The following is a 71,756-nucleotide window of genomic DNA, read 5'->3' as shown; positions in this document are numbered from 1 at the left end:
CAGGATGAGGGGAGCCAAGTCCAACCCTTTCTTTCTCCATTCCCAGCCTCTCCTTCTCTCTTCCCAACCTCCCCTTCTCCATCCCCAGACCCCCCTTCTCCATCCTCATCCTCCCTTTCTTCACCCCCAGCCTCCTTTCTTCACCCCCAGCCTCCTTTATTCATCCCCAGCCTCCTTTATTCATCCCCAGCCTCCTTTATTCATCCCCAGCCTCTATTTCTCCATCCCCATCCTCCCTTTGCCCATTCCCATCTTCCTTTATCCCCTCCCATCCTCTTTTTCTCCATTCCCAGCCTCTCCTGCTCTCTTCCCAACCTCTCCTTCTCCATCCCCAGCCTCTCCTTATCCATCCTCATCCTCCCAGCTCCTTCTGCTCACCCTGAGCTTGCCCTGGGGTTGACCTGGCCCCATAAATCCCAGCCCTAAAAACTCAAGCCCTGTGCCAAGCTCAGGAGCATCCCTCTGCCTCAAAGCCTGGAGTCATGAGCAGGATGAGGGGAGCCAAGTCCAACCCTTTCTTTCTCCATTCCCAGCCTCTCCTTCTCCATCCCCAGCCTCTCCTTATCCATCCTCATCCTCCCAGCTCCTTCTGCTCACCCTGAGCTTGCCCCCGGCTGCCCTGGCCCCATAAATCCCAGCCCTGTGCCGAGCTCAGGAGCATCCCTCTGCCTCAACGCCTGGAGCAGGACGAGGGGAGCCAAGTGCAGGGCACAGGGAAGCCAAAAGCAGTGTGAGAACACAGCCCTGATTTCTCACCCCGGCTCAGGAAGACACAGGGACATGACCCAGTTATTTGATGGCAGCGTTTAACATTTCCCCTGCAAGGCAAAGCCAGCCCGGCTTCCTCTCCCTCCCTCCCTCCCTCCTTCTTCCCAGCCAGGCAGCCCGGCCTGGATCGCTGCCTTCCCGGGGCTTAAGAGCTCAGTCGGGCTGGGATGGAGGGGAAAATGTGACGGTGCAGCCTCAGCAGGAGCCCAGATGTGCTGCTGATTCATCCAGAATTGCGTAAGCCCCGGCAGCGCCGCTCCAGCCGGGAAGCAGCCGCTTCCTCCAGGCTGTGTCCTGGAAAGGGGGTGTGGGGGGATCCCTCCAGAACGCTCAGGGTGGGGTGCAGCACCCCAAAAACTCCGCAGAGAGGTGAAGGAGCTGGGAGAGGCAGCACTCTCATGGTGGGAAGCAGGTGAGCAGGTCCAGGAGTGGTCAAAAAAGGCAGCCCAAGGTGGGCATATCAACCCTCCCACCTCTCTGCTCAGTGTCCAGAGGGTGTCTGGCCTCTCTGAGAGATCCAGTGGCTCTCCTGAAGGGACAAAGGACAAATCTCTCTGGGGTGCTCCCCATGTAATTGTGTGGATATAATTTGATTATCCCTTCCTTGATGTTTAGCATCACAAAGGGAAAAGCTGCCTCGGGCTGAGCCCTCGGTGGAGCCACTGCTCTGGGACTGGTCTGGGGGAAGAAGGGTCTGGGACTGGGCTGGAGGAGCTGCAGCATTTGGGAAGGATTTAAAAATGTCCTGCCCCAGTTCCAGCTCCTGGCTGTGCCTGTGTTCAACAGGCATTTGGACAGGTCTCTCAGGCACGTGGTTTGATTTTTGGGATTGTCCTGGCAGGGGCAGGAGTTGGGCTGATGATCCTTGTGGGTCCCTTCCAGCTCAGGAGATTTCATGATTCTCCCAGCAGCAACCCGGGGGCTCCTCTGGAAAAGATACAAAGCTTTTGTTCCAGGGCCCACAAAAATGAATTTACTTCCCAAAAAAGACACAGACATTGATAAGAAAGACCTGGATAGACCAGGGCTTCTACAAAGTCACCCTGCAGAGCAAAGAGGTTTCAGTGAGGCCCCAAAACTCCTGATCTGCCTTAGCTAGGGGTTTGAGCCAGTGAAATTTCACAGAAAACGTGAGTGTGTGTGCATCTGCTGAGCGTGTTTGTACACAAATAACACAACAGAGGTTTTAGAGGATAATGTTGCACAAAGCAAGAGCAGGACACGTTGTGTTTTATGAAAAATCCCCTGGCAAGATGAGACTAAGTCAGAAAAACATCCAGGACCTTGTACAGGATTTCAGTGCCTCCTGCACAGCCATTCCCACACCCAGCCAGGGCTGCTGTGCACCTCTGCAAGTTTGGATTTATTTTTGGGGGGAGATTTGGCAGGCTGGTGTTCCTGAGGACGACCAAGACCTTGGCTGACCCTTTGAGGAGGCCACCTGAGCATCTCATGGGCAGCAGGTCCCAAATCAGAGTCACCACGCAGGGGAGAAAGCACAAAAATCCTGAATCTGGTAAAACAAGAGGGGAAGAAACCTCCCAGTGCCAGAGGTGGTGGGTGAGCACAAGGAGAAGGGGGTGGCAGAGCCAGTCTCATCCTTTTGGGATGCTGGGAGGAGGGGTGGGGGGTCTTTTCTTGCAAGGAAAGTGCTCAGGGAGTCACCAGGAGCAGAGCAGCGTCTGGCTAAGCCGGGGTTTAGCGCCCTCCTAAGCGGCTTTAGGAGCCGCGAGGGCGGGAGGAGCGCACACGAAATAAAAGTGGGGAAAGAAAAACAAACAGTGCCAGTGGTTATGTAAGGGATCAGAGGCTGCCCACGTGCTCCCTGGGGTCCTCCAGCCCCCCCTGGGAACGCTCTGATGGGTTTTGGTTCATCCTGATCGCCCCTTGTTAGGAATTTTTGGGGAGGGTTTGTGGAGTGTTGTGTTTGCGGGGACCCCCGTGGCAGGGAGGAATGATGAATCTGACTCCATGAGCTCAGATGGCTAATTTATTACTTTATGATACTATATTAAAGAATACTATACTAAACTGTACTAAAGAATACAGAAAGGATACTGACAGAAGGCTATAAAGATAATAATGAAAACTCCTGACTCTCTCCAGAGCCCTGACACAGCTTGGCCCTGATTGGCCAAAGAGTGAAAACAACTCCCAGCAGAATGCAATGGAACAATCACCTGTGGGTGAACAATCTCCAAACACATTCCACATGAGCACAGCACAGGAGAAGCAAATGAGATGAGAATTGTTTTCCTTTTCTCTGAGGCTTCTCAGCTTCCCAGGAGAAAAATGCTGGGCGAAGGGATTTTTCCAGGGAATGTGAATTCCACAAGCCACTCCTTCCCATCCACTACTAGAAAAAATGGGATCCACTTTTGGTGAAGTATCAGCTCCATCCCATTGGGAAAGGGTGGATCCCTGTCCCAGGTGTCCTTGGACTTCCAGATTTGTCTCATTTCCAAGCCAGGAGCTGCTTTGGAGTGTCCTGTGAGATCTGGGCTCATCCCTCATTCCCTTTTGCTGCTGCTGAAGGGATCCCATCTTCTCCTTCTCCCAAATTCTGGATGTTCCCACCTGTGCTTGGCCCCAGTGCCAAGTGGGAATGTGTTGGAACCCTGGCTGCTGAGAATTTCAGACTCTCTGTGCTGACAGGCTCTGACCCCCAGGAGAACACTGCATTGACCTGAGGCTGTGGAGAAGCTTCCAGAATGGAATGACAGAACTGGGATTGTGGGTGTGGAGTTTGAATAGAAATGTGTGATATCACAGGGTGGGAAACTTAGAGTTTAAGGGTTTAGAATATATCAATATATATATATAAAGCAAGATGGAGGTTTTAGGGCAGAGGCTGGTCCTTCTTCTTCCCCTTCTCCTCCATGGGTTTGGGTGGTTTTGTGTAATTGGATTAAAAAGTTCACATTGTGGGCCATGGGTGGTTGGTTATTGGGTTAAAAGTAAAACTAATTCAATATAATAATTAGACAGTCAATATAATAATTAGACAGTCTATCCTAAAAAGGCATTATGGAAAGAGAGCTACATCTGCATTTTTAACTTGTTAGAATCTCACAGCTTGTGAGACTGTAATATAAATAAAAACTAATAAACATCCAAGTCCAAACAAAAAATACCATCCTGCACATTTAATCCCAACCTAAACAAAAAGAAGCAAAGACTCCATTAGGAATGAGGCAAATTCTGGGAATTCTGTGAAATTCCTCCAGCCTTTTGTTTCCTGGAGGGAGGAAGGAGCAGGAGTGGTAATTGAGTCCCAGTTTTGGGTGGGGTACAGATGCAGCCCCCCCAAAAAGGGACTTCAGAGCAGTCAGGTGGTGGCAACCAGCTCTTGGGTAGTGAGAGGAGATGGGGAGAGAGCCCAGGCAGGCAGGTGGATCCCATGGCTGCTTTCATCCTTCCCAGAGCCCTTGAGGAGGGATTTTAGGAATGCCAAGAGCATTTGGCTGCGTGAGAGTAGGGCTGGCACCCGTCCCCCAACACCTGGCCTGGGATGAAATCATCCTCCTGGGCGGGGGCACTTTGTCACCAGAACTAATTAGACACAGCAGGCCCCTTGATTAGTGCCTGTGTTTGGGACAAAACATCACAGGGGCTCCTCAGAAGGGGATGGAGGCAGAGCAAAGGCCCCATCCCTCTTTGCCAGAGGGGCCAAATCCACCCCAAATGGGGGTGGCTGGTTCTGGGGAGCACCAGGTGGGGACTGTCACCTCTGCTGGGACACCTGGCTCTTCTTCTGGCCTTGCTTCCATTCCTTTCAACATCACCCTTCCCCTTCCCCTTCCCCTTCCCCTTCCCCTTCCCTTTTTCTCATGCCCTGGGTGTTGTTGGGCCCTGGTTGCTCACCTCAAAGCAGAGTGATGTTTTTAGGGTGTTCAGCTGGCTGAGGGCAGACACTGTTTAGGTTTTGTTTAGTTCTGCCCCATTTCCAAAGGAAACCAGGTGTTGGAGTCCATGGAATTGCTGGGTGCCCTGAGCACAGCCCTTCCCTGGGGTCTTGCCCAGGGATGAGGGATAAAAGCTCAGAGATGGGAAATCCCTGTCTTCCCACAGGCCTGGGCCTCATCTTTCCAGGGTGAGGATTCCCAGAACAATAATTCAGAATGAGCCCCCAAACTGTTGTCATAAAGGAAGTGATGGAATGGCTTCAGTCTGGCAGGGATGGATGGGAGATTGGGCAGGAATTGTTTCCTGTGAGGGTGCTGAGCCCTGGCACAGGGTGCCCAGAGCAGCTGTGGCTGCCCCTGGATCCCTGGAAGTGTCCAAGGCCAGGCTGGATGGGGCTTGGAGCCACCTGGGATGGTGGAAAATGTCCCTGTCAATGGCAGGGGTAGGATTGGATGAGCTTTAAGGTTCTTTCCAACCAAAACCATTCCGTGGTTCTGTGGGATTTTGTTCAACAGCATCAACCCCACCCTGAAACTGATCAGAGTCAACGCCCTCTGCAGCTTGATTAAAACCATCCCTGAATACTCTGACACTGGGGATGGATACATGGGGTGGCTCCTGGTGGTTTTTGGGGTTTTTTCCCCAAGTGAGGCTTCCTGGCAATACTTGGCTGGCTCTGTTCCCTCTTATCCCCACCAGCATCCAGGACATGCAGATGTGAACAATCCTGGATTTGGGAGAGCCTGGAATCACTGCCTCCAGCTCAGCCAACAGCCCCTGGAGCTGGGAAACCCTCCTGGGCTGCAGTGTGAGCCCAGGCTGCCCTCACTTCCCACCAGTTCCATCAGCATCAGCAGCTGGGAGCCATCCCCAGCCCCAGGGGCTGCTCCACTGCCAGGAGAGCAGGGAAACCTCTGCTCAGGACACGGGGACACCGCGGGTTTCCATGGCAACCAGTCCAGGTGTCACCGCGGGAGGGATGCTGCAGTGCCAGGGATCTGCATCCCCCAGGGAATGGCAGCTCTGGGGCTGGGAATCTCCTCTGGCAAATGTCAGCAGAGCTGGGGACGGCCTCATGTCACGATAGGACACGACACGAGCGACACTCACACGCTGAGATGTCCAGGGCTGTGGGATTTGCTGGGTCCCCAGGACGAAGGAGGAAATGATGAATCTGACTCCATGTTCTTAGAAGGCTAATTTATTATTTCGTGTTCTGTATTATGTTAAAGAATGCTATACTAAAACTAAAGGATAGAGAATGGGTACAGACAGAAGGTTACAAAGAAAGATAATGAAAAACCTGTGACTCCTTCCAGAGCTCCAACACAGCTGGCTGTGATTGGTCATTAAGTTAAAACAATTCACATGAAACCAATGAAACAGCCCCCTGTTGTTTCTCCAGCCACATTCCAAAGCAGCAAAACACAGGAGAAGCAGATGAGATAATATTGTTCTCATTTTTTTTCTCTGAGGCTTCTCAGCTTCCCAGGAGAAGAAATCCTAGGCAAAGGGATTTTTCAGAAAATATGACAGTGACACTAGGCAAAAAAGGCACATTTATTTCCAGACCTCAATACTTATAGAATTCCAGAAGTGACCACGGATTGGAGGATGAAATTGCCACCTCTCCATCCACACTGGTCAAACCAACATTCCATCAATTCTCTCCTGCTCCAGAGGAAGGTGGAGAGGAAAAGTGAAGCAGGGACATCTCAGCCTCCAGCACAGTCTGAATGCACCTGAAGCCTCCCTGTGCCCCCCTGGATCTGCCCTGTCCCTCTCCTGCCATGATCTGCTCCCAGAAATGTTGAATAATCCCCCCTCTACCCAAGGGACCTCTTGGATTCTGTGGTGGCACAGGTCACTCCCGTCCTGATTATGTTATTTTTATGTTTAAAATTACATTTTTATTTAAAGCTGTTGGCAGGGGAAAAGCCATGGGAGCCCAGCTGCAACCTCTCTACTCAGTGGAGGATTTTTCCTCACAGAAGGTGTCTGGACATCTTAAGAACATGCCAACTTCAATATCCAGAGGTGGAGAGGAGGGATGTGGCTCCTGACAGCCTGATTTAAGTCTTGCAGAGGAAGAAAAACTCCTTTTTCTCCTTTTTTTCCTGGCCTTGGCTCAGAACAGGCTCCACCAAACTCCAGATCTGACGTTCCCCGTGGAGCTCTGGTGGCTGGGAGAACAACAGGACTCCTGGCACGAGTCAGACCCTCTGGAGAGGATCCTTGTGCCACACTTCAGTCCAAGATTATTGTCTGGGGCAGACACAGGGCTTGGGAGGAAGGGTGGAGCAGCAGAGGCTGTGGTGAAGCCCAGTCCCTGTGGCCTGTGAGGGAGGGAGCCCCTGGCCCTTGCTTCAGGTGATCCCAGGGTATGTGAGACGTGGGGTGACCCCATTTCCCCCCTACAGAGCTCCATGAGATCTTCAGGGGGTGTTTTGTGCAGGAATTTTTCCTTTCCTGCTCTTGCCCACGGAGAGGAGCCCCACAGGCTGAGGGCATGTCCCAGGTCACTGCCAGGGGCCACAGCTCCAGAGCCTGGGCTTGTTCCTTGGGTGGGCTTTAAGAACAGGACAAACAGCTGGGCTGGGCTGCCCTGGCTGTTTGTGAAGTATTTATTGTCTTGGCAGGGAGGAATGAATCTGACTCCATGTGCTCAGAAGGCTCATTTATTGCTATATTATATTATATTATATTATATTATATTATATTATATTATATTATATTATATTATATTATATTATATTATATTATATTATATTATATTATATTATATTATATTATATTATATTATATTATATTATATTATATTATATCATATCATATCATATTATACTAAAGAATACAGACAGGACACTTACAGAAGGCTAAAAAGATAATAATGAAAACTCCTGATTCTCTCCAGAGCCCTGACACAGCTTGGCCCTGATTGGCCAAAGAGTGAAAACAACTCCCAGCAGAATGCAATGGAACAATCACCTGTGGGTGAACAATCTCCAAACACATTCCACATGAGCACAACACAGGAGAAGCAAATGAGATCAGAATTGTTTTCCTTCTTCTGTGAGGCTTCTCAGCTTCCCAGGAGAAAAACCCTGGGTGGAGGGATTTTTCCAGAGAATGTGAATGCCACAGTGAAGCTCCTCAGAGATGAGAAGTGAAGCTCAGGCTGCTTTGGGCAGCAGGCTGGATGATTTTCCTGGCATAATCAACCTTCCAGCAGAGAACACCAAGGTCTTTTGCAAACATCACTGCTGCTTTGTGCTGTCTGCACAAGCAGTTTGCTTTGCATTCTGGCTTTATTCTATTCCATTTCAATTTACCCAAAATATCTTGGCATGCTGGTGAGTGGCAGCTCTCTGGGATGAGTGTGCATGTGAATGTACTTCTGCTAAGTCAGTGTGAATCCTTCCTGCCAGTCAGGCAAATAATGACAGCAGGGAAAATTAGCAAGGGGGAAAAGAAGCCAAATCAATGCAGCATCTCTGGAGAACGACCCAACAACCCAGGAGAGCTGACCTGTGCCTTTCCCACTCTCCCTGAGTGGGTTCTGTGGAGCTGGGCAGCACAGCTGAGCTCCCTGTCCTGCCCCTGGGCCATCCTCCTGCACTCCTGGCTCTCCAGACCTTGGGGACACGGCTTGGGACAGTGCAGCCCACCCAGACCTGAGCTGATAAAAGCTGCAGCCCTTCAGAGCTGGTCAGATTTGGAAATGAAATAAATCAGGACCTGTCCAAGGAAACCCAAGAAAAACAGGTGGAATCCTTCTGGAGAAGAAACCTGAAACTGCACAGGAGCAGGAGGCAGATTCCTAAAGATCCCAAAGGCCTGATGATGATGATGATGATGATGATGCTGCTGATGATGATGCTGATGATGATGATGTGTGTTTTTCTGTGTGTATCTGCTGTGTCAGTCCCTCTCTGGGACTGGAATCCACAGCAGCTGGTCAGCAGGGCTGGAACAACAGCAGGGCAGAGTCTGCTGGTGCTGTGTCAGGGCCCAGCAGGGTGATACCAGCACTGTCAGCACCTCTGGCTGGAGCTGAAATCCAGAGGGAAGGATGGAGCAGCTGGAGAGCAGCTCCAGGATGGGGTCTGTGCTGTTCCTGCTCTCTGCTGGGGGATGAACCAGCCCCAGGGCTCAGCTCGAGACAACAGGAGAACAAATCAGGGGGGCTGGGTGATCCCCCCAGTGCTTGGGTGGGGCTGGAGCAGATCTTAAATCCCATTTCATTCCAGGGACACCTTCCACTATCCCAGATTGCTCCAACCTGGCCTTGGGCACTTCCAGGGATGAAAGCATCAGATTGAGCAGACAAATAGAATTTATTGACTCAGCAGAGCAGCCTTGAGAACTTGATACAAGCCCTTCCAAACACTGCCCTTGCCCTCCTTGAGCAGCACTTCCAGCTGTGCCCTGACTCCAGGGAAGGATGCTGAAAGTGGGAATGGCTTCCCACTGCCAGAGGGCAGGGATGGATGGGATATTGGGCAGGAATTGTTCCCTGTGAGGATGGGGAGGCCCTGGCACAGGGTGCCCAAAGAAGCTGGCACAGGGTGCCCAGAGAAGCTGTGGATGCCCCTGGATCCCTGGAAGTGTCCAAAAGGCCAAGCTGGATGGGGCTTGGAGCACCCTGGGACAGTGAAAGATGTCCCTGCCATGGCAGTGGATAGAATGAGATGATCTTCAAGGCGCATCCCACCCAAATTCTGTAATTCTATAGGAAACCCCTTTCCTGGAGCTCTGCAGCACAGCTCTGAGCTGCATCCCAGAGCTCCCCAGCTGCCCAGAGCTCATCACCTGCCCCGCTGGGAGTGGCAATAGCCGCAGGTGGAGGGACAGGTCCCGGGGACAGCTCGGTGTAATGTGACACCTGACGGCCAAAAACTCTCGGTGCAGCCCCGCGGGATGCTCTCTGCTCTCAGGCTCATTAACAAACGCTAATGAGCTCCCAGCATCACACCCCCGTGCTCAGCAGCTTCCCCAGGCTGGGAGGTTGGGAACAGCCCTCCCCAAACCCTCCGGAGCCTCTGCCCAGCAGCAGCAGCACCTAAACCTGTCACCATCATTTTTTCGGGAAAAATCCCTTTGCCAGGATTTCCCTCCTGGGAAGCTGAGAGGCCTCAGAGAAAAAGAAAACAATTCTTATCTCATTTGCTTCTCCTGTGCTGTGCTCATGTGGAATGTGTTTGGAGATTGTTCACCCACAGGTGATTGTTCCATTGCATTCTGCTGGGAGTTGTTTTCACTCTTTGGCCACTCAGGGCCAAGCTGTGTCAGGACTCTGGAGAGGGTCAGGAGTTTTCATTATTATCTTTATAGCATTCTGTAAATATCCTTTCTGTATTCTTTAGTATAGTTTAGTATAGCATTCTTTAATATAATATAGTATCATAAAATAATCAATTAGCCTTCTGAGAACATGGAGTCAGATTCATCGTTCCTTTCTTTGTCTGGGAACCCCACAAATACAAGATAAACCCTCAAAGAATTCCCTGCTCCCGGCCTGCTCTGATGATGCTGCACAGCTTTTGGGGCAATCCTGCCCTTTTCAGTGTGTCCAGGAGTGGTGTCATTCCTCCCATGGCCTTTCCTTCCTGCTAAAAGAGGTAAAACTCGGCAATTTTGGTTAATTTGACCCCAATATCTCGGTTGTCACCTCAATGTCACAATGTTGGGAGAGGAGCAGAGCCCCCAGGCCCTGCTGAGCCCTGGGAAGCCAGGACAGGGGCTGAGATGTGTGGGGAACAATGAAAGTTTGACAAGGAAGAATCACAGATATGTGTGCTTAGCAGAAAGATTTTTGAATGTAGAGTTTGATGAAGGAATAGAGATGGAAGCAAGTTTTGATAGAGAAGAAAAGAATTGCTGAGCCAGTCTGACTGGGTAACCAAGGAGGCAAAGGGTGTGTTAGTTAGAAGGGGTTTTATGACTTAAAGCAAAAGATAGACTTTCTTCAAACAAGAAGATGTTTTTACCAAGCAGAAAGCACAGGCAAACAAGTCAGAAAATGTTGCAAGTAGAAAAAAGGTCTCAGAATTTTCCACTGCAAGAAAACTGAAAAACAACTTCTGGCTTAAACTGTAATGTACTGACTTTAGTGACTGGAGAACAGTAACATGAATATGGCAATGACAGCAGTTATGATGGGCTATAGGTAAAAGTTAAGGGATAGATTGGTTCTGCTGTACTGAGATGCTCAGCAAAGAAAAGTCTATAATGCACTGTAACCTAAACTCAGGGTCTGCAGGCCTGCCTGCAGCTGGAGCTGACAGCTGTGGGCACAGCTCTGTCACCCACCACCCTGGATGGAATAAACTGCATTTTGGAGAGCTGCCTGGAGTCCTGCATCCCTCATTCAGGCTCTCACAGAGATGGGTGTCCCCAGCTTTGTGGTCGCCCCTCCAAGCTCTGGGGGATGCTCGGCTCCCGTTGCCATGGAAACGCGGCGCGGGAGGGGGATGCGAGAGCTGCTGCTGCCATCTCCTGGAGCAGCCGGGATGGAGAAGGCGGGCAGGAGGAGCAGGGGTGAGGCGGAGATGTCGCGGGCAGAGCTCAGCACACACTCGGCAGGGACAGGGGTACCGAGGGGTCTGGGCACAGCAGAGCCCAGCGGGGCCACCGGGGGCTGGCAGAATGTCACCCTGAATGTGTGGGGTCCCCCAAAAGGGCATTAACAATTCCAAGGGCCATAACTCCGAGTCATAAAGTCATTAAAGTTGGAAAAACCCTCCGAGATCATCCAGTCTAATCCTTCCCCCAGCACTGCCAAGGCCACCACTGACCATGTCCCCAAGTGCCACATCCACACAGCTTTTAAATCCTTCAAGGGATGGGGACTCCACCACTGCCCTGGGTGGAGTCTGTTCACCCCTTTTGGTGAAGAATTTTTCCCAATATCCACCCTGACCCTCCCCTGGCCCAGCCTGAGGCCGTTCCCTCTCCTCCTGTCCCTGTTCCCTGGAGCACAGCCCGACCCCCCCGGCTGTCCCCTCCTGGCAGGAGCTGTGCAGAGCCACAAGGGCCCCCCTGAGCCTCCTTTGCTCCAGGCTGAGCCCCTGCCCAGCTCCCTCAGCCCCTCCTGGGGCTCCAGACCCTTCCCAGCCCCCCTGGAGCCCCCAAAACCACCCCCAGGACTGGAGGTGCCCCAGCAGTGCCAGCACAGGGGATGCCCTGGTCCTGCTGCCACCCCAGTGCTGGGACAAAGCAGAAGTGCCCACGCTGTATTTTGGGAGCTTTGGGCACATCCTGTGCTGGACTGGCCCTGAAGATCTGCTGAGGGCAGCCCCAGGATGGAGAGTGGCTCATGGGTGGCTGCTCCAGCAAGAGCACTCAGAGGGAGTGAATGCCACCTCAGTGCCCTGATGGAAGCAGCAGCAGGGAACAAACAGATGGGAGGGGATGAGGGGATGGCTGGGAGCCTCCTCTGCCTGTGTGGAGGCACCACAGGGAGCGTGGGACGTGCTGGAGCTGCAGCTCAGCCTCGTTTCTCAGGGTTACAACCAAGAGCTGCAGCTTTGCATCCATCCCATGGCATCCCATGGATCCCATCCCATGGATCCCATCCCATGGCATCTCATCCATCCCAACCCATGGATCCCATCCCATGGATCCCATCCCATGGATCCCATCCCATGGCATCCCATCCATCCCAACCCATGGATCCCATCCCATCCCGTGGCATCTCATCCATCCCATCCCATGGATTCCCATTCCATGGATCCCATCCTATGGATCCCATCCCATCCCATGCATCCCATCCTATGGATCCCATCCCATGGATTCCCATCCCATCCCGTGGCATCCCATCCCGTGGCATCCCATCCCATGGATCCCATCCCATCCCATGGCATCTCATCCATCCCATCTCATGGATCCCATCCTATGGATCCTATCCCATGGATCCCATCCCATCCCATCCCATCCCATCCCATCCCATCCCATCCCATCCCATGGATCCCATCCCATCCCGTGGCATCTCATCCATCCCATCCCATGGACTCCCATCCATCCCATGGCATCTCATCCATCCCATCCCATGGATTCCCATTCCATGGATCCCATCCTATGGATCCCATCCCATCCCATGGATCCCATCCTATGGATCCCATCCCATCCCGTGGCATCCCATCCCGTGGCATCCCATCCCATCCCATGGATCCCATCCATCCCAACCCATGGATCTCATCCCATGGCATCCCATCCATCCCATCCCATGGATTCCTATTCCATGGATCCCATCCTATGGATCCCATCCCATAGATCCCATCCCATCCCATGGATTCCCATCCATCCCATCCCATGATCCCATCCTATCCCATGGATCCCATCCTATGGATCCCATCCTATGGATCCCATCCCATCCCATCCCATGGATCCCAGCCCATGGATTCCCATCCATCCCATCTCATGGATCCCATCCCATCCCATGGCATCTCATCCATCCATCCCATGGATCCCATCCTATGGATCCTATCCCATGGATCCCATCCCATCCCATCCCATCCCATCCCATCCCATCCCATCCCATCCCATCCCATCCCATCCCATCCCATGGATTTCCATCCCATCCCATCCCATGGATCCCATCCCATCCCATCCCATGGCATCTCATCCATCCCATCCCATGCATCCCATCCCATGGATTCCCAGGCCCAAGCAGCAGCTGATGCCACTCTTTGTTCCACCTTGTCCCCAGGGACAGAAAATGTCAAGTTTGATGGATGCAGAGAGATCATAAATGTTCTTCAGAAAATGTTCTTCTCTCTCCAGGGCAGGAAGGAGACATTTCCCCCCTCCTTTGTTTTACTTTTTCTTTTGTATCAAAGAAGATGAAGAGAATTAAAGTCCCATCCCTGCAGTGCTGCAGGCACAAGACTTCCCTGGATATCAGTTTTTTTTTGTTTTTCTTTTTTTGCAGGGATCCCTGCAGCCACAGATTGGTATTAATGATCTGGATTTGCTTTTGGGGTTAAAAAGAAAGAAATCTGTGAATGCAGAACGTGGCTGTTCCTGTGCAGAGGGGAATACTGCAGCTTTGTAATTCACTGCCATCTTGTGATATTTAATGTTTTCCTAAAATGATGAACATGCAGCATGAATTAGATCAGAACCCCAAACAAGAAAAAAAAAACCCAAATCTGTTCCTATTGTCCATAGTTACAGAGAAAACTCAGAGACCCTGAGGGTGATGGGTAGAAAAGCTCCTATCACAAAGACATAAAAGGAAAAGTTGTGACATTTTGTTGCTTTTAAGTTTATTTTTTAACCTGTAAACACTTTGAATAAACTCCATTCTTCCATCAGACAAGAACCTGGAGTTTTCCTTGATGAGATCTCACCTTGTTTGCTCTGGAGACAAAGTTTTCAATCTCTTTTTAAAATTTTTTTTGCCCCTTTGCCTTTGGGTGGAATGGCAAAATTAGGACAAGTTTGGTCCAATGAGATAATGATGATGATGATAATAATAAGTTATATTTATTTATTTATATATCATATTGAATATGTAATATTATTATACATTATATAATACATTACATATATAATAATGAATTAATATATAATAAATATGTAATAAAATATTATTGTATTTATATATAATAGAAATGTATTTATCTTATATATTAATACAAGAGAATATTACAGATATAAATAATAGATATTATTATTATTATTATTATTATTATTATTATTATTATTATTATTATTATTACTACTACTACTACTACTATTATTATTATTACTACTATTATTAATATTATTATTATTTCTCCTTCCTTGTACAGCCAGAGTGCCTGGGAGTCCTGTGCTACTTCAGAGGGAAAACATGGGGGAAAATGCTGCATAAAGCATGGCAAAGTTTAACAGAAAATAGGGAGGTTTTGGGAAGTCAGATAATAGGGGGAAGTTCAACCTTTTTAAAACTGATAAAAGTGGACTGGAAAAAGCAGCAAAAAGCAAAATATCCCCCCCATCCTGTCTCCTTCAGAGAGGGGCAGTGGGAGGAGCTGCCCTTGCCCATGGCTAATTTTGCTGAGTGATTTCCACATGGATCATCCCAAAGTGAGGAGCCCAAAATCCAGCGCCCAGAATTTTGCTGTATTTACCATTTTCTGTGTTTTGCCGCCCTGCATTTGGTGCTGACTGTGCCAGGCTGGCAGGGCTGGCACAGTCCCACAGCTGAGTCCCACAGCAGCACAGGCTCATCCCAGGGAATGGAATGAGGGAGGGAATGGGGGGAAAAGTGAGAAAAGTCATGGCTTGAGACCACAGAATGTTTGGGAAGGGACCTTAAATCCCATCCAGTGCCACCCCTGCCATGGCAGGGACACCTCCCACTGTCCCAGGCTGCTCCCAGCCCCATCCAACCTGGCCTTGGGCACTGCCAGGGATCCAGGGACAGCCACAGCTGCTCTGGGCACCCTGTGCCAGGGCTCAGCACCCTCACAGGGAGGAATTCCTGCCCAGTATCCCAAACTCTGGCAGTTTAAGTCCATTCCCCCTTGTCCTGTCCCTCCATTCCCTGTCCCCAGTCCTCCTGCAGCTCTCCTGGAGCTCCTTTAGGTCCTGGAAGGCTGGAGGGAGATGCAGTTTAGCACCCAAACACTGGGGTGTATTAGGAGAGGAGAGCACTCCAGTGCCCCCAGATTGTTCCACCTCTCCCCAGCCCCCTCAGCCACCAATCCTCACCCAGGACATTGGGGACAACCCCAAGTGAGCCAGGACACCCAGGGGTGTCCCTATTCAGGGAACAACTCTCTTCCTACTTGGTGTCTCTTTGGGATATACTGAACTTTGAATTCAGCCAGTGAAGTCATTTTGGGGGCACAGCCCTGAATTTGTCCCCCCTCCACTTCCACAGACAGAGACTGAAAGAGCAGCTCAGGTTTGAACTGCCTCATTTCTAACCCATCCAAACAAATGGCCTGAAGCAATTGTGTTCCAGACCTTCAGCTGCCTCCTGGGACTTTGGATGGGAATTCCTAGAAAATACCAAAAACATTCCTTTAAGAGAAAACAGAGCTGCAGTTTTTAGTGGTGGCTGCTCCCCAGGGTCAGAGCACCAACACCCACCTGTCCTCACCTCCTGCAGCCACTCAGGAAACTCAGAGGGGTGCAACAATTCCTTCAAGGCACAGCAGAAGTTGCTCTACAGGAGTTTCCAGCAGAGACAGAAGCCCCACTCATGTGTTTTGTTACCTACATTATTTTCTCCTGGCTCATGTAAATCCTCACAATCCACATGCAGCAGAGCACCCCCAAAATGAGAGAAAAATGAGTTTTCCTGAGCGCTGAGAGGAAGCAGCTGGGTGAAAACAACAGCAATGGAAACGGTGGGAGAGGATGAGGAGGGCAGAGCAGCTGCTGGCAGAGCTCACAGTCATGTCCTGCCCATTTCTGACACAAACCTCTGCAATTCTTTCAATATTGGTGATTTTATTACAAGAATAGTTTAAGACAGAACAAAAAAAAACCAGTGGCAAACCCAAATATTTTTTTAAAAAGTTTAATTTGTAATTGTTAAGTCAGAGACTTTACAAGCCTCAAATGCTGAATAACCTCTTTGGTGGCTGTGGTTGCACAGCACTCAGGATGTGCTGATCTCTCACAACAACACTGTGCTGGTGGAACTCCACTCTCCTGCACTCTGACATCCAGCAGCAGAGCAGAGATGAAAAGGAAAAGTTTCCTTCCATTGTTTTATTGCTGTCTCATCCCACTGATAAGGTGGCTCTTAGTCTGCTCAAGTTACCTCTAAGTTTGGCAGGGACAAAACCTCTTGTCCTCCCCAGTTACTGTTTATCCACATAAATTCTGCTGATTTCAGAAAGGAGAATGAGTGAATGATTAAAAAATAAATCTTCTTATGCAGGAAATACACTGACCCATACAATTAATACATTCATTATCATTAACATGGAACATTAATTGCATGACTCAGAGAGTCTGAAGCTTTTATTTAAAAAGCCCCAGACCTGCAGCACACAGAGGCCAAGGGGTGGGGGTGTCTGAGGCCTTCAGACACTCTGAGCTGGCTCTGACTTCAAAGGATGAATCACCAGGATCTGGCTGGTATCAGCAGGACTGGCCTGCACAATAAATAAATAAATGAGCCCACTCAGCCCTTCCCTGGAGGGGTTTCTGTCTCTTGGCTCCAGGGAAATGATGCAGCTTGTCTGCAAGCAAACTTTTTATGTTACATAAACCAAGGAAAACATATTTATGTAGCAAAGATTTCCTGAAATAGCCCCTGGAATTTTGAACAGAGCAACCATTCTTTCCAGAGTTTCAGGATATATTTCAGCAGGAACAAAGACACACTTTGAGTATTTTCTTTTTACTCTTTCCTTCCAATCTGGGCACAGCAGCCAATGCTGTGTCCATCACAAAGTTAAACAGCTCCATAGTGCAGAGCAAGCCTGGAGAATCCTAAATGCAAACAACCCCAAATTATTTGATACAGACACCAGAATCTGCAAACAATAAAAAGTTTGTTTATAGCAACATGAGACTGGCTGCCAGGGGATAAATTACTGATCTTTTTGGCTACAGGTGCAGCAGTGCTGGAGCTCCTGGCCAGCCTCTTGTACAATCAAATTTTACTATTTAAAAGCAGTTCTAACAGAAGGAAAAGCAAAACTTCTGAGTTTGTAACTGGTGCTTCAAAAGAGCATCATCCTACCTTCGGGCACCACCAAGGAGCTTCTCATTTGCTTTTAATTATGTGTTTTATTCATTAAGAGGTCCAACTGCTGCAGAGTGTGTCTCAGGCCAGGGTGGGAGCCACAGCTCTGCTGTCAGGCTGCAGGTTGATGAGGGAGTTGCTGGCCTGGGCCAGCTCTGCAATGGACACTCGGCCTCGCTGCTTGATGTACTGGGCCACGGCTGCCATCTCCTCTGCAGTGATGTAGATGAACTTTCCCCTGTCATCAATCACACCTGCAGGGCAAAGACAGCACTGAGAGGCTCCCCTCACCTCCCCCAGGCATCCCTCACTGCTTTGGGATGTTCCAGCTGCTGAGGCAGCACTCCATACCTAAGCCAGGCAGGATTTTCTCTCCTGGCCCCTGCTGGCTGCTGGAGCAGGGCTGTGTCAGCAGCCCAGGGCGCTGGGAACACTCCTTTTGCTCAAAGGAACACCTCCTGGCACTGGGAACAGCTGCCTGGCAGCTCCACAGCACTGCTGCAGGGATCCCAGCATGTCCTGAGCTGGGAGGGACCCAGCAGGATCACTGATCCAGCTCCTGGTCCTGCACAGACACCCCAACAACCCCACCCTGTCCTGGGAGCGTGGTCCAGACTCTCCTGGAGCTCTGGCAGATTTGGGGCAGTGCCAGCACCCTCTGGGGGAAGAACCTTTCCCTGATCTCCAACACAAACCCCCCTGACCCAGCTCCAGCCACTCCCTGGGTCCTGTCCCTGTCACAGAGAGCAGAGCTGCCCCTGGGGATGAAGCTGCACAATTTGGTGAATCTCCCCTCAGCCTCCTCTTCTCCAGGCTGAACAAACCAAGTGCCCTCAGCTGCTCCTCACATGGATTCCTCTCCTTCCTCTCCAGACCCTTCCCCTTCCCAGCCCTGCTTTTTTGGTGCTCTTGTTCCCAGCTGAGGTGGAGAAAGGCAGAGCAGGAGGGTCCAGGAGGGCACTGAGAGCCCTTGTGGGACCCAGCTCAGCCTTTCCAGCTTCCCCTCTGAAGGGAATGCAGCTCACTTCCCATATTCCTGGGGCTCCAGCCAGACTGAGAACAGAACTCTGCTTTGAGGTATTCCACTGAGGCAGAGCCTCCCTGGCTTTGTGCACAGCCAGCCAGCACAGCACACATCCTTCTCCCTGCATTCCAAGCACTTGTAGGGCATTTGAAAGGGTTCCCACATTGCTGAGACACTTGTAGGGCATTTGAAAGGGTTCCCACATGGATAAGACACTTGTAGGGCATTTGAAAGGGTTCCCAGATTGCTGAGACACTTGTAGGACATTTGAAAGGGTTCCCACATGGCTGAGACATTTGTTCTCCAGCTACCAGCACAAGATCAGGTCAAGAAATGTTTGTGCTGGCATCTTCCCCTCCTTCACCCTTGCAAAGAAAAGACTGCCCAGCTCCAAACCTGCCTTGTTCCTGCTCAGTCTCTGCTGCAATTCCAGCTTGGACAGGGCTGGGAACAAGCACTGCTCTGGCTCCAGCATCCTGCAGTGCTCTGGGATGTCTGCCTGTCCCCCATGCCATCCCCCAGTCCTGGCTTTAACCACCCCAAATCATCCCAGTGATCCTCTCAAATTCAGATTTCAGAAGGTTCCATTTGCAGCTGGCTGCTCAGCAACCTCAAAAGGCCTTCAGTAGATGGGTGAATAAATAAAATATAAAATATAAATCTAGCTATCAGGTTCTACTAGAGCCTTAGAACTAGATCCTTATAAATAGATTAAACTAAATAGATTAAACTTATAGATTCAAATTATTAAATTTAAATTATTAAAATTAAAAATATATACATTAAAATTATAAATAGCTTAAACTAGATAGATTAAAATAGATTAAAACTAGAACCTACTAGATCCTCATAAATAAAATATAAAATATAAAAACCCATTTGCAGCTGGCTGCTCAGCAACCCCAAAAGGCCTTCAGCAGATGGGTAATAAATAAAATATAAATATCTAGCTATCAAATCCTGCTAGATGCTTAGAACAGGAATGACACTGGAATTCCCTCTCTGCCACAGGGAAGGCATTTTCTGCACCAGCAGCATCAGAAAGATCCCCTTGGTGCTTTGGCTGTCACCTGTCAGGGTGCCATCTGCCATCAGGTCCTGGATTCTGTTAATTGCATCCTGCACAGAAGAGAAAAAGGAGGAACAGACTGATCAAAAGGGAAGCAAAAACCATTCCACATGTTCAGATCAACTCCAGAGGTTTACCTTGGAATCCCTCAGGCTTAAGGAAGTCACTACTCCCACACAGAGAGATGGAATCAGCCCTTTGGTCTTGGAGGGATGATTTTTTTTTAAAATTTTTTGGATTTTGGGATGTTCAAATTAAATTCCCTACCCCTTAAAAGAGATTTTATTGCCATTACTTGGCTGTTTCAAGGAGCAGGGAGTTACAAGAATCTTCCCATGGAAAGGCTGTGCAGTGCCATGAAGTTCCATGAAGCACAGAGCTCCTTCTCCAAGGTCCTTGCTCAAAAATTCCAGGTTTTTTCTATCTTTTCCTGCTCCTTTTAGGAGCAAACCTCTCCTACCAACCCAAAGCAACAACTTGCTGTATTTATGGCTGGGTTTACTCTACAGTTACTCCAAGCATGCAGTCCCACTGCACCTTAAGTGTTGGTTTCTACAGCTCTACCTCTCTTTTTCTTGTTGTTATATGACTTCAGAAGGAAATTATAATTTAGATTTTAACCAGATAAATTCCTGCAATAACCCACTGCACACTTAAATGGAGTTTTGGTTTAAGAGGGAGGCAGGGGCCTAGCAAAAATTAGTACTTCCACCCAAAAGTCAGTTTGGTTTTTTTTTTTTACCTGTGTCCTTAAACCCAGATGTGAAGCCAAGTCCTCCAGCTGGATAACCTTGGTTTTCTGTGGGGACAAACCAGAGTTAAGCTGATAAATGAGAAAGCTGGGATTTTTTTTTTTTTCCATTCTAATAAAAAAAATGCATTAACCAGACAAGGCAGAACCTGTTCCTTTAAGTAACTTTTCCTAGTAAGCACTTTCCTGTGATGAAAAACTGAGGTTACCTAAAGCAGGGAGCTCTGTGGAAAGACTGAGTGCTCTGACCCACTTAGGACAAGACTAAACCCATCTGCCAGCCTTGCTCCTGGACTTTTCCTTCCACTGGGATGAGCACAAGGAACAGCCATGACTCTGCTCCCCCACCTCCTGAATTTCCAGAATGTTTTATCAAGATCCCTTTCTTCTTTCAGGGATGTTTCAAAGCACCTTTTAAAACCATCACTGGTGTGTATCAGCACTTACATAAAACCCAGGCAAGACTGGCAGCATGAAGTGCTTTAGTTCTGTTTTACTGATGTCTTGTGCATTAATGCCATAATAATCTTCCTAAGCAAGCCAACACCTTATTAAAATTGTCAGTGCTGGAACTGCACATTGTCATTTTGCTTTTGACAGATTCTTCCTGCAGCTTTTCTCAGTCAAGGCACAGCCACCACTGCTCCCATCTGGTTTTGTGCTTCTCTGTAGCTCCAGAGAAAACACCTGCAGGGCTTGTCTGGAGCTACTTGGTTCCTGTTTTCTTCTCTGCCAAAGTTTGGGGAACTCATCTGTTTAGTTGCAAAAGGATGCAGTGTTTGTAAGGAGCTTGGAAAAGACAAAAGTGTTGGAAAGCCCAGTTAATATTCAGGTTTCCATTCCTAAAATTCATGTACAGCCACAGGAGCTGCATCTCCATTAACAAATTAAATACTTCAAACAATAAAATCCTTTGTTTCTGGTCTTGAGATCATACTGGGAGGCCACTGAAGAAATCAAGGGAGGCTGAAATAGATGAATCTTTTTCATTAATAAAATCAGACCCAAAAGGAAGGCACACACAGATTTAGCAGCTGTGAAGTTTGATGCAGCCAAGCTAGAGAACTGAATACCATGGACTGAACACATGGAACTGGAACCAGTCCATGGAATTCAGTTCTCAGAGCTGGGAACTGCCAACATTCGTCACATCTTCTTTTAAAGGGACTGGGGGGGTTGGTGCAAAGCCACATGAACAGGAAAAACAGGACTTAAACCTTCACTTAAAAGATATTCCCCCCTCAATGACCAAGTTTAGTGGAAGCTTTCCAAACCAGATCCTGCTGGGAATGAGAGCCCAAGGGGGTGGGGTGGGATGGGGGTGCACCCCCCACACTCTGGAATACAACATGAGGTCCCCCAAGGGAATGAAACATTTCTCCACATGCATCATGTTCCAGAGACAGGCTTAACTTCCCTTCAGCAACAAAAACTCATCCACATTTTCCTGAACTAATTTCATTTTAGGGGTGATGCTGCTGCTGAACTCAGCAAGAGGCTGCATTTTGCTCCCAATACCCTTAAGAACGAAACACAGGGTGAGCTATCTCCAGTCAATGATACCAGCATAAGAAATTATTCAACAGAAGAGCTAAATTCAATTTTACTTTTTAAAAAAATGCCAATTACTCTTAATTTATACATTTTTTCCCTGACAGCTACGAGCAGCTCAGCACCGCTTCCTGTCAATGGTTTCTGTGAACAGAACAGAAGATGAGGGCAATACATAATCTATACATTAAGCACACTTTCAAGATTAAAGAAAAATACTTAAAACTTGTGAAAGAAAGCAATGCCCCAGTTCTGCAGCTCAGCTCTGCAGAGGAAATCAGGTGTCAAATATTCAGACTTCGGTTTCCAGCCCAAGTTGAATTTCTCTGACGTCAAGATGAAGGGACTGATACAGAATTTTGTGCTGAAACACTCAGCTGGGAGATTGTGACTAATCTGGTCCATCCACCACAACCCCAGGGGCAATGGGCAGAGCCTGCCCTGGCTGTGGGCTGTGTCATCCCCTGGAAAACTCCCAGGGTTTGTGGAAGGTTCCAAGGGACACTGGGATCTCCTTTTTTACCTACAGAGGTAAAAGGGAGGCAGAGAGGAGCCCAGCAGAGCTTTGCAGGGCTCTGCTCTGAGCTCCTGTCCAGAACTGCCTGGCAATCACTCCAAAGGACTCCCCAAGGAGAGACAGCCACGAGGCAAATCTCTAAGTCCAGGAGATAAATCTGCTGTGAATTCAGGGTTTTGCTGGGGTAATGGACGTGCAAAATGTGAGATTTTGGGAGAGAAAATGATTAGCAGCTCACTGGGTATCAAGTGATACTAGCAGCAAGGGATTTGCTTGCTGGAGAAGCCTTTCACACAGGTCACACATCCTGAGAGTTCAGATTCCAGTAAAGGAAGAAAGGGATTCATTAGGAAAAAAAGATTTGCATGGCAGAGTTGGAGTGAGAGGAGAAAAATGCATCTGACCTTTGATACAGCAATTTGCCTTCCCAGATCAAAAGCACAAATGAGCACAGCCCAGGTTTGAAATGCCCAGCCCCACCATGGGATGGAAAGGAGACTGACACACCCTGGTTAAAACAAGGCAGCTGCTTCTTAAACTGCCCTCCTGAACATAAAAAACCACTGGAAGCTGCAGGCATAGAAAAAAGTGAAGGAATCACAGGAAAAGTTGGGATTGAGCTTCGCAATGCCAGCACTGGAGGCTCAAAACCACCCTCCAGGTACAGCAGCTCTCCTTCCTGCTGAGCTCTTGTGGAGAGACTGTTTTTAAATCAGTGCCTGATGCTTACAAACAAAACAGCCTGAATTCCCCAAATCCCAATCCACAGCAAACACTGCTTCCATGAACTCTGAGGGAGATCCACCAGGCCATATCCTGCCCCAAAGCCAGAACCCAGCTGGAATTCAATTATTTTAGATAATTGTGTTTGTGCTGGTTCAGTCAATAACACTTATTGAAGGGATCACTTTTGTTACTTGTTGAATATTTAAATAAATGAAAGAGGAAGTAAAGATGTCCCTCTTTGACCAAAGGTATTTGACACCATCTGAGGAGAAAAACCAAAGGCACCTTACCTTAACATATTCCAGGAATTCCATGAGAAAGCTGCGAGACTGGAGACAGCAAGGAAAACAATTATTATTTTGAATTCATGAGCATTAAATGCATCAAAAACTCGCTGAGGATAAATACTATAAAAGTGTCCAGATTGCATAATTCCCAAGTTTTACTTACACACACTGAGATATTGAACTGGAAAGTAAAATAATCTAGATTTAATCTTCACAAGGGATTTCTGACACATATTTTTTGAGACAGAACGTGGCTCAGGTACAATTTAAGTATTTCATGAGCATTAAATGCATCAAAAACTTGTGAGGATAAATACTATAAAAGTGTCTAGATTGTATAATTCCCAAGTTTTACTTACACACACTGAGATACTGAATTAGGAAGAAAAATAATCTAGATTTAATCTTCACAAGGGATTTCTGATGGGTATTTTTTGAGACAGAATGTGGCTCAGGTACAATTTAAGTATTTCATGAGCATTCAATGCATCAAAAACTTGTGAGGATAAATACTATAAAAGTGTTCAGATTGCATAATTCCCAAGTTTTACTTACACACACTGAGATATTGAACTGGGAAGAAAAATAATCTGGATTTAATCTTCACAAGGGATTTCTGATGGGTATTTTTGAGACAGAACGTGGCTCAGGTGCAATTTAAGTATTTCATGAGCATTAAATGCATCCAAAACTTGCTGAGGATAAATACTACAAAAGTGTCCAGATTGCATAATTCCCAAGTTTTACTTACACACACTGAGATACTGAATTAGGAAGAAAAATAATCTAGATTTAATCTTCACAAGGGATTTCTGACAGGTATTTTTTGAGACAGAACGTGGCTCAGGTACAATTTAAGTATTTCATGAGCATTAAATGCATCAAAAACTTGCTGAGGATAAATACTACAAAAGTGTCCAGATTGCATAATTCCCAAGTTTTAATTACACACACTGAGATATTGAACTGGGAAGAAAAATAATCTGGATTTAATCTTCACAAGGGGTTTCTGACGGGTATTTTTTGAGACAGAACGTGGCTCAGGTACAATTTAAATATTTCCCAAAAGGTTCTCATCCAATTTTTTATTCTTCCCATCATAAATACCCTGAAACAACCACATCTGGGTGAGTTTAAGCATCATTCAGTCCCACACCCAGGACATTCTGTGCAGAGGAAAACCCAGAGTGACTCAGGAGCTGCAGCTGGCCAAGTGCAGCCCAGCTGCACAGCACCTGTGCAGGCTCAAGCATTTCACCTGAAACCCAGGGAGCAGCTCCACTGCAGAGGCAATGAATGCAAACACTGTGCACTGGAGCTAAAAGGAGATCAGGTTCCTCTGGAACCCCAGAAATCAATCAGCCTTAATGAACTGGTGAGCTCTGGAGTCAGCAGCTTGATTTTCAGCACGAGGCAGAGGCAGCTTTGCTAACAGGACACTGAAATGCTTCAGTACTTCAGCCACCACCAGGCCAGGGTGGCTGCTTCATTTCCTTCTCATTTCTGCTGCCTCCAAATCACTCTGTACCTGTTATTATTTCTGAATGTGACTTTTAAATCACCTGCAATTCAAGTTCTAGCTCCCCTAACACCCCTACCAAAGATGATGCAAGCATCTCAAACTCTAAAACCTTCTCTGTTCTGCCCTGGAGGAAGATGAATTTCTCCTTGACAGGCAGCTGTAGGAACCTGGACAATCCCCACATTCCAGCTTTAAAGGGTGTTTAAAGTGGAACACAGCAATATTTAGGGATAATCTCATCTCCTAACAGGACAGGGACAGATTTGTTTGAAGGAATTGTCAATAAAAGTGTGCATTTTTTGCTGTTCTCTGCAATTCCCCATCAGCAGACAGAACTTCTCTTGCTGTTCATCCTGGTGTGATGGAGGAATTTTTCTTGATGGGAAGGGGTCCACAGTGAGAAGCTGTAATGAGTCAATGGTGCTTGACTTTGGGCACAAAGCCACTCTCAGTCACACTAAAGCAAATCCATTTAATTCCAGAGCCTCTTCAGCAGAGCAGCAAATGCACACATGGCTCTGAAATAAATCCTTCCCAAGAAATGCACTGGGACAGCTCAAATTGGCAGCTACGACCCAAGAGCAATTCCAGGATGTGATAGCAAATAAATTGTGTCTAAGAGGTTTTCAGCAGACAAACAAGAACTCTGCCTCCCAAAACAGCAAAACTTTTTCAGGTTTGCTGTGATTTTATATCAAATATCACATTTCAGCCACCATCCCCAGCAGCTCTGCAGGCAGCCAGAGGAGCAGCAGTGTGGGTTTGTCCTGAGGATTTCCCTTATCAAAAGCCTTTAGAGACAAGAGCTTGGTTTTTAATTTGATTTCACAGCAGCTCTCGGTGTAGAAAATAAAGCCAAACCCAAATAATTGCCCCCAAGGTCTGTGGGCACTTTCAAACTCCAAATTCAGCTTTACTGGCTCAGTTTCTGTGGGTAAGGCAGAGTGCTGACAGTGAGGGATTATCTGAATTCCAGAATGAGTTTTATTTCAGTTCTTCCACACAGGGAGGACAGAACTCATTTCCAACAAGTTCTCTCAGAACTCTAAAATACCCTGTAGGAGCCTGGTATGAGGAACAGCAGCATTCCCCAGGAAATATTCCAGGGTTAACCTGTGCCACAGACACAATTTAGCTTTTCCAAGCAAAAACCTTTGGCTGACTCCTACTTTTAATTTCATTTTACACAGAATGCAGCAAGTCTAACAGGAGAGGGGGAACTGCAGAACCAGCCTCACATACCTGCTCCTCTGTCATTGATTCTTCAACCCCTTCCTCTTCAACCACAAAACTCTCCTTCAGCTTCAGGTACTCTTCATATTCTCTCTTCTCCTCCTCTTCCTTTGCCTTCCTTTTTTCCTCTTCCTGGACAGAAAAGATGACAAGTGGTCAGTTTGCTCTTTCCCAAACCAGGTTGGAAGTGAAGCAGCATCTTCCTTCTCTGCAGCCAGCACACAAAAAGTTTTTAAGCTGAGTCTAAGCCGTCCCTTGATGGCACAATGAGTTTGAGAAGCCACCCTTGAGGCAGTGACCATCTCACAGCCAGGGCTGGTTCTCAGCAGAGCTGACAGAAAACCTCTTAAATAGCAACCTGCCTGCTTCATTTGCATCAATCTGCTGCTCCTCACAGGAAGTCCCTGCCCCTCCCTGCACTCTGATGCAACGTTGGCATTTTTGGTGACCGGCCCCAGGTCTGCTCTGCCACTGCAGGACACTGGGAGCGCTCACAAGGAACAGTGGTGGAGAGAAACTGTCAAAGTTTCAGGGAAAATCAAGTTTTCAAGGAAAATCTTAGGAAAACTTTCTTCTTACATGGATAATATACAAAATTAACTAATATCTAAATTATTATATAAAGTGTTTTAGGCACAGGAGACAAGGCATGATTGTGTTAAAGAAATGAGTTTTTTACTTTAAGTTTTGCTTGTTAAACAAAAGCCTTAAGTTTTCAGTTTTCTGCAATAAAAAATCTTCATGGGCTACCCTGAAATAAATATGAAAGCTTTAAAGGCCACAATAAAGATGCTCCTCCCTGCACTTTGATGCCACATTCACATTTTTGGGGACCGGCCCCAGGTCTGCTCTGCCACTGCAGGACACTGGGAGTGCTCACAAGGATTACACTGCTGGAGAGAAGCTGTGAATGTCTCAAGTAAAATCAAGTTTTCAAGGAAAATCTTATGAAAACTTTCTTCCTACATGGATAACATATAAAATTAAAAAATATCCAAATTATTATATTAAGTATTTTAAGCATGGGAGGTGATTGTATCAACAAAAGGAGTTTTTTACTTTACTTTTTCATTGTTAAACAAAAGCCTTAGGTTTTCAGTTTTCTGCAATAAAAAACCTTCATGGGCTACCCTGAAATAAATATGAAAGCTTTAAAGGCCACAATAAAGATGCTCCTCCCTGCACTTTGATGCCACATTCACATTTTTGGGGACCGGCCCCAGGTCTGCTCTGCCACTGCAGGACACTGGGAGTGCTCACAAGGATTACACTGCTGGAGAGAAGCTGTGAATGTCTCAAGTAAAATCAAGTTTTCAAGGAAAATCTTATGAAAACTTTCTTCCTACATGGATAACATATAAAATTAAAAAATATCCAAATTATTATATTAAGTATTTTAAGCATGGGAGGTGATTGTATCAACAAAAGGAGTTTTTTACTTTACTTTTTCATTGTTAAACAAAAGCCTTAGGTTTTCAGTTTTCTGCAATAAAAAACCTTCATGGGCTACCCTGAAATAAATATGAAAGCTTTAAAGGCCACAATAAAGATGCCCCTCCCTGCACTTTGATGCAAGGTTGGCATTTTTGGTGACTGGCCCAGATCTGCTCTGCCACTGCAGGAAATTGGGAGTAAAAGTTCCAGGTAAAATCAAGTTTTCAAGGAAAATCTCTTTCTTATGAAAACTTTCTTCCAGCAAACTGTGCCCTCATGGATAATATATAAAATTAAATAAGATATAAATGATTATATAAAGTATTTTAGGCACAGGAGGCAATACATGATTGTATTAAGAAATGACTTTTTTACATGTTGTTTGTTAAACAAAAGCTTCAGGCTTTTAGTTATCTGCAATAAATAACTTCATGCCTACCCTGAAATAAATATAAAAGCTTTAAAGGCCACAATAAAGCTGGCCCAGAGAAGTCCAAGCCCAGCATCAGTGACATGGTGATGCCTGGGTCTGTGGAATTGACACCTTCCCAAATCAAAATGGTGATTAAATGTTTGGGGATGTGACAAATCAAAATGGTGATTAAATGTTTGGGGATGTGACAAATCAAAATGGTGATTAAATGTCTGGGGATGTTTCACACTGCTTAGGAAATGTTTCAAATAAGAACTGGTTTTTACTGGGAACTCCTAAATTTTCAATTTTCCATTATTTTAATGTCAAAATTATTTTGTTCTTCTCCAAGAGAACTAACGTTGAAGGTTGGATTTGATGATCTCAGAGGCCTTTTCTGATCTAGAAAGTTCCATGGCTCCCACAGAACAAAAATGCTTCCCTGCAGGAAATGTGGCACAGAGGAATTTCAGTTTGTGCAGCACCTGGTACAGAGATCCCTGCAGGATCCTCTGGCTCCATCACATTCCAGAGGCTGATGAAAACAAACACAGGAGCTCTTCACATTTCACTGCCCATCCCAGGGCACTGCTGTGGCACCAGCAGAGAAATGGATTTTTTAGAGAAAAATTGAATTGATTTCTAAATGCTCCATCTTGGACATTGGTATGGGAATTGCTTCCTTAAGGAGATGGAATGTAAATATTTGTTCCATTAAAGAAAATAGGGAGAGACAGGAACAGGTCATTCAGTACAGAGAAAATATATCCATATTTAAAAAAATGAATTTTGGTAAAAAACAAAGAGTATTTGGTCCTTTTTTAAATTTAAATATATATAAAAATATTATATAAATAGAATTAATATATAAAAGTTTTATTTTATATAAATAAAAATATATAGGTATAAAATATAGAAAATATCATTAATATATAACCTATAAAATAGTTTTATTTTTATATAAATATATAAAATGGATATTAAAATATAGTTAATATATAAAACATAAATTAGTTTTATTTTTATATAAATATATAAAAATATACAGCTATAAAGATATAGAAATAGAATATATAAAACAAATAAAATAGTTTATTTTATAAAAATATATAAAAGATGTAAAAATATATAGATGTAAAAAGATATAAAAATAGAATTAATATAGAAGTTTTATTTTTATATAAATATATAAAAATATATAAATCGAATATATAAACCTATAAAATAGTTTTATTTTTATATAAATATATAAAAATGTATAGCTATAAAAATAGAATATATAAAACATATAAAATAGTTTTATTTTTATATAAGTATATAAAATATAAAAAAATGTATATATAGAAATAGATATAAATTTTTTAAAAATTTAAAATTTTTTTATCAAATTCCCAGAAGTCAGGGGAAAGAATCCTGCCAACATCCAAGAATGAGAAAAACAGGACTGAAAGGATCTCAGTGTATCTGCAAAGCCAAATCCATTTTTTAAAATTGCTATCTCATGAAAAATCTCCAGATCTGAGGAAACACTTGAGACAAAATAAGATCATTTTTGGCTCATTTATCACCACAATAATTAATCCAACAGCAGTTTTTTTTCCTTACAGGCACTCCAGGTGCCAAGAACAACAGAACCATATTTCATTTGGAAGCAACAGCAATTGTTCTTTTCTTGGAAGTGCATTAAATTGAATCTTGATCCTGGAAAGACAAGAATAATGTTCTTCCCCTGGTCTATTAGAGAGGTTGTACTTCAGCAGGATTTGAAATGAGGAAAAAGACAAAAAAAAACCCAATCACAAAGCCTCAAAATTGCTTTGGTAAATAATTTCTAGATGGTTCTGCAAAAAAAAAAAAGAGAAAAGATCAGAAGACACTGTCCCATTTGTAACTGAGAGCAACAACAACTAAAACACATTTTCCTGCTTCTGGAAGGTGTAAAAAACGAGCAAGGCTCCTTCCTGTGCTCCTGCCCCACCTGCAAAACAGCACCTGGCATCTTCAGGAAGGATCCCAGCAGGTTCCTATCAGCACTTCCATTCCCAATAAGGCACAAAAGCAGAACACTCAGCCACCAGCCCCTTCTGCCAAGAGGATTTTGTTTTCCAGATGCTGAATTTTGCTCAGCAGAGCATTTCCAGGCGCTGCTTTGGCAGCCCCCAAAGCTTCCTGGTGGTTGTAGCTTTCTCCAGAACATTAAATATTTCCAGCTGCCTCTTTTCCCCATCTAAAAATCAAAGATTCATGAAGATCCTCACATGCTTTACAACCTAAATTCACCTATGATTCAATCTGTAAGGAAAAAAAAAAGGATTTATCCAGCTTGGTTCAGAGCAAGAGGAGAGATGACTTTGCACAAGTGCCCAGGGAAAAGCAAGGTGGAGACTGAGCAGGAGAACCATGGCACTGTCAGGATGGCTGAGAATATTTATTTATACTCATTTAGAATATTTATTTAGAATATTTCTATTTACTTAGAATGTTTCTAGTTATTTAGAATATTTTTGTGTTTGACCATGTCTCTAACCCTCCCCTCTCACGTGCTTATGGAGCAGCTTTGTGGGAGCTGCAGGGTCAAATTTAGGCAGCAGAATTCCCCAAAAAACTCCATGTGTCCATACAAATAACCCAGAAACACCCCCAGACCCTCAGGGTGTCCTCACACACTGAGCTCAGAATTTCCTGCCAGGCACACAGAGGGCACTGAGCTCAAACCCACCTTTCAAACCCCACATTTTGGCACTCTGAGCTCAAACCCACCTTTCAAACCCCACATTTTTGGCACTCTGAGCTCAAACCCACCTTTCAAACCCCACATTTTTGGCACTCTGAGCTCAAACCCACCTTTCAAACCCCACATTTTTGGCACTGTGAGCTCAAACCCACCATTCAAACCCCACATTTTTGGCACTCTGAGGTCAAACCCACCATTCAAACCCCACATTTTTGGCACTCTGAGGTCAAACCCACCTTTCAAACCCCACATTTTTGGCATTCAGGTTCATTTTGAGCTCGTGGCTCAGAGCAGAGTGGCTGGGCCACCCCCCAGCCATGGGTGGGGTGCTGGGGAAATCCCAGCAGATGGAAATGTGGTAACTGCAGATGCTCATCTTCAGCTGCCTGTTTTATTTTTTTGGTTTTTTTTTTTTCTTTTTGAAGCAGGCTTGTCTCTCTCCTCACCCATCTAAATGTTACCCAGACTGGGGGCTTGAACAGTGTAAAAATTTCTTTTTGATTTGTTTATTCCACTGCATGTGAAGAACAAATTATCCCACTTTGACCACATCTTTATTGAACAAATAAGTAAATAAATGAGTCACTCAAACCTTTGTTTTCTGTTCTTTTTCTCACTCAGTCCCCCCTGCCCACCAAGGACCTGGATGTGCTGTGAGGCTCCTTTCACCCTCTGTTTGCCTCTTACCTTGATCCCAGGAATTATTTCCAACACACCTTTTACCAGGTGAAACCCACAGCATCCCAAAAACTCTCTGAGCCTCCCAGCTGGAAGCACACATTGATTTTTGGGATAACAGATTGCTCAAGATGATGCTTGGGTGGAGAAAAATCTCACTGGTAGTGAGGAAAGCAGAGCAAACACTGGAGACTCTTCAGCCACCACCTGCCCTCTGTCATTCCTTTATTTGTGGCTGTTTCCTGAATTTTTTGTATGAGTAAAAGCATCCTGAATGTTTAGAGGGCCAAAGAATCCCTCCTTGTACAGAACTCAGTTTTTGTATTGTCAGGACAGGTTCTGCAGGAAGCCAAAGTGACTTTGCAGAGAATAATTGGGCACAGAGCAGATGGATCTGTAAAATTCCTTCCCCCCTCACTGCTTAGACAGAAAGTGCCCTAAACCCCTCAAAATCTGAGGAGAATGAGGTTTTTCTGCAAGGTTTTCAACTTGTAGCTCCTTAGGAGAAATTAATTTTGAGGGAAGTACACACACTTGAAAACTGATGCTTAAATTGCAATTCTGGAGTGGTTCTCCATCAGCCTCCAGAAATGCTCTGATAATGTAGGAAAAATGACTATAAATACCAAACAGATAATGAATGGAGAGCTCTGCTGAGACCTTGATGTTCACATAATACAACAACTAAAATTTGGTGCCTCTTACATGATCAAAGAGTCAAAACTTTAGGGTCAAACCTTCCAGAGTATCCTTGTGATCCTGGCTGACCCCCATTTCTACAGCTCTGAAGATTTAAACAATTTTTATTCAGGCACTTAAATGCAAATTTACCAAAATCTCTGTGCACAGGCAAAGGAAAAAGAGCTTTTTTTTTTTTTTTTTTTTTTTGGTGAGCAATCTGCCAGTTTTTGTCTGAAGATTCTGTTTTGCAACATCAGAGGAAATTCACTCTCATTGATAAGGTGTCAGCTGGTAAACCAGCTCACCACCAAAAAACTCCAAGAGTGAAAGGGAAATCCCCAGGGTAAAGCAGAACTGAAGCAAATGCCAATTATAAAGGAGTCCTGCAGCCAATCAGCTCAGCAGAACACTGGAAAGGAAACTTGAATTTTAAAATACATGATCTGGTTTGCAACACTCAAGCCAAGGGGCAACCACATTTTATTTATAAGTGCATACAGATCTATTGAAATGGAAGCAGAGGGTATTTTTCTCAAGGCTAGGCAAGATTTTAGCCCCCATAACTCCCTCAAGGTACAGTTCCTACCTGTCAGCACAATTTTAGCAGCAGTTCTTAGGAAAGAGACTGAAAAAAAAGGGTTAAAGTGGAATTTAGGTACCAAAGCTGGCTGTGCTTGTCTGGGGACTTGCCCCTGTCAGTGAACATGCAGAAATACCCTGGGAGAGGAAGGGGAAAGTGAGGTACCTGACAACTGCAACACTTCTCAGGCAAGATTCAGTGATAAACTGAATATTTTGTGCCTTGTGGGATTATAGAAACTACAGCAATGTCAGTGACCAAAATGCCTCTAAAAAAAAAAACCCAGCTCCACCCTGATTTTTATCTCCTATCAGTCACTGCTTGAGGTGTCTCTCAGAATTTTGCCTCTCAGATGAGGGAATGGAATCATCACATGTGCAGTCCATGAGGCCTTACTGGGGACAAGCCACTACTTGAAAAATTCCTCCTCTAGAGGAAAAGAAATGACATTTTATCCTGTGTATTCCATAAACCCAATGATCCTCTCAGAGGCTGTGCCTTTTCCATCCCACCATCAGGCTGTAACAAGATTGGAAAGATGAGATGTTCTGAGCCTAAGGACAGGCTCTCTTCAATTGTTCTGTTTCCTTTTACAGGCTCCATGAAGACAAATTGAAAATTACCAGAAAACAGCTGAGCAGGGACATTAAATATTGTCAGACACATTTACTTTGATCCATGCTGCAAATGTCCAGCAGTTACTGGATTATCAACTTAGACACAAGCAAAAAAAAAATTAAATACTGAAAGCACTTTCCTCTGAGAGGCAGAATATTGTTCCTGTTGTAGCCTGGTGGGTGGGCTTGCTGTCCTGATAAATTCTGGGAAAACAAATAATTAAACCAAACTAAAATAGTTTAAAATTACAGGATTTAAGTAGGAAGATACTGGCCAAGGTGATCAAGCTGGATTTGAGCAATTTTCAGGCATTTGAGCAATTTTCCAAGTTCTAGGAAGTATTCTGTGGATTGTTGTGCACAACATTTAAAAATAAATAAACAAACAAACAAATAAAATCAGAGTCTTAGTTTGTATTCCTCTTTTTCCCAGAGCCATGTGAAACAGAAGTGCTGTAGTGCAGCCTTTACTAGGAATACTGCAAACTAAACCAGAAACAAATAAGAGTTCCCTCATTCAACTAAAAATAAATTACACAGCCCCCAACTGAACAGAAACCAAAGTAAAAGAAGGTAAATAAATATTTCTGTGTGAAGAGATGGTTAAAATTTCACCTTTATTTTCTACTGAACTTTTGAACTGTGTCTGAGTAAACCCAGCTAAATTGCTAGAGATGCCAGCAGAACAGCTCAGTCCTGTGCCACAGCTTCCTTGGAGGAGCAGGTTGGCCCAGCTCAGGTGGAATTTGCTTAAAAATTCACCAGCTGTGCTGTGCTGTGCTGGGTGCCACCCTGCAAGGCACTGGAAGCTCCAGTGTCACTTAATGTCACTGTCCAGGCAGTGTGTCACAACTGCCCCAAAGCCCTGCAGTCATCTCAGCTCAATATTCAGGGTTTCAAGAACATAAAGTTCTCAGAACTTTAGGAAAATATTAAAAAAATTGATTTGTACATCTCTCTTGCAAGGGAAGCTGTGGAATTGTTGGTTCTCTGGAAGTTTGGTCAAGCTGCTTCAAGAAATCTCAGATTTTCCTACATATTCTGATGTTGTAGTGCTGACATTCTCCCCCTCCAATTTCTGAAATTCAAGATTTCAACTGATGGAAAGGAACTGAGAGTTCAGAAGGAAAAGGATTTGTGGGGAATAACCCCAGAGCTAAATGGAAATTCACATAAAGATCTCATGGATACAATCTGTATGGGTTATTTTTTAAAATTGCTTTTTCCTGCCTTCATGCTCTCGACAGAGGAAAGGAAAAATTGTCTTTTCCTTTTAAAAATATTATCAGTAACACACCCCACTTACACAACCTGCTCTTGGAGCAAATTAAAATAAATCTCCATGAAGCAGAGACACAAATTTCCAAAAAACACCAAAAAAAAATCCCAGTGAGAGCTTGAGGGCTGCAATTTTTCATCTCAGAACTGTGCAGAACACCTCTGTCCTTTCCCCCACACAACTTGCAGCAGCACCAGAGCATGAAGCTCTCAGCCAGCACTGATGGCCTGAGTACAAAAAGCAGCTCTGAAGTCCAAGTTTTCCTCCCTCACTAATGAAAAGCATTCAGGAGAAGCATTTCAGCTGAGCAGTACCTGTTTTTCTGGGTCACTCCTCCTAACACATGCACAGGAATCTTTAATTGGGAAGCACATGCAAATACATCAAATTAGAATGAAATCATTCAGTTTCACACAACACTTGCAAAATCAGTTGCTGCTGCTGCTGCTGCCTTTCACTTTCTGCCCTGCTGGTTCCAGCTGGCAGCTCCCAGGGAAGAGGGGAAGTTGTGAATCTCCATCCTTGGGAGACAGAGCTGGGCTGAGCTCCAAATCCTGGATGTGGCTGGAGCAGGACGGTCCCTGTGGTCCCTGCAGCTCCCTGGGCACAGAACCCCCCCAGAAACAACCCCAAAAGCAAAGCTGGCTCATTTATTTCCAGAAATAAACACAATTATTCCCACCTGTCTTTCCTCCTCCAGACGGATCCTCTCCTCTTCCTTCCTCCTCTCCTCCTCTCTTTTTGACTCGAGTTTTCTCCTTTCTTCTCTCTCTGCTTCTTCAGCCTGAAATAAACATGATTCAAACCAAACCTTATTCTTTTAGAATCTACATTTTAAAATTTCATATGATGATACCATGAGGGGGTTTCTTACCACCTTTAGATGTAGAAAGAAACATCAATAATAAAAATGATAAAAACGATAAAAACTATAATAATGATGATGATGATGACAATGATGATGATGATGATGATGATGATGATGATGATGATGATAATAATAATAATAATAATAATATTAAGCCACTATAATTTCACTTCCCTTCCCCTCCAGCACACTCAACATTGTTGTGAATTTAGAAATTACCCTCCTCACTTATCTCATTAAATTTTGAATGTGCTTCTGAGCTAATTACAACAATGATGTTAAGCAATGTTGTATCATGGAATTTTAGTTGATGTTTAGTTAGAAAATACCCTAAGAAAGAAAAACAACCCCAGGATTTGGAACACAAACTGTAAAAAAAGTGCATTCAAATGTATCATTAACCTGGGCAGAATCTCTTACAGAAAAAGCTGCAATGGTCTCTTAAAATAATTTTATTTTTGTTGTTAGGACAAAGAGGTTGTTGCAAAATGATGGAGAAATAAAAAGGGTGTTGTCTTGGTGCATTTAGCTTTTTTTAAAGATTTTTTTTTTCAGGCTCTTCAGGATAGTTAAATTTGAAAATATATTAAGAGGACAAGTAGAAAATATTCCAGTGGAGGATTTGGCTTTGAGTGTTTCAGAGAAAAAGCCCCATCCAAGGAATTTATCTGTCTACATGGGAAAATAAAAATCAGAGTGTTTTAAAATGAAGCAGAGGATTCCTTGCTCCACCAACTGATGCTTATCCAATTTCATTCAACTTTGCTCATATTTTCCATTAAAAAAAAAAAAGAAAAAAAAAAGGGAAAAATTAAATTTAATGAGTATGGAAAGTAACAAAATGATGAAAGCACTGAGTGAGAAAAGGTTCATAATGGAAGTATATATATAACCAGTAATTAGGTTTATTACCAACTGCTCCATCTACTAGACTGGATTTAAACCTCAGGTGACACTAAAATTCCCGACTTGGGATTTCACAAGCTTTAAAAATGTTCATACAGAACAATACAGAGTCTGAAAAAAAAAAATTAAAAAATAGAACAATTCCAAGGCAAATGCACTAACTGCTGCCTTCAGAAGGCTGAAATGCCTCTTGCTTCCCTGGAATTAACAAAACAATAAATATAGCTAAACAGAGATGAAACCAAACCACATTTCTGCCCTCTGAGAGCACTTGAAGCACTCCCAGGGTGTTACCCCAGCACCACGGGGACTGGAATGTATTTTTAAGGGGAGACAGTGCTGGCATTAAGCTGGAAAGAAGTGAAAACATCCAAAAAAGAGCATTGAAGAATTTAACTCCTCTCCTCCCCACGAATCTGAATGGAAAGAAAATGAGACAGAGTTCTCCATGGGCTTTCTGGGTCAGCAAAAGCTGAATTGACATTTTTAAGATAAAATAACCCTTTAGTGATGACACTGCTTTGGCTTTCTGTGTCATTCCCAGCCCTCTGCTGAGCTGTTCAGGCTCTGCTCAAGACGTGGCAGGAAATCCTCACCTCTCTCTGTGCTCTCCTGGCTTGTTTCTCTTCTAATTTCCTTTGCTTCTTTGCTCCAATTTTCCCAGACACCTGAAATTCTGGCAGCTCCTCAGCATCCTCTTCCTCTGCAACATTGCAGAAATGACAAATTTTAAATCATCTGTCAAAAGTCTCTCAGAGAAACTTCAGGAGCAGATGAAAAGGAGAGACACACACACACACTTCAGACAAGACCTTTTAGATGGAAAAAAGGGGAAAAAAAAAATCACAAGAGACTGCCAAAGCCACAGAGCAGAAGTAACAAGGCAAACACACACACTCAAGTGAAGGCAGAAAGAAAAATTGCCTTGGATCCTTTGAAGGGAGGCTTTTCATAAATATTTCTTGCTTTCCACAATTAAAAGAGAGATTTTTCTCTGATACAGAAATTGTGCTAATGGTTGTCATTATTTATCTGCTCATCCCTGGCCTGCAGAGACTTTCTTCTCAGTTACCCTCAGGCTTTTGCACAGCACAAAAAGTGGGATTCAGAGGCACCCCACTCATCCACTGGTTCTGACAGAAAAAAAACTCTCAGGGATGAGGGGAAAGAAATCCTTGAAATGCAAATCTTGGCTCTGCCTGCAAGAAAAGGACATGTAAATATTTGCCTGTTGTGTGACAAATGGTTGTTTACAGAGGTGATTTCTGCCCTGGTGAAATATGAAAGGGTTTTATGCTCAAAGGGTGTGCAAATGAGGATTTCTGCTCACTCAAGGGCTGAGGAAGAAGAGCTTTTAAATGCAGCCATTTCCTCCCTGCCCAAAGCTCAGGAACATTTGGCCACTTTATTTATTTGGCACTGGTCTAAATCAGTGCTGGGGACTGAGCTCAACACTCCCAGAGAAATCCTCAGCTCACTGCACAAACACCACACAACAAATTCACATGGCAGGCTCAAAATGAAAACTCTCACACATATTCTACTTTTTGGATAAAATAATTGGTGCTTTGAGCATCCCCAGTGCTGCTCTGCTCGATGCTGAGCAGAGATCCAGCCTGGAGGAGATTTGTGCCAGGATGTTTTCTGGAGGGAGCTCTCTCCAGAGCACCTGATCCCCTTTTTTGGGAACCCAAAAAGCTACTGTGAAAGGAGCATATGGATGAATGACACTCCCACTTCTTTTTTTTATGAAGAATTAGGTTGGAAACACTCTTGTTTTACTAATTCCAAGACACAGAATGGAACTATGGTTAAACTACCAAGACATCAGGAGAAATAAATGTATCTGAGAGCTGTGTAGGTGGCTCTCAAGTAACAGCAGTTTTCAGGAGATGGAATTAATCTGAGCCTGGTTGCTGAGCTGGGCTTCAGAGAATTACTGGAGTCTGATTATTGAGATGATCAAAAGGGTTCCCCCTTCCTGCACCAGGGATACTCAGACCTGACACAGATGCTTCTGTAATTTTAATGATGCTTAAAATAACTTTATTTATATTTTAAATACAGCATCGAAGGGAGCTCCAAACACAATGGGTGAGCACACCCAGCACTAGTTATTACTCCAAAATCAACAGCTCAGTTCTGCTATTATTGTTTAGAAAATTATTTCCTGCAAACATCACAGATATAAAACACCATCTATGACACTGTTCTACCTGAGGGCTGCTCAGATTTCATCTGTATTAAGATTACCTGAGCCAGAAATCTGAGGAAGGCTCATTTTAAAGACTTTTTTCCCCCAGTCTGGGATCAAACACACTTTTGTTGCTCAGGAGCATTTCTTTCCTCCTGTTTGATGTGACCCCTTTAGCACCACTTCCTCCAAGCTTCCTGCAGGGTGTGGAGTTCCACCCATCAAAAAGGGGATGCAGACACAGCACATGATTCAGCAGAGCTGCAAAGGTCACCAGGGCACCAATTAAAATGTACTGAATAAATCTGAACGTGCTGACAGCAACACAAACACACAGTCAAAGCTGAATTCATTTGTTGTCACAGCTCCACCAAAAGCAGGGAGGGTGCTGCACACAGCCAGCAATTCTTTATTTCATTTGAAGCAAGCAGTGATTGTTCCAGCAGCTTTTAACCATCACTTTTGACAGCACTGGGAGACTCTGGGGAGTGAGTCCACAGGAACTTGGCCTCCATCTGTCCCTGGGATGCAGGAGGGTCAGTTCATGAAAAGCAGTTTAGCATCCCCCAAGTGCTGGGCTTGGGCAGCCAGTGGGAAACCCCACACTCTGACAGCATTAGAAGTGAAAGAAATCAGGTTTAAATGGGATATTGGGAATGAAATTAACCCCTATGAGGGTGGGGAGGCCCTGGAATGGAATTCCCAGAGAAGCTGTGGCTGCCCCTGGATCCCTGGCAGTGCCCAAGGCCAGGCTGGACGGGGCTTGGAGCCACCTGGGACAGTGGGAGGTGTCCCTGCCATGGCAGGGGTGGCACTGGATGAGTTTTAACAATCATTCCAACCCAAACCTTTCTGTGATTTCAACAGTCCCAGGAGCTCCCATCCAGAGGCAGAAAGCACAGGCAGTGTGACAAACTCTGCCTTACACAAATGTGGGGCTCTCTGCTGCCCAGCTGAGAGGTGGCTTCAGGAAATTTTGCTTTTCATTGACATTTTGAACATACTGAGAGGCAGCACAACAGGGAAGTTATCAGTCACACAGGTGCCTGAGTTGCTGGAAATTTACAGACTTCTTAAAAATGCTTCCCAGTACCTTTAGAAAATGTGCTGGTGTTCTCTACCAGGACAGAAATTCAGCAGAATTCTGTAGTGTGTACAGAACAGACAAAAACTTCCAAAATAAACTATCAGCATTGTGTATTTTAGTGATCCCAGAATCCCAGAATGGTTTGGATTGGAAAGAACCTTAAAGATCATCTTGTTCCAAAACCCCACTGCCAGTCCCACCTTCCACTAGACCAGGTCTCTCCAAGCCCCATCCAACCTGGCCTAGCTGTCCTTGTCTTGCTTCCTTTTAAATTTTGGGTGAAGCAAATGGGTTCCCATCCATGAAAAAGAATGAGAGTTGCACAGGTACTCCCAGAAAGTCCTTTGGGCACAGCCAGCTGCCTTATTTACTATTTATGCAGCTCCTAACAAAAGGAGAGGGGGAAAGATGCCAGGCAAAAGCAGAAAATGTTATTAACAGCAGGTAATTAATACCCAACAGATGTGTGACAGCAGCCACTGGAAAGGTGTGGCCATTCCCCAGTAACAATCCTGTGGTGGGATTAATTAAAGGCTAATAACTAGCCTTAATTTTTGTGGTTTTGAATTTTCAATTTAGAAACTGAACAAGAAACTGGTTTATTAATCAGAAGCCACAAAAGCAGGCAACACTTAGGGCAGAAAAGTGCAGCAGACACAAAGAGCAGAGCTTTGGAGCAGAATGTGAAGTTTATTCTCAGCTAAAAGCATTTGGCAGAAGTGAGAAACCACAGACCCCCCCTGCCCAGCCTGTCTGTGCCTGAACAGGATCAGACACTCACTGGGGCACTCTGACAGCACCAACCTCACTGGATGAGTAGCAGCAAGGCAAAACTGACTTTTGATTCACCAGTTGGGATATTAGTCAAAGTTTAACTGTACTAGAAAGGTTTTCCCACTGATTAAGCATTAAAATAATTTCAAGTAACCAATTAACACAGCTCCATTTCACGAGAACAGCGTGGGACCACATCACTGCTTCTAAATTTACACATTTTCCAGAGCTTTCAGTGCTCAGAAAAAGTGCTTATTTTAAGAGATTTCAGCACAAACACATTCTTCTTGAACTTATGCACAGTATACATCACTCAATGGGGATGAAGCATTATTTTTATATTATTTTCCCCAAAGAAGCAACAGAAAACACTCTTACAAGATTTTTTTACCTGCAAGATTTGAATGCTGAGCTCGGACGCCACACAAAGCAATAAAGAGCATTTAAAAATGCCCAGTTATTATAATTTTAAAAGCTTTTATAACCTTTTTCTGTGCTTTCTTTCCCAATAGTGATTAATACTTACAAAGAAAAATGTGAGATTCTGATCTCCAAACCTTGCCATCCAAAAGAAGAGAGGAACTTATGATTTAATTTATGTTGTACTCACAAACTTTTCTTTATCATGTTTTATTTCACAAACTCAAGCACTCAAACTGTCAAGAGCTGTTGGATTTATCATTACTGATGCTGTGGAAGTAAAATAATTTAACCAAATGTTCACTGTACTGGAAATTCCAACACTTGTGCTCAGCTGCACATTGCTAAAAGCTCAGAGAAAAGTCATGCAGATGTTGGGATATTTAACCTTTGAGAGATTTGTGTTGCTGCCAGAAGTAGAGAGCCCACAGACTGGACTCTCTACTGTTATTGCTATTATTAAAGAATAAAATATTAAATATAAAAAATATTAAATAATAAAAGCAAGGTTATTTCTTTGAGGGAGTCCTTACTTTCTACTTGTTAAAAAACCAAATCAAAACAACAATCCACACAAAATTTTTTTGGCAACACATTTTTCAACAGGTCAGAGAGGTTATTTTGAAGATGTGAAAATGAGTGTCTTTCAAATTCAACCCCTTGAAAAATACTCCCTGGAAATGGACAGGGCTGCTGAGGCTCTACCACCACATCCTTCCCTTTTCCTTTTTTTTCACCCACACCCCCAGCAGACCCAGAGGTCCCTGTTGTGTGACATTTTGCAAAGTGCTGGCATTTCTTACACAAGCCTGGCTCTTGCTCACCACACCATGATTTTGGGCAGTTATAATCACCAGTTTCTCTCTCCCTCACATCAACAGCAGCAAAGTTTTGGCCTGACACACCCCTCCAAGTGACAGAAAACCCTCATTATTTTTAGCACAGCTGGATCAAGACAACCCAACTGTACCTGTCATTATTTCACCTTCATGAGTTTCTTGCCATTTGAGAGGAAATTATGGTTTTGATGGAAATGTCAGAGGGATGGGTCACTTTCTGCTCCAAAATGCAGTGTGAAGAGAAGCAATTTCTTCACCTCTGAGCTCTCTGCAGTGTTCAAGGACAAGGAGCAGGTTTGGAGGGTCAAGCTGAACTTGAGAACTGGACAAGTGTTTTTTCTGCACAAGTAAAAGCTCACAACAAAACACCCTTATGACCACCCAGAGATGAGCAGAATCCAAGTGGATGCACTCAGAGCATCAGTCAGGCAAAAACAAGAGCCAAACACACCCTCCCTGCATGGTAAATCAAAGGAATTTCAAATTGGAAATGGGTGATGGTATTTTTTTACACCACCACATGCCCCAAACATCCTCTTCTCCCACTGCTTAGCTTGGCTTCTCTTGCCCTAAATGATGAATGCCTGAAAATCCTCACCCATTTCTGCCTTGCAGCATTTTCATCTTGGCTGCAGCCAGTCCACAAAGCCACCTCTGTCTGGGTTCAATTTAAATTAAGACACACAGAGTTAATTAAGTCTGCTAGCTGGGCTCTCCACCTGAGCACATGAATACACAGCTCCCTTCCAATCTCCTTTTCCACAGGGAGAGGAGCAGGCAGAGCACAGGGGCTTTTCACTCCCAGATTGCAGAGGGCTGCAGGAAAGGCAGGACTGGGATTAAATTGGGCAATTTGAGGCAATCAAAACCATTTTTTCTAAAGCCAGCTTCAAAGTCCCAGCTCAGGGGTCCCAGTCATTCTGAGAATCACTTTGTCACCAGGGAGAAGCATCTCCCAGCAATCTCTGGCCATCAGAGGGTACCTGCAGGTGCTGATGCTCTCCTGACAGGTGACCTCCTTGCAGCACTCATGACAAACACTGCTCAGTGACCTGGGGCAGGGTGGGCACCTGGCTGGGGCTGTCCCATGCCACAGCCCACAGGGAGCCTGGCCATCAGGAACCCAGCACCTGCTGGCTTGTCCTTCTGGGAGGAAAGTCAAGATATTTGCTGCTGCACCACTGGCTGTCTGTGACAATCTATAAGTGATTTAGCTAGCTACCCCAGCAAGCTGAAGAATTACAACCTGAGACAAAACCAAGTGACAGAAAAGCCTCACCCTCACTATTTTTAGCACAGCTGGATCAAGACAATCCAACTGTACCTGTCATTATTTCATCCCCAAGAGTTTCTTGTCATTTGAGAGGAAATGATAGTTTTGATGGAAATGTCAGATGGATGGGTCACTTTCTTCTCCAAAATGCAGTGGGTGTAGATTTGAATATTGAAAATAATCATTTACTATCTCTGTATTAAATGATTAAATAATCATTTACTATGTCCTTATTAAATGGTTAAAATAAATGCTTAACTAAATTCCTTATTCCTGTATTAAATGATTCCTTATCCACACCTACAAGTAAAATTGAAGCTACAGAAGGGACAATGAAGTTTTCAAGGTTTTGAACTTAGTGTCCAGGGTTTGGGGGTGTTTTTCCTCCCCCACTGCTCTGTGAGAGATTTGAGTCCTGGCACAAACCCAGCAGCTCAGCACAGGCAGCAGAAACCGTGGGCTACAACTTCACCCTCAAAGCTTCTTTCTCATTCTGGAATTGAAATCTGATTGTTAGATGGAAAACAGAAAACCCTCATGCTAACCACAACTCCAAAGTCTGCAAGTGCAGCTTTGGGGACATTTCCTAGAGTCAGCAGAACTAGCTCCCAACAGGCAGAACCCTGAGGTGGCAACAGCACTTCCTACCTGACTGCACTTTGTGACTGCCACAGGGACACAGGGATGGTCAGGGCATCCCCACACCCTCCCTGAGGTCAGGGCTCAGATTCCTGCAGCAATGGCTTGGTGAAGAAATCACTTCTTGGCAGAAGTCAGAGTGACACACTGAAGGATCAGGCAGCTTTGCCTAAAGTTCAGCACGGGCCCAGAGTGGAAATTCCACAAATGGAACAGAAATTTACCAGTAAAACATTGCAACAAATTCAAACAAACAAACAAACAAACAAAACCTGCTTTGGTTGCAGGTGTTCAGAGGTTTTCAAAGGCAAGAGTGGAGAAACCAGACTGGCTTGGGTTTGGTGTTTCTGTCTAAATTGCCAAATAATTTTGCTCTTCATCCCTGATGATGCACTGGGCTCCCTTTCCAAGGAGTCAATGAATTCTTTACACAAAACTCTGCTGTGGAGAGAACTTGCCATTCCAGCTGGTTGAAATGCAAGCAGCAATCAGGGAAAACTGCTCTGTACTGCAGTGACACAGAGAAAATGCAAAAAAAAGGGATAAATCCCAGAGTGATTCCAGGCTTGTGCCACATGACCATAGAGATGGCTTTAAAACATTCAACACATCCTTTTTTAAGGGGAAAAACCTTACAAAAGACAGGTATCTTAATCCCTTACCCAAGCCAGGTAGCTCAGGGCCAGGCTGAAGGATTTGCAGCACAGAGGGTGGCTAATCCCAATTAATAATGGCCACTGGTCACTGAGCACCTCAGTGCTGGGGAATCAGGGACAGCTGCCTCTCCTCTGCCCAAATCTCTGCTCACTCTCCAAAGGCTTTGCTGCTCCTGCTGTGCACCTGTGTGCTCAGCCACTTGGAGAAACCAGCCCAAAATATGAATAAAACCACCCACAGAAGGAAAAAGCAAGAAGCTGGTTTAATTCGGGTAAGAAATTAGGGAAAACAAATAAAAGAAGGCATGTCATTTCAAAGGGAACTTCATGCAAAAGCAGCAGCACTTGCATCTGATGTACAGAAAGCTGCAAAAGAATTATTTATAAAGCCCAATGACACAGATTCTTCTATTGCTCAAGTGACAAAGTAAGATAAGATAAGATGAGCCATTTGCTTTGACAGCTTCACTGTCGGCCCTCAGCATTCAAACTTTTGATGTCTGGAGTTGAAAACTGAGTATTTTTAGATTCCATTTTCTTTCCAGGATGTTATCACACGAGAAGAAATAACTAAAGTTGAAAAGTTCACACCTGTCCAATCTCCATCTGTGAAACTGCTGAACATAATTAGCTGGAAAAGGACATTCACCTGCCAACGTGAGGCTTCCTCCAAACTGCAGAGCAAGAAAAGCTGAAGCAAGTGCAAACAGTCCCTAATGAAGGCATCACAGAGGTGTGTGCTCAGTGCTTTCACCTCCTGCACGCCACAAAGACACCCTGATCTCCACTGCAAACTCCAGAACTTGAGCAGAAAGCCTGAACACTTCACCCACGATCTGAAAGTAGAAAGAATCCAGGGGGTGAATCATGGTGATCTCATCTCTCCAGCAATAAAGAGAATAATGTGTCAAGCTTCACCAGAAAAGGGAATTATACTTACAGGGTGTAAGAAGATGTTATTTATCACCATATTTTTGTCTACACCACAGAAATGTAGCTGGGAATTGTAAATGCAGCTCAGGATTTACACAACACATTGTCAACAACCTGCTGGCAAAATGCTGCAGTGATCACCTTCAGCTACTCCTCCTGACCCTGAGCACCACCTGGATGGCTCCTTGGAGAGAGAACTCCACGTTTTGCAGAGATTACACTGGGGAATTAATGCTTCCCACCAATTTAAAAGGAATCAGTAATGCACTACAGCTTGTTGTGCAATGCAAGGGGTGGATTCTGTTTTCCCAAATTCACAGAATTCACAGAATCACAAGGTTGGGAGAGACCTTCAAGATCATCCAGTCCAACCTCAACTCAACCCTGGCACCCAGTGCCACATCCAGGCTTTGTTAAACACACCCAGAGATGGTGACTCCACCACCACCCAGGCAGAAAATTCCAGAACTTTATCACTCCTTCTGTGAAAAACTTTTTCCTAATATCCAACCTGTATTTCCCTTGGTGCAGCTTGAGGCTGTGTGCTCTGGTTCTGTCAGTGCTGCTGGAGAAAGAGCCCAGCCCAGCTGAGCACAGGCACCTTTCAGGAGCTGTAGAGAGTGATAAGATCACCTAAATTAAGGTAATTTAATTTAATTCCCTGCATGGCTAAGAAGGGAACTTCCTAAAAAAATTTCAGGAAGGTTGTGAAGGGTCTGGCACCACAAATATCCTCCAGGTGAATCCTCCAGGACTCACCTCAGGAGGAGGCAGAGGTTTAACGTAAGGGGTATAGAGAGAAAAGTGATGAAGTAGGGAGAGAAGACATGTTGTTATTTTATTATAAATTTTTTATACTTTCTCAGTGACTTCTCATGGGTAGTTCTTCGCAGCACAGCTAACAAACTCTAGTTCTCCTCTTAACTAGTTAACTCACTCTTTTATAGCACTCATCTTTACTGGATACAGTGGCCTATGAAGGGCAGGCTTGTTCTTAATATTCACAGAATCACAGAATAATGAGCTTGGAAGAGACCTCTGACATCATCAAGTCCAACCCATGCCCTCACACCCCAACTAGACTATAGCACCAAGTGCCATGGCCAGGCTTTCTTTAAACTCATCCAGGGATGGTGATTCCACCATCTCCCTGGTAAGAGCATTCCAGCACTTTATTATTCTTTTGGTGAAAAATTTCTTCCTAATATCCAACCTGTCCCTTCCCTGCCATAGCTTGAGACTGTCCTCTTTTTCTGAGGACAATTAATTAGTAATTAATACAACTACAACTCCTCAAAAATAAAATTACTTTCTACACTATCTCTACTTTTTTACATTTTATCCCTCCACAAAGACAAGATTATGGTGAAACTGCAAATAACCCATCAGCAAAACTCAACAACTTCCTCCAGGAGGCAGCTGCACCCCTTGCCCAGCTTTAACACCTGCATTGTTTCAATGCCTGCAAGATGAGCTTGTTATAGATGGATATTGGGACAATTTGCTCTCTCCATTAAGGGATGGCTATTGTGTGCATATTAAGAAAAGCTTTAGTGATCTGTGGTTATGTTATTGTAGTTTAGATGTTCTCTGCTCTCCCCACAGTTCCCTTTCCCCTGTGCTGTTGCCATCAGACAGCCTGGGCTGTCCAGGACAGGCACAAAGAAGCTGCACATGTGTCCCTTGCATGGGGCAGTTGGGAATGGAAAAGCTCAGGGGTGCTTATGGGGTGAGGCACGGCAACACCTGACCTCCAATGCAGTCACAAGAGAGCAGCTTCCAGTGATAAATGGCACAGAAGGGCTGAGTGACAGACTCTGGGAGGGGCCAGGGCTGGCTGATGCAGCCCCAGGGGTACAAAAGACTGAGCTCCATCTTGAAGATGAACTGGCCGTGTGCTATCCACGAGGGGCAGGTCCCAGTGCTGGGAATTTTTCCTTACATAGACCTTAGTTGTATTTTTGTCAAGGTTTAACAAACCTTTTTAAATTTTCAAAGTGAGCAGTTGTCAACTCACAAACTGAAGGCAGAGTTACCTTCCAGCCCCTCCTGTGCCTGCTGGGCTCTCCTCTGGGCCATCAGCCTGGTGCCCATGTTCCTGCGGCGCCGGGGCATCCCCTCTGCCCGCTGCTCCTCCTGGGGCCGGGGCCTGGCCCCTGCTGCTGCTGCTGCTGCTGCTGCCACATTCTGCTGCTGCTCCTCATCAGCTGCAAGAAAAAAAAGAAAATGTTCATGTTAAAGCTGACTCTCCCTTCTGCTTCTGTTTCTGAGTTCGCAAACAGCACACACTCAAAAGTGTGTTTTTATTTCTTGTGGAAAATGGCTTTTTGCAAATATTAAAATGAGTCTTATACATGCTATGTTAGAAAGTGATACTTAAAATTATCATTTATTATTTATTTTATTACTTTATTATTTATTTTTAAGTATTAATTTGCTTAAGTACTATGTTAAATATAGTTTTGGGTTATAACATAACGTTAAAATAGAAATAGTATCTTACAGAAATAGAACAGAATAGAAAAATAGAATAGCATGGAATAACAGAAAAATAGAATAGTTAGAATAGTATCTTACTATGCTGTTTTTTTAAAGAGAGGCTCACACTGAGATAGCAGCCAGAGGACACCTGAATCTTTCAGAGAAAAAGAATTTATTGCTCCATTGTCAGAAGAAACGAACTTCTTCCTGCCTCACTCAGGATTCAGAGGAAGAAGCTGACAGTGCCCAGCCAGAATCCTGTGTTTGAATGGAATTGATGCATCATGGATGAGGTGTATGAATATGCAACAGGCTGTTGCTTTTAAGGGTTAATCCTCTGTTAACATGAGTCCTTTTTTGGGCTTATTTTGCCCAGAAAGAGGTACCTGGATTGTCTGTAACCCTTTGGTTTTATTGTCTTGTCCTAATCCTAATTGTCCAAATGTTTTAATTACTCTAACTTGATTACAATTTTAATAACCCTTTTATTACTATTAAACTTTTAAAATTTTAATTTTTTTTCACATTTCTGAAGTATTTTGATTTTTTTATTTGAATTTGTACTTGTGTAACATAGAGTCATCTGAGTGAAACCTCAGAGGCTGAATGTTCCAGAGAGGGATATGTAAAGCATTCCACATGAAACAAAACCTGAAGAGCCAACAAGGATCACAAATTACAGCTGAAATAAACACTTCATTCTACCCTGCTGATTTAAACTCCCCAAATCACAGGTGGGTACAAAGAGGACACAAAGGGCCACTGCATCTCTCACTGCCATCTTCTCTGCAGATGCTGCAGTTATTAATTATGATCTGGCAAATGAGGAATATCCTGACAGGAGCAGCTGTGAGGATGGAAGTGACCAGTAGAGTAATTTCAGAAGTTTTCCATAGAAAACTCTCAGATTTTTTTTTTTTTGAGGTTTCCTGTTGCTTTTAACTATGGCAGTAATGAAAAAAAAAAACAAACAAAAAACCAAAAAACCCCAAACCACATAATGGTAAAATATCATCATCCTTGATACCTGCTTTGCATATTCTGTTGATAAGCCTAACTGCTATTTGTTACCTGCTCAATCCTGCAAAGTATTAACTTTAAGCTTTAATTCAAAGCAAATATTCAAATGGTCTCATGGAAAAGTGCAGACCAACTCACTTACTCCAACTCAGGACATATTTATTTTGTGATCTGACAGATTATGTTGTGTCCCAGCAGGAGAACAAAACACTTTGCACACTGTGCCAAGTCTCCAGCACCCCTGAGCCAAACAATGCCCTCCTAAAAGAACTCCAATTAGCATATCTGCCATCAGAAAATGGGATTTGTTGTGAGTGTGCTGCAGCTCACCTCAGCTATCTCAGCCTTCAAAGCACTGACTTTGGGGCTGGTAAGGACAGGTTGCAGCCCCCAGCTCAGCAGGGCCACCTGGGGCAGGCTCTGGCCAGCAGAGATGTCACAGGGATGTCAGCAGGCCCCCACAGGCTGTGACACTGGAACTGAGCCACTGCCCTGTCACACTGCTGTCACCCACCTGTGCAGACAGAACAGGGCTGGGAGAAATCACCCAGTGCAGAGATGCCAAAATGCTGCTCCAAGGCTTGCTCAGATTCATATATATTCATATATATATTCAAATATATATTCAAATAATTCACAGATTATTTGGAATGCTACAGGAAACCTTTTCCTGAAGAAGCAGAGCAGATCCCTTCTTGGACACTGATAAATGCCAAAAAAGCTCTGCAAAAAGCTTTTTATACACATGCAGTATTTCACTTCCTAAGTTCTTGAGATATGCTGCAATTCAAACCTCAGCATCCTTTCACCTGCAAGCTTCAGTAATTCCCAAGATGGTCCTGCCCAGCAGCTCAGCTGTGCAGTGCCAGCACTCATTCATTCTGGTTTTGGTTCCTGTTGTCCTGTGAAACAGAGACTGCTTTGCATTTTATGAAAGAGGAATCTATTTATAAGCCATGTATTTATTTCAAACCCAAGAGCTCAACCCTCACAGAGAAAAACATATGAACCAAGCTCTCTGCTTTTCTGCATTTAACTCTCTACAGGAGACTCAGCAATTCCTCAAAGTGACCTGGGCTCAGGATGTACCAAACCCCACCACACCTGACCCACGTCACAGTCAAACACACAGGACAGCTGGTGGACAGTATTTGTCACATCTCCAAAATTTGCACATTAACAGAAGACACCAAGCCATGATGGATTGTCATTTAGTAGGAAAAGAAATGTTTTAATGAAGATTTTTTTCTTCCTTGCAGTCTCTAAAATATTTCTCCTGACTGCAGATTCTTTTTCAGCAGCACACAGCTGGTTGAACAGGAGCCAGTGGCACCTGGCTTGTGGCAGCAGGGCCAGGGCAGTGCCTGTCCCCTGTGCTAGCACTGCTGGGGCACCTCCAGTCCTGGGGACAGTTTTTGAGCCCCTCCCAGTATGAAAGACCTGGAAGGGCTGGAGAGAGCCCAGGGAAGGGAGCAGAGCTGGGGAAGGGTCTGGAGCCCCAGGAGGGGCTGAGGGAGCTGGGCAGGGGCTCAGCCTGGAGCAAAGGAGGCTCAGGGGGGACCTTGTGGCTCTGCACAGCTCCTGCCAGGAGGGGACAGCCGGGGGGGTCAGGCTGTGCTCCAGGGAACAGGGACAGGAGGAGAGGGAACGGCCTCAGGCTGGGCCAGGGGAGGGTCAGGGTGGATATTGGGAAAATTTCTTCATGGGAAGGGTGTCCAGCCTGGCACAGCTGCCCAGGGCACTGGTGGAGGTCCCATCCCTTGAAGGATTTAGAAGCCCTGTGGATGTGGCACCTGGGGACATGGTCAGAGGTGGCCTTGGCAGTGCTGGGGGAATGGTTGGACTGCACGACCTCAGAGGGCTTTTCCAACCTTTTTGACTGAAGCATTCTTGAGCCTCTGTTTGCCAGGCACTCGGCTGGGCATGGATTTGGAAAACATGAATGTTACTCACTGCATTTGTCCCTGTCCTTCTCAGGAGCAGGAGAAAATCCTCATTTCCTTTGCTGTGCTGTAACACACCTGGACCTGCTCCCTCAGGGGTCAGGGCTCTGCCTACGTGACTCCAGACACAGCTTTTGTTCAGAATGCTGAAAGTTCAGCTGTGCTTCCCTCCCCCTCAGCTGTGGCACACACTGGTGGCACACAACAGAGGACACACTTAAAAATCACTTTTCCTTTTCCTTGGGGCTGGACTGACCATCAGATCTGCTCTGAGGTCTGGCCCTGCTGGGTTTTTTTTTCACCTCCTCCTGCAGCACAGGGCAGGGTTTGGCTGCTGCACTTATCTGAGCACATCTCTTCATTTTCCTGGAGCTGCAGAGGTCTCAGCAGTGGCACCCCAGGCTAGTCAGATCATGCAGAGATTAGTCACACAAGCACTAATTAGCCTTGATCCAGAGCCATCTGAGTGAAAATTAATGGCCAGCATTAAAAAGGTGAGACAAGCCATCCACAAGCTTAGCAGAATGACAGGGCAGGTTGAATTAATGAGATAAACCCCTTAAATTAAGAGGTAATACAAACAAAGCACTCAACAGCTGTCTGGGAAAGGGACCTGGGCTCAGTTTGTATTTGTGGTGTCCAGGGTCTGACTCAGCGCTGAAACCCCAAGAATATTTTCGTGCTGGGCACAGCAGCTCTGCCTGGGTGCTCAGGAAGCATCAGTGCAGGCAAGAGATTATTTCAGCTGACTTGTCAGCCAGGGCACAGCAGCAGCTCTGAGACTGTGCCTGTGTCTCCTTCCTGAAGGGAGAGAGAACACAACTGTGCTCTGCCAGCAGAAATCTCTCCTGAACTGGATGTGAAGCACCACTGCAAAAACCACCATGGAGTCATTCAGAGCCCAGATCAGGACCTCGTTTTGCACTCTCCAGGTAGAAATCTGCCCCCTCACGAAATTGTGCCAACTTTTGCTAACAGCAGAGATGTTTTTCTAGAGAACAAGCCCTTGTCCATCACAGCACCTTCCTCTCGGTTCCACCAGGTGAGCAGGTGACGCTGGGCTGGCAGGAATGGAGGCAGCTCAGGGCTGCAGGGACAGGGACACAGCTCCACCTGCTGCACCCTCACACGTGGTGGCACCAGCCAGCATCCTCTGCCTCTGTGCAAAACCTCTGAAATTCAGACAGGGATTCCAAATTCAACAGGTGGAAGCTTCCTGAGGAGAGGCTTTGGCCCAGTGGAGCTTATCAGAAAGAGAAGTGCCAGCCACGTGGAAAAATCAAGAAATGCCATTCTTCAGAAAATGCTATTTTTTTGTTTTCATTTTCAGTAGAACAAGTCCAGGCATGACCCTGCTGGAAACAATGTGCTGCTCCACGTGACCTTCCAAAGAAAGCCAAAGGTAGAGGATTTACCTCTCCTGATCCTCACCCCCTAAACACTTGAACATCTTTAAAAGCCAGTTTCCATGAGCTAACACAAAAAGAAGCTGCTGCCCCAATCCCTGCACATTAACAATTAAAGGTGAGAGCTCCCACCACTCCTTTAGGTCCAATGTCCCTGGTTTCAAGTCCTTTCCAGGTGACAACACAGATTTATTAAACAATTGTGGCAGCTTCCATTTTCCACCTAAGAACGTGGAACAGAAAAGGAAATTCCTGCTTAAAATTAAATTTTGTGGCTATTAAATACACCACAGTCCCAGTGGTTCTGAAAAATAATTTCCGTTGTCTACAGAGAACAAAGTCAACCCCAGCAGCTGAAATTCTGTGATTTATCATGACAGAAACCAAGATATTAAACCATATATTACATTAAACAATGTATGAAAGTTAAAAAGATCTTAAAACCTTAGTAAAAAAAGCATGGCCAACTTGAAAGTGTCAAAAAGTTACCACTAAAAAAGGCTTCAAGATGATTAAATTGTCCTGAATGTAAATTAACTTCAACCAACTTGCTCAAAATCAGTATTGAAGGGTTTTTAAAAATAATTCACACTATCTAAAACAAATGCTCAGGCTTCAATTTAGAACTTTGAATGCTTAAAGAGAAAAGAAATCCTCCCCAACACCACAGCTCCCGATTTATCCAAATCGTGACAGGATTCAGGAAATTATCTATTTCTCCAGGACATGCATCCCTCACTTTCACCAAAAGTTCATCTCTTCATTCATAGGAATCCAATGAAATTACATCAGTTTCCAAACCCTTCTGAGAGAAAGATTTAGACCAGGTCTGTGGAAGCAGAAGTGCCTGAGACAGGTATTGGAAAATTTAATTATTATCACAAAAATCTGCTTTTACCACAGATCCCTTACCAGCACAGTATTGCACTGAGTGACTGTGTTTGTATTAAATGTGTGCTGGTTTTCCCTCTTAATTAAAAATTATCAAAGCAACTCCCCCAGAAGAAAAATAATACAAATTCCAACCCCAAAACACCCCATAGATCCCCAAAATCAGTGAAGTATTGACCAGGAGTTCAGAGTTTGTCCTGATTAAACACCTTAATTTGACACCTGCCAGTCAAAAAACCTCTTTCACTGTGAGAGCACAGCGAGGGCAGTGAGTTCTCAGCACACCTGACTCCTTCCCACAGCACCAATTCCCACCCACACGAGGTCACCTCCACCACAGTGGAGCTGGCAGTGCTGCTCATGGTTGGACTCAGGGATTTTAAATGGTTTTTTTCCAGCCCAGATGATTCTCTGATCTAGCAGTGCTCAGCAGGGCTGGTGGAAGTGCTGCATCATCCACTGCTCCCCACAGTGAGGTGGGAAAGGAGCAGAGGTGGGACGTGGCACAGGATTGACTCCAGATGGCTCTGGAATACATCCAGTGAGGAAAACTCTGCAGCCTCCCTCTCTGGGCAATCTTTTCCAGTGCTCCCAGTAAAGAAATTCTCCCTCATGTTCAGGTGGAGCTTCAGTTCCTGCCTGTTCCTGTTGTGGCATTGCTGGCTGTGAAAAATGTGTATTTTGTGACTGGCTTTTCACAAATATGAAAATGAATATTCTATGTGTTATGTTAGAAAGTTATACTGGATTAATTTGCTTAAGTAGTGTGTTAAATATAGTTTTAGACTGTAACATAATGTTAAAAGAGAAACTATGCTCTGTAAGATACTTTCTTTAAAAGAGAGGAATGAGGTACTTGCACTGATAGCAACCATAGGACACCTGAATCTTTCAGAGAAAAAGAATTTATTGCTCCATTATCAGAAGAAACTCTTTCTTCTTATTGTCTTGTATTGTCCTAAATCCTAATTAACCAAGTTTTTGTTACTCTAATTATATTTCTATTTTTATAACCATTTTATTACTATTAAACTTTTAAAAATTTCAAAACAAGTGATTGGCACTTTTCACAAGAGGAAATAACACTGCCCAGACAGAATCCTGTGTTTGAATGCAATTTATGCATCATGTATGAGGTGTATGAATATTTAACAGGCTGTTGCTTTTAAGGGTTAATCCTCTGTCCTTTTTCGGGTTTATTTTATCCAGAAAGGGGTACCCAGACTGTCTGTAGCTCTTTGTTTTTATTGTCCTAATCCAAATTGTTCAAATTTTTATTACTCTAATTATATTAGTATTTTATACCCATTTTATTACTATTAAACTTTTAAAAATTTTAAAAACAAGTGATTGGCGTTTTCCACACTGGCCCCCAGAGCAGAGCCTGGGCCCTGCTCTGAGCCCTCCCTGCAGACACTGCTGGATGTGGATCAAGTCCCCTCTGAGTTTTCGTCTCTCTAGGATGAACATTCCCAGCTCCCTCAGCCTTCCCTGGTCAGGAAATGCTCCAACAGCTCCTTCATCATCCTCACAAACCTCTACTGGACCCACTGCAGGTCCCTCCTGTCCTGAGGAGCCCAGAACTGGACACAGCACTGGATTGCCTGCCAGGGCTGAGCACAGGGGCAGGATGGTTCCCTGACCTGCTGGAAACGCTCTCATCCCGGGATCCCCCTGGCATTCTTGGCACAAGGGAACACTGCTGGCTGGGGGACAGCTCGTTGTCCACCAGGACACCCAGGTCCTTCCCGGCAGTGTCTGCCGGTGCTCGGGGTTGTTCTCCCCAGGTGTAGGACCCTGAACTGCATCGTGCTGAATTTCGGAAGGTTTTTTTTCCTGCCTGTCAGAGTCCCTCTGAAATGGCACAACCCTCTGAGACATCAGCCATTCCTTGTTTTGTATCATCAGCGAACTTGCTGAGAGGGCATCGACCCCTTTGTCCAAACAAGCCACAATCACCAAGCACAGAACCCCGGGGGCTCCACTCGTGACAGGCCTCCCCCTACACCCTGTGCGCCGATCCCGAGCCTCCGAGACCTGTTCTCCATTGCCCCCTCATCTGCAGAAACCTCAGGGACACCTTCCAGTCCCAAAGCCCCTGACTGATCCCCTGACAGAGAACTCAGACTTCCAACCCGGCGCCCCTCACCCTGGGGCCGCCTCAGGCCGCGAACCCGGAACCCCCAGCAGCAGCGGACCGGGCCTCGCAACCTGCGGGGCAGCCCGGAGGGAGGGAGGGGTTAAGACACCGGGACAGCCCCGGAACCCTCCCCGGGACCCCCCAAAACCCCTCGGGAGCCCTCCAAAATCCCCGTTCCCCCCAACAAGGCGGGTCCCCCACAGGGGCCGCCCGAGGCGTGGCGCCCCCTAGCGGCTCCCAAGAAACGCGGCCCCCGCGCGCGTGCGGACCCGGTTGAGAGCAGGGCCGCGCCCACCGGAACGGGCCCGCGGGGGGGGGCGAGTGAGGCCCGGCCGGCCCGCTCGGCGCCGCGACCCACCTGCCCTGGCTTGGCCGCGGAGGCGGGTGGCGAAGAAGAGAAGGACGGCGAGCAGCACGGCAGCGGCGGCGAGCAGAACCGCGTCCATCGCGCAGCACCGGCCCCGCCCACATCACCCTTGGTACGCCCCGTCCCCTTCCCCTGCCGCAAGGCCCCCCGCGCGCGGGCTGCCCCGCGGGGTGCCTGTGGCGGCGTGGCGCGGTGGGCGCGTTGCGATCGGGCAGGCGCGGCGCGGGCAGCCCGCGGGAGGGGTCCTGGCTCGTCCCTGAGGCGGGCGCTGAGGGAGGGCGCGGAAAAAGGAATTAAAGGCGGAATTAAAGCAGGAGTTAGAGGAGAAATTTAAAACTATGAGGCAAAACCGGCCGTGAGCGGGGCGTCCGCTGGTCTGGCCGCCCGGCACGGCTGCTGCGGGCGGCTGGTGACGCGTCTGTCATCCACACTCGGCGGGTGGGCCGGGGCTGGGGAGATCTCAGGTGCACCCCAGGCAGCTGTCGGGGTGACCCAGGCAATGATGAAACTTAAATCACACCTCTGAGTAATTTCTGTCTTCTGCCTTTAGATCTCTGGAATTTGGGAATGAAGCTGGAGCTGCCTGGCTCATCCGCGATGTTCTGACCTGGCCTAAACCAAACGTTCAGAAAAAGATGCAGAAACTTGCACTGGAGATGGAGAAGAAATTTCCCCCCTTTGCATGGTCAACTACTGTTAGATCTGAAACTTTGTCAGGTTCTGCCCAGTCCTATGAGTGAGGAGAGAAATTTTAAAAAATTTACCCATTTTCACTTTGTGATTGTGAAATTCTGGCTGATCAAGCCCTTTCTTGCCTCAGAAATGCTTTCAGCATGACTGTGTAAAGCCCTCTTGGTGGGGGAAAGTTTTTTAATAAATTGAAAATGCAAATTAGAGGCTATGAGACACCTAAAGGGGATCAAAAGCACTGTTTAGCTAATTAGTCATTGCTGTGGGCTCCACAGCTGCCTGTGTCCCTGTCACCAGCTCGAGATGAGTTCAGATCTGTCAGCAGATGAAAAGCAGCTTCTGCTGAGGGGTTTGCTGAATTTTAGCCGTGTAGAACCAGCAACACAGTGGGAAGCTCTCAAAAAAGAGCTGGACTGCAGGTTGAGTGTTTTATGGCAAAGTTTTATTTTAGTAATAGCCTTTCAAAAATCTTATTTTGGGAATCATTCAAAGAATCATGGAATGGTTTGAGTTGGAAGGAACCTTAAGGATGATCTTGTTCCATTCCTTGCTATGGGCAGGGACACCTCCCACTGTCCCAGGCTGCTCCAAGCCCTGTCCAACCTGGCCTGGAACATTTCCAGGGATCCAGGGGCAGCCACAGCTGCTCTGGGCACCCTGTGCCAGGGCTCAGCACCCTCACAAGGGACAAATCCTTCCCAATATCCCACCTAACCCTGCCCAGAGAGGGAATTTGGGTAAAAGTGAGAAAAGTCATGGCTTGAGACCACAGAATGACGGAATGGTTTGGGAAGAGACCTTAAATCCCATCCAGAGCCACCCCCTGCCATGGCAGGGACACCTCCCACTGTCCCAGGCTGCTCCAAGCCCTGTCCAGCCTGGCCTGGAACATTTCCAGGGATCCAGGGGCAGCCACAGCTGCTCTGGGCACCCTGTGCCAGGGCTCAGCACCCTCACAAGGGACAATTCTTTCCCAGTATCCCAACTAACCCTGTCCTCTGGCAGTGGGAGCCATTCCTTGTGTCCTGTCCCTCCATCCCTTGTCCCCAGTCCCTCTCCAGCTCTCTTGGAGCCCCTTTAGGCTCTGGAAGGGGCTCTGAGCTCTCCCTGGAGCTTTCTCCTCTCCAGCTGAGCACCCCCAGCTCTCCCAGCCTGGCTCCAGCCCTGCAGCAGCTCCGTGGCCTCCTCTGGGCTCTCTCCAGCAGCTCCAGCTCCTCCTGCTGTTGGCCCCAGGGCTGGAGCAGCTCTGCAGGAGGGGTCTCACCTGCAGAATCCCCCTCCCCTGCTGGGGGTGAGCCCACAGAGGGCTCTGCCTGGGCCATGTGGAGCTTCTCACCCACCCCAGCTCCCCCTCAGGCGCAGCTTTGGCCAAAGCACCCGTGGGCAAGCTGGAGGTTCCCAAAGCCTCTGTTGTCATCCAGTCCTGCAGGCAGCCAGCACACACTCGTGGCAGTGCTGAGTGGGTTATTTCCCTGCATGGTCCCTGCTGCCTTTAATAAGGAGGTGGTGTTAATGGTGGGATGTCACCTGCTCCTCTCTGGGCTGCAGAGGGAGCAGAGGAGTTTTTCCTGTAGGTGTCACCAATATCCCGTGTAGAAACAGCTTAAACTGCTGAGGAAGGACCGAGCGTGGGATGCTCAGGTCGGTTTGATACAACACCAGAGTCTTCTGAAATATTTGAGATCCCTCGGGTTGTGTTTCACAGAAGCCTTTCTGGATTTTCCTAATTTAAGTCTGGAAAAATCCCTCTGGTTTCCTCAATAACCGTGTAAATTCCAGAGGATTTTGAGGCTGGCTTTCTACCAGGACACTGGGAGAATGTGTGAAGGCTGTGATGAGCTGTGGGTGGTGATTGAATTTGGTGGCTGCTGCTGGAGCGTGACTGGTTCCACTCAGTCATGCAAATACTGCAAGAATATCACGGAATCATGGAAGGATTTGGGTTGGGAGGGACCTTGGACACCACCTCGTTCCATGGGCAGGGACACCTTCGCTGTCTCAGGGTGCTCCAAACCCCTCCCAGCCTGGCCTTGGACACTTCCAGGGATCCAGGGGCAGCCACAACTTCCCTGGGCACCCTGTGCCAGGGCTCAGCACCCTCATAGGGAACAATTCCCTCCTTTGTATTTATTCTAAATCTGGCCTCTTTTAGCTTAAAAATGTTTCTGCTTGTCCCAGCAGTTGTAAATCCTTAATCACAATAATACAGTATTTGCAGACCCAGGGAATTTTCTCACCCAGCGTGGGAGCAGTGCCTGATCCCAGTACAGGCCGTTTTAAGGGAAAATTGGTCTTTTTTCAATTTACTGTGACAAAAGGTCAAATAGCACATTCCCCCTCAAACACCTCCTTGTCTAAGGAATTACATAGAATCACAGAATCATTAAGGATAGAAAAGCCCTGTTGCATCATCAATCCAACTACTCCCCCACTGCCAAAGCCTCAACTAAACCACGCCGAAGTTCCACCTCTACACTTAAAATCCCTTTAGATGTAAATCCTTGCGGGGCTGGAGGCACATCCACGTGTGCGAGTGCCCGCCGCTCCTTTGGAGCAGCCGGGAGAGCTCGCCCAGCTGGCAGAGCCGCCCCGAGGCTTCGATCCAGAGACGCGCGGTGGCGTCAGGTACCGGTGCCCGGTAATGAGGCTCTAATTCCGTGCGAATAAACGAAAGTGCATCCAGGAGCTCGGTGTATCCCGGGGCCAACTGGCACCAAACGCCCTCTTCCACACTTGTCAGCTTGCCTTGCCTTCCAGGAGAGGGTGGCTGGATGCACACTGCCTGCTGGGAGCTGTTCCTGGACTGCTTTGAGCCGGGAATCATCTCAGAAAGTGCAGCTTGGCACCCAAGTTTGTGCAGAGGGACTTTGTGACCATTTTTTCCCATGGATGTAAGTAAAAGCCGAAAGGAGGGACTCCAGGTGGCTCTTCAACATCTAGGATGTTACAGCAGTCCAGGGTCGTGGGTGAGAGGAATTGCAGATTTGTCTTTACAAACCAGCTGTGGGACTGCTGGTGGATAAAACCAGCACTGGGAGATAAAAGAAACAATGGGAAGGATTCCACTGATTGATGAATGGAAAAAGATATTTGCTTTTACAAATCAACTTTATGTTTGCTGATAAATGAAATTAGACATTGAAAGATGAAAGAAACAATGGGAAAGAAAAGCCCTAAATTCCATAAAAATTAAAAGGGAGGGTTATACATTAGAGAGAAAACTCTGGTACCAGGTGTATCAGGAAGTCTATACCTCTCATGTACCTCAGACAGTCAGGAAGGAGAGAAGGGAAATGCAGCTGGGAAATGGGGATAAAATCCAAAAATTGGAGAGACCCCAGGGGAATGCCCCATGCCTGTCCCTTTATTCAAATAAAGCCAAAAAAGGACTCCTCTGTCTCCTTTTTGGACATAAACCTCTGATGTTTGTGGATTAATTTTCCTAACATGGGTGACAGAGCTGTGCCTACAGCTGTCAGCTCCAGCTGCAGGCAGGCCTGCAGACCCTTAGTTTAGGTTACAGTGCATTATAGACTTTGCTGAGCATCTTAATATGGCAGAACCAATCTACAGCTTAACTTTTACCTATAGCCCATCATAACTGCTGTCATTGCCATATTCATGTTACTGTTCTCCAATCACTAAAGTCAGTACATTACAGTTTAAGCCAGAAGTTGTTTTTCAGTTTTCTTGCAGTAGAAAATTCTGAAACCTTTTTTCTACTTGCAATATCTGTGGACTTGTTTCCCTGTGCTATTTTTCTGCTTGGTAAAAACATCTTCTTGTTTGAGGTGGGTTTATCCTTTGCTCTAAGTCATAAAAACCCCTTTTGCCTCCTTGGTTACCCAGTCAGACTGGCTCAGCAATTCTTTTCTTCTATATCAAAATTTGCTTCCATCTCTATTCCTTCTTCAGATTCTACATTCAAAAATCTCACACAGATTGAGAGACACAGTCTCAAGCTGCATCAGGGAAGGTATAGGTTGGATATCAGGAAGAAATTTTTCACCAAAAGAATAATAAAGTGCTGGAATGCTCTTCCCAGGGTGGTGGTAGAATCACCATCTCTGGAAGAGTTTAAAGAAAGCCTGGCCATGGCACTTGGTGCCATAGTCTGGTTGGGGTGTGAGGGCATGGGTTGGACTTGATGGTGTCAGAGGTCTCTTCCAAGCTCATTATTCTGCAATTATGTGATGCATACATATCTGTGGGACTTTCTTGTCAAACTTTCATCCTTCTCAACAGTGAGAAGTGTGCCTCCCAGTGGCTGGGCACGCCTCATTTTCCAGCAGGGATGCAACCTTCATGCAGCAGGATTTATTTACAGGGTGAAGTGCTACAAGTGCTGCCTTCCAGCTCCCACCCACTTGGAGATGGACCTCGGCCATTCTTCCAGATGCTCTGGAAATGTGCTGATGAAGGGAGTGGTTCTGCATCCTCCTTTGTGCCAGTGGGACACAGCACCTTCCAGGGAGTGCTCTGGATTGCAGGATCACACTCTGGGAAGGGTCTGGATCAGAGTGCCAAAGAGCTGCAGATTATTTTATAATTGTAGGGCAGTGAAGGATTGGGATGAGAGTGCCAAAGAGCTGCAGATTATTTTATAATTGTAGGGCAGTGAGCTGGTGATGCTAAAGAGGCGCTCTGGATTGCAGGATCACACTCTGGAAAGGGTCTGGATCAGAGGGCCAAAGAGCTGCAGATTATTTTATAATTGCAGGGCAGTGAGCTGGTGATCCTAAATGTGGGGTGAGCTCCACCCAGGAGCCCCCTGTACCATCCTGGAGCTCAGCACCTCCCCAAAGCCTCTGAAGAAGCTTCTGAGACCTGTCTTGGTCTTTTCTGGCCCTGCTGCTTCCTTCTCACTGCTCTACTTTTGTCACTTGTTTTAGGAGAAATAAAATGGTTTCTTGTTGCTCGAGATAAATTCCAAATCTCCCTTAAACAGCAACATTTAAACACAAGTAGTGGTCATAATCAAAATAGAATCTTTGTTCTTGAAAACAACATTACAAAATTAAGAAATGCATAAAAAATTGAAGGCTTGAAATCATTGTGAGGTGATTGCCTCTGTGATGTGTTTTATAACAGCTCATTTGTGCTCTGAGGGTTTCACTGACTGGTCTAGTTCAGCCACAGCTGCTTCTGGGCCAGGATGTCTGAGTGATGCAGGGAGTGGGATTTGATCAGATAAAGGCCTTTTTTGCCTTAAAAGCTGGGGGAAAAATTGAAGCAAATAATGCCAGTAAAGATATAAATCTAAAAGAAATCCAGCCAGGCTAAGGATTTCTTTGAGCAAGTCTTCAAAAATATTTGGAGATCAAGACTGTTGTGCTGACAGGAGATTAAAGAGAAAAATAGTGGTGAAGTAAAATCCCTACAAGTGAAATTCAGATGCTTTCCCTCTTGTGGCCACCAAACCAAAACCTTTCAAAGGCTCCTTGGTGAACAGTGAAGCCACAGAGGTGGGGTGGATTTGGATGTCCCTGGTTAATGCCCTGAGCACAGGGTTCAGCCTTGTGGCTGTTAGGAAAATTAATCCACAAATATTAGAGGTTTATGTCCAAAAACAAGACAGAGGAGTCCTTTTACTTTATTCAAATAAAGGGAGAGGCCATGGGGCATTCCCCTGGGGTCTCTCCAATTTTTGGAGGATGCAGCCTCCCTTTTTATCCCAATTTCCTGGCTGCATTTCCCTTCTCTCTTTCCCCATTGACTGAGGTACTTGAGAGGTTCAGACTTCCCAAAACACCTGATACCAGAGATTCCCCTCTAATATATAACCTTCCCTTTTAATTTTTAATATTTATGGAATTTAGGGCTTTTCTTTCCCATTGTTTCTTTCATCTTTCAATGTCTAATTTCATTTATCAGCAAACCCTAAGTTGATTTATAAAAGCAAATATCTTTTTCCATTCATCAATCAGTGGAATCCTTCCTGTTGTTTCTTTTATCTCCCAGTGCTGGTTTTATCCACCAGCAGTCCCACAGCTGGTTTGGAAAGACAAATCTGCAATTCCTCTCATGGCTGTGACTGCATCTGTGGTTGTCTTTTCAGAAATTTTCTTCTTCATCTCTTTTGGCTATAAACTATTCCAGATGATTCTTAACCAGTGTTTCTTGGGCATGAACACATTCCTAGAACAGACCTGTTGTAGTGCCCATTCCTGGAGGTGTCCAAGGAATGACCCAGGTGACACTGAGTGCTCTGGCCTGGTTGACAAGGCTGTGATGGGTCAAAAGTTGGGCTTGATCTTGGAGGTGTTTTCCAAGACTTAGCTCCAGCTGCATTATCTGAGCATGGTCCCAGCACCGGGCAAGCTCCTACTCTGGAATTTGCTAGCTGAAAATCAAAGCTAAAAATACTGGTTTTCTTCTCAAAGTCAGTCCTGGGGAGGGCAACCATCACAGAAACAGCTGAGGTGGAAATGTTCAGAGGTTGCTGCTGTTCTGGGTGTCTGTCATTCAGAGCTGCTCCCCCTGCAGAGCTCTCTGCTCTCCTCTCATGCCCATCGAGCTGTTTGTCTAGAGCCTTAATGAGTTTCCTGTATCTTTTCAAAATGTAAATTGTAACCAATTTACAAGTCATTAGCTATAAAGTCAGTCACTACAGCCCCTCTTTAATTTCACCTGTCCCTTCCCGTGTTTCCATTAAACCCCATTTAATTACAAATTAATCTCATTCTCAGGGCATCAGCTGGGTTTGTAATAAATGTCCCTCAAAGTCTGTGACTCAGCTGACAGCCCACGAGCAGTGTCCAAGACCTGGATGAACAGGATTTCCAGTCAAAATTAACAAAGAACTGTTCTCCTGTCTCCAAAAATCCACCAGCCCAAGGGGAAAAGAAAACCAGAAATGCCAAAATGGAATTTGGTTTCTTTGCTGCAGGTGAAGAAAAGGGGAGCAGTTGTGACCCAGCAGTACCTCCCTCAGGTTGTCCCCAGGGACCATGGGGGCTTGCAGCTGTAATGGCTTTGCTGCCTGAGGGGAGACTTTTAGCTGCATAAATCCACTTTTCCAGCCCACTCCCATAAATCCAGAGCGTTTAGTTGGATTGCAGCTTTCCATTGCTTAACGGGAACGTTGCTCACCATTTCACATCCTGGTTTTGGCATGAGCAGCTGGAGGCATGGGCTGCATTTCTCTTCCTGGGTGCAGCACAGAAGAAACCACTTTTATGTTAGCTTGGCTGAAGACTGAACTGTGGGGTGCCTGTTTGTGGCATTCACATTCCCTTAAAAAATTCCTTCACCCAGGGTTTTTCTCCTGGGAAGCTGAAAGGCGCAAGAGAGGCCTCAGAGAAAAGGAAAACAATTCCTATCTCATTTGCTTCTCCTGTGTTGTGCTCATGTGGAATGTGTTTGGAGATTGTTCACCCACAGGTGATTGTTCCATTGCATTCTGCTGGGAGTTGTTTTCACTCTTTGGCCAATCAGGGCCAAGCTGTGTCAGGACTCTGGAGAGAATCACAAGTTTTCAATTACTACCTTTTTAGCCTTCTGCCTGTATCCTTTCTGTGTTCTTTAGTAAAGTATAGTATTTTTAAATGTAATATAGTGTAATACAGTAATAAATGAGCCTTCTGGTAAGATGGAGTCCGATGCATCATTCTCTCCCCTCACTGGGGTGGCCGTGCATTTACAGTACCTGTTGGCTTTGGGGCAAAGCCTCCTCCCCTCTAAAGGCTTTCCCCCACTGTTCTCAGCATCCCTCCACCTCTGCCTTCCCTCTGTGCTCAGAGCACATGGTGGAACGGGCCAGGGGGTGGATCTTGGCTTCTGACAACCTTTTTATCAGCAGATGTGTCTGTGGCAGAGCAGCATTACTGGTGTCACCCAGGGGTGAGTGTTCATCTGCCTGCATCCATCTCCCTTCCAGACTCCTTCAGGGAGGCTGGACAAGCCCAAGTCCTCTTGCTCCCTGCCCTGGTGGTGCCAGACGCCACTTAACATGTCTGTCCAGCTTTCTGTCTTGCACATGAACAACCTGGCTGATATAAGGGTCTCTTTGAGTTAGGTTTTATAAGTTTTTGGAAATTTATATCACACCAAAGATAGCTCAGCCACCTCAGATGGCATCAAATTAGCAGGATGGCTTTTGTGGCAGTGTCGGAAACAGAAAAGTTTTAATAAAAGGAAAATAACAAAGCTCTTTACAGAGAAAAACTGAGCTAGGGCAAGAGGTTCTTGCTCTTGGTAAAACACCTCACAAAAGTGATTATTTCCTTTTGTTCCCTTCTTTTTCTGGTGAATTGCTTAGGTGGGACTCTTTGGCTCCTCTCCAACTGGCCATCCTTAAGTTTGAGGTGAAGTCCCCCAGGTCCTATGAGGTGTCTTTTTACCTAATTGAGGAGAGAAACTTCTGGGCTTTTTTCCTTTTTAAGGAGACAAAGGATAATTTTGTCACTCTGTCAGGAGTGGGCACATTCCAACACTTGGCCAGTTCTGGTCTTGCCTTGTGAGATCTAATTTCTCTTTTCAGCTTCATAATTAAAATTATAGAGAAGGGGGAGCCTGACTCCCCTCAGAGCTGTGTGATAAAAGGATGGGGAAGCAACAGGCCTGTCTGCAGCAAGGGCAATTCTGTTGTGGTGTTGTGAGGGTCCCCAGGATGAGGTAAGAGATGAGAATTTGACTCCAAGTTCTCAGAAGGCTGATATTCTATTCTATTCTATTCTATTCTATTCTATTCTATTCTATTCTATTCTATTCTATTCTATTCTATTCTATTCTATTCTATTCTATTCTATCAAAATGAAAATGATATATTAAAACTATACTAAAGAAAGAGAAAGGAGACATCAGAAGGCCAGACAAGAATGAATAATAAAAACACGTGACTGACCAGAGTCTGACACAGCTGGACTGGGATTGGTCATTAATTAAAAACAGTTAACATGGAACAAATCAAAGATGCACCTGCTTGTAATCAACCTGCAGCCCACATTCCAAGCAATCAGATAATTATTGTTTACATTTCTTTTCTGAGGCTTCCCAGCTTATCAGGAGAAAAATCCTGGCAAAGGGATTTTTCAGAAAATATCACAGTGACACAATTCCATGAGGCAAGGAACAATGTTTGCACTGTGAGGATGGAGAAATGCTGGACCCCGAGCCCAGAGGGGTGGGGGGCATTGATTCCCTTGGAGGTGTCCTCTTGGAATTCAGGACATCCCTCTGGCTGTCCTGGATTGCCAGAACCCCTGCCAGGGGGCTCAGAGACCCTGGCACAGAGCCCAAGACACCTGTGGCTTTGATTATGACCCATGGAAAAAGTTACCAACCTTATCTGAGGATCTGCAAGCCACAAAAGTCTTAAGTAGAATAATAGTTTGTCACAGGGTGAAAAATAGATTTTTTTGGGGGGTTTTTAGAATGGGGGTTCAGGAGGTAAGATGGAGGAATCTGGGCATGTTCTGTCTTTCTCCTTCTTCTTGGCCTCCATCTTCTGCTGTGATGGTGGCACTTTGGATTGGTTTAGAGTAGAAGCTCACTGTCTAACACAGGTGACAGGTATTGGGAAGTTACGGTAAATATTGTACACGTAGTTTTTAGTATAAAAAGATAACACCACCCCAGAGTGCCTCTGTCTGTCCTGCTGAACAGACCTCAGCAGGGCAGAGGAAGAATTTTATAGATAAGAAACAATAAACATCTTTGAGAATGAGAACTGAAGAGTTCAGACTCCTTCTATGAGCACCGGGCTGGGAAAGGAGAGTTCCTAACACATCTCAGGGTCACTGTGAGCAGCAGAAGCCCCGAGAGTGTCCCACACTCAGCTGGACCAGCCTGAATTTGGATGCAATTCTGCAAATGCCCATGAACCAGAACAGAAAGAATTGCATGTACAAGCAGAGATGAGTGTGGATGCAGCCTGCAGAGTCTCCTTATCTGTCTTTGAAGAGCTGCAAGAGCTGCAGCAGCCACCAGGAATATTCGCTTTTCTCCTCGGACTGCGTGGAGCACACAGATAACTGTGGGAGCAGCGAGGCTGCTTTCATCTTCCTGCAGCTAATCCAAACAGATCACGTTGCTGGGGGAAGTCAGGGGGAGAGCAGGAGAAGACAGAGTATCTTTATTTAAAAATAAATTAAAGAAATCCTTAAAATCAAAGCTCTTAGCAGGGGTGCAGCAGGATCAGGAGGCAGCAGTCCTCGCTGCTGCTGGATTTATTGCCTGTGTTAAATGTCTGGACTGAATTGCCTCATCTTCCCACAAATGGAGCTGCTCCTACCTCGTGTTGGTTGGGCAGTGGGGAAAAGGGAGCAGAGCTGTCTGTGCTGTCCCTGCTGTGTGGATAACAGAGGGAACACGGAATTGTGAGGACTGTCAGGCTGGATTAGGCTCGAGGCACACAGAATCCAGTTCCTTGCTTGCTTTGCTGATCAGCACAGCAGGTTTCCAGGAATCATTTTAAAAGCATTTCAGAGGAAAAATTGTTCATTTTGTTCCCCTTTTCCCCAAAATATTGCCCTGACTGCTGTCCTTGCAAGATCAGCTTTAAAAAATCAGGAAGATTTCCAAGAGTCTCTGCAAGGCTGTGAGCTTCTGCTGCTGGTGGTGGAGACCCACAGTGAGTTGTAGGGACAAGAAATTGAGGTTGCCACAGCAGCCTGGGCTGTGGGAACAATCTGGGGAAGACAGCTGGGATCCCCCAGGGAAGTGGGGAAAGATCAGAACCAGCACATGGGCTTTGCCACAGGTATCAGGAGTCTTTTGCTGCCTCTGTGTATTTTGAATCATGAAAGCCTGGAACCTTTAGGTGTTGGTTTTGGATGATCCTTGTGGGTCCCTTCCAATTCAGGATTTTCCATGGTGTTCTAAAGGAAAGGGCAGGAAAACCCTGCTACAAATGTCCCTCAAAAGCAGCCATGAAAACATTTCTGCAGGGATCTGCCTCCAACAGATGTCATGGTGCTCAGAAATTATCTTTGCTCTGTGTTGCAGATCCTAAGTAGCTAAACTGGATCCCCAGGAGAGATCCAGAATCAGTAACCCCATGAACAAGATTCACTGGAGTTCTTCTGCCACTGGCAGCCAAATAATGGGGTCACAGACTGGTTTGGGTTGGAAGATACCTTAAAGATCTTCCCAATGCACCCCCTGCCATGGAGGGACACCTTCCATTATCCCTGGGTGCTCCAAACCCCCTCCAACCTGGTCTTGGACATTTCCAGGGATCCAGGGGCAGCCACAGCTTTTCTGGGCACTCTTGCCAGGGCCTCACCACCTTTACAGTCAGCAAATATTAATTCTAATCAATCTAAATCCATTCTCCCCTGAGCCTGTGTTTGTGCTCAGGATTGCCCCCACCCAAGGGATTTAAAGGAATTCCTCCTGTAAGTGAAGAGGAGAGTGTGGATACCTTGTGAAAATCTGTGGGACTCAGCACAGTGGATTCCCAGGGCTCCCACAGCCTTCTCCATGCTCCTCAGGCACTTCCCATCCCCCTGCTGGGCATTATCCCAGCCCTAAGGCAGGTGAAAAGTGGGGAGATGAGCTCAGTGTGGCTGCTGGAGGATTTCCTGGATTATTGATGGATACATCAGGGGGATGGGGACAGGAACTGTCTTTACTGCCATTAGTGCAGGGCTGGAGGATGAATCCATGGCCAGAGATGACTGCCCAGGTTACTTTGTCTTCTCTTTGATTTAAGCACTGTACAATTAGTGCAGAGCTTGAAAATGATGCTATTAAACATTGTGCTGTCCTTTTTAATGGATGGCTACTGGGAGAACTTACTGGAAGACTTCCAATACTCCTGTTTCCATAGGAGGTGTGCAAAAGGAGAAGGGTTGCCTAGGATCCCACCTATTCACCCCAAATTCAGCATCACCTGCATCACCTCTCCTGCTCATCCCTAATAATTGTCTGTGTGCTTGAAAGCCACGTGCCCTGTCCCACCTCCAAACCCTTCCAGTTCATCATTGTCCCTGTCACAGCAAGGGTTTTCTTTATTCCTGACCTAAATCTTCCTGCAGACAATATAAGCCCAAGATCATCCCCATCCCATAATGAATATTCATCATTTTCTCTCCCATAACGAAGGTCAGTGTTCTTTAATAAGAGAGAAGAAAGGCACACAGGAGGTCCATTTAATAACAGAGGTGACTGGTACATAAAGCAGGGAGATATTATAATTAATATCACAAGGGTGGGAATGTGCTCAGGAAAATCCTGGCAACCAGGAGGAAGGGATGCCATGAAGTTTCAGCTTTGAGAAGTTAAAAAAAGCTTTGAGTGAAGTTAATGGAAATTCTGCCTGCATAAGAAACACAGGTGGAAGGGAAAATCGGCTTATTTTAATCAAAGCAAGAGGGGAAAAAAAACCAACCCTAATTTAAATCAGTCCAAGTGATTGCAGGCTTAATTCTCTCCCCTTATTAGACTCTTCAATCCTAACCCTACAGCCCTAAGAGATCTCTTTGCACTGGAGGCACAGGAATTTGATTTGTCTGCACGCTGACCTCGAAGGGATGGAGTGAATCCATCCTCTGTCTGTGGGGAGGATTCCCAATGAAATCTGCTGGGGAAGATGATTACATGACCCCATCCTTGTCTGGAAGTGGGATGGCTGGGGAGGTTCCTCTCTGTCAGTGCTCTCAGCTCTGAGGTGCTGGATAATTGCTATGGATGGAAAAAGGAGGAGGAGGAGGAGGAGGAGGTGCTTTGCTCCTGTTCTGAGCTGGAGGGAAAGGAGGGATGAAGCATCTGGCCATGAGGAAAGGCTGGGAGAATTGGGATTGTTCAACCTGGAGAAGAGAAGGCTTTGGGGTGACCTAATTGCAACCTTCCAGGACCTGAAGGGGCCCCAAGAGAGGTGGAGAGGGACTTTGGACAAGGGATGGAGGCACAGGACAAGGAAGAATGGCTTCCAATGCAAAGAGAGTAGGTTTAGAACGGGTGTTAAGAAGAAATTTTTCCATGTGAAGGTGGTGAGGCACTGGCACAGGGTGCCCAGAGAAGCTGTGGCTGCCCCTGGATCCCTGGAAGTGCCCAAGGCCAGGCTGGACAGGGCTTGGAGCACCCTGGGACAGTGGGAGCTGTCCCTGCATAGCAGGGGTTGGAGCAAGATGGTCTTTAAGATCCCTTCCAACCCAAACTATTCCATGATTCTGTGATGAAGTTTAAAAAGGAGGGTGGGGAAAGTCAATCAGGACGTGTTTACTTTATTAAAAAAAATTAAAATTAATTCCCAAAATGTCATTATTTTAAAAAAACAACCAAAAAACTCCCAAACCTCACAGCTTTAGTTTTCTTTTCCTTCCTCCTGCAATTTTTATCTGCTCCACAAAAAGACAGAAGCAAGGAAAAGGATGCCAGGTAGGTGTTACTGTAGAAAGCCCTGATAAAAAGCCCTGATTTACCTTGATTTTAATGGGGTTCAGCCAAAATTCCTAGCAGGACATAAATGTGAACTCATTCCTTTCCTTCCCATTTCACTTTTTTTCCATCCCAGAAATGACAGAGGCAGAGAGGTTGGAAGCAGCCAATTCCCATGAATAAGTGGAGGAGAGACCCCATTTCATCCTGGCAGTCATTCCTGAACTGGGGCCAATTCATTAGGCAGAGATCTCCTCATCCCTGAGCAGAACAGCCTGTTCTGCCTGCCCCGAGTGCCTTCTGCTCTCCCAGCATTGCAGAGGTTGCTGCTTGGAGAGGGACAGCCTTGGGGAGATATTTATATGGATTTGTGAGTGGAAAAGTAAAAAAAAAAAAAGCTCATTTTGGTGCAAAATTTTTAATTTTTCACCGCTCCCATTCACAGAAAGCATCCGACCCAGGAGGATTCATCCAGAAAGAATGGTGTGTTGTGCAGTTATATTGTTTGGTTTGTATTTGGGGTTTTTTTCTTTCAACAGAAAAGCAAAACCATCCCTGAGAAAAAAAGATCATTTGACCTGTCCTCATCCCTGTCCCTCTGCAGCCTGGGGCTGGGCTCTGCACTGCCAGCCCCTGTCCGGTGTCCCCCCGGGGCCAGCCCGGGTAAACCGGGCTCGGGGACGTCCCCAGGGACGGATTTTGCTGCCATCCCGTGGTCACTGCCCCTTGAAGCCACTGGACCAGTCTCAAGGCAGGGACTTGATGGTCTGGCAGTGACCTCCCCCCAAAACAGGAGCTGGACAAACTCCCACCGAGGCAGCAGAGGGTGAAAAGCCAAGAGAGAGGGACGGAGATTTCTCCTCCCATTGTGCTGAAACACCAGGACAGCTCATGGAGGGGCAGGTGCTGAAACAAAGAACTCAACAAAGGTGCTTAATCACCTTTCAGCATAAGAGAGCCATTGGGATCCTGTTTGCATCTGTATGCATCCCAAATTTCTCACACAATCACAGACCCATGGAATCTCCTGGGATGGAGGGCACCCAAAAGCATCATCGAGTCCAGCTCCTGGCCCTGCATTGTCCTTTCAGGGTCCTGTCAGTGGTGGAGTTGTGCTCATCCTTTCTCCCATGGCACTCCTGAGTCACTCAACCTTTTCTGATATTTCCTTTGCCTGCAGAGAGAGGAAAAACATCCTGGGTTTAGTTTTAGTCCTTCCCAACAAGAAAGACTGAGGGGCTGGAGAGAGCCCAGGGAAGGGAGCAGAGCTGGGGAAGGGTCTGGAGCCCCAGGAGGGGCTGAGGGAGCTGGGCAGGGGCTCAGCCTGGAGCAAAGGAGGCTCAGGGGGGCCCTTGTGGCTCTGCACAGCTCCTGCCAGGAGGGGACAGCCGGGGGGGTCGGGCTGTGCTCCAGGGAACAGGGACAGGAGGAGAGGGAACGGCCTCAGGCTGGGCCAGGGGAGGGTCAGGTTGGATATTGGATAAATTTCTTCATGGGAAGGGTGTCCAGCCCTGGCACAGCTGCCCAGGGAGGTGTCAGAGTCACCATCCCTGAAAGTGTTTGAAAAACCTGTGAATGTGACCCTTGGGGGTGGTTTAGGGGTGGCCTTGGCCCTGCTGGGGGAACTGGTGGGATTTGCTGACCTTAGGGGGCTTTTCCAACCTTAATGATTCTGGGATTCTGTGGTTCTGGGGTTCCATGGTTCAGGGGCTCTCTCTGTCTGCCCACTCATGGCTTTAATGCATCAGGTGTGAACCAAGCTGAACCTTTATCTCCACAGAGTCAGAGGGAAGCAAAAACTGCAACAGGAGCTGGAGGAGAGCAGCCACTGCCACCTCCTGGCTCATGGGGTGACCCAAACTGCTCCATGATTTTGGTCCAGGTCCCTTAAATGAGCTCTTGGCTGGATCCCAGCATGGACCAGGAGCTCTCCCACCCTTGTGAGGGATTTCTGGGTTCTGGCTGTCAGTGAGCTATCCAAGGCTTATTCTTTCCATCGAGTCCAGGTGATGCTTCCTCATGCATTTCAACACCCTGAACCCCAAAATCAGGTTCAAACATCCTGGGGAATCTGATTCCACTGCCACTGGAAGTGTCTGGGCCATCATTTTCCAGTCAGTGCTTGAGTGGTTGGTGTGGATTTAGTGTGTCAGAGCAGAGACTCCACAAAAAGCAACATTTCCTGCATGCAGCACCACATTTCAGCATTGAGGATAATTCTGTATTCCCATCTGCTTTATTTTAAGCAGCCTCAGGGATGGAAAGAGCCACCTTAAGAAAATACAGCCAGCACTCTCCTGCTCCAGCCACCCACGGCTGACAGATTAAATCTCGTTTGCTTGTGCCAGAGTCTTGCTCACTTGTTTGTCATTATCTGGAGTTTTGTTAGGCTGTGTTAAAAAACAAAATCAGCAAAACAAAACTTTTTTACCCCTTTTTC

The 71,756-nt window shown here is 45.8% G+C and overlaps 1 protein-coding gene across 1 annotated transcript; it reads right to left on the bottom strand.

Annotated features, from left to right (window-relative positions):
- Positions 1-15,387: 15,387 nt before the first annotated feature.
- Positions 15,388-55,422, bottom strand: DDRGK1 (DDRGK domain containing 1). The gene is made up of 9 exons (XM_084203862.1): positions 55,295-55,422; positions 47,092-47,262; positions 36,837-36,943; positions 35,149-35,250; positions 26,061-26,183; positions 23,300-23,338; positions 20,207-20,263; positions 19,466-19,514; positions 15,388-17,625 (listed from the first exon to the last, which is right to left on the bottom strand). Exons 1-9 carry the CDS (start codon positions 55,380-55,382, stop codon positions 17,453-17,455), a joined length of 909 nt encoding a protein of 302 aa, XP_084059988.1. The 5' UTR covers positions 55,383-55,422; the 3' UTR covers positions 15,388-17,452.
- Positions 55,423-71,756: the final 16,334 nt, after the last annotated feature.

Source organism: Fringilla coelebs (assembly GCF_963513975.1).
Source record: "Fringilla coelebs genome assembly, chromosome: 4".
Lineage (NCBI taxonomy): Eukaryota > Metazoa > Chordata > Aves > Passeriformes > Fringillidae > Fringilla > Fringilla coelebs.
This window is presented reverse-complemented; position numbering and strand designations above follow the sequence as displayed.

Bases quoted from the DNA above. Each gene is read 5' to 3' on its own strand.
- DDRGK1 (XM_084203862.1), bottom strand. From the start codon at position 55,382: ATGGACGCGGTTCTGCTCGCCGCCGCTGCCGTGCTGCTCGCCGTCCTT. The intron at 23,339-26,060 runs GTATGTGAGGCT...TGCTGTCTCCAG, and splicing joins AATCAATGACAGAGGAGCAG to TCTCGCAGCTTTCTCATGGA. The intron at 17,626-19,465 runs GTGACAGCCAAA...TTTGCCCTGCAG, and splicing joins GGCAGATGGCACCCTGACAG to GTGTGATTGATGACAGGGGA.